A 70640-nucleotide genomic window follows, 5' to 3' on the forward strand; every position below is an offset into this window, starting at 1 on the left:
TTTTGAACTATCATGAATATTTTTAAATTTCATGGACACTCGATCTCGACCCCCTCCATCTCGATCGCTATCCCACCTCGCCAGATCCGGTCCCCCTCGCCGCCGAGCACCCCCCGGTCCACCGGCCCCCCGCACCCCGCGCACCCTCCCCCGCTCCACCGGCATTACTGTTTGATGATATTTTAAAAAAAATTATTACTGTCTTATAAAAAATATTACTGTTATGATTTAAACAAGTTTGAACATATTTAAACACAAATAAATGTCAAACAGCATTTTAAATGCATAAAAAAATTGTGGAGCTTGGGAATCGAACCCAGGACCTCCTGGTGTGAGAACTGGCTGCTGACCAGTCGAGCTAGTAGAGGGAACTTGGTGTGGATCAGGTCAGGTGGAAGATAACCTGTTGGCTCGAGCAGAAATCAAAAAAAATACTAATGGTGCACCAGGGTGAGGTGCGCCATTAGTATGGATGTACTTATGGCGCACCGAGGGGTGGTGCGCCATTAGTATTGTGCCCTCGCCCTCGATCCCCTTCCCCTCTCCTATCCCCGGCCCAAACCTATCCCCTCTCTCTCCCTCGCCCTCGCCCTCGATCCCCTTCCCCTCTCCTCTCCCGACGCCGCTGCCCCGCCGCCTCGACGCCGCCCCGTCGTCCTCGTCTCCGCCCCGACGCCCCGACGCCGCGACGCCGCCCTCTCCTCTCCCGACGCCGCCGCCCCGCCGCCCCGTCGTCCTCGTCTCCTCGACGCCGCTCTCCTCGTCTCCTCGGAGCACCACCACCACCCGGACCTCGTCGCCTCCCGGACCTCATCGCACCACCACCAACATCCACAGCGTCGACGTCTTCGTCCCCAACGACGCCCCCGTCTTCTACGCCCGCAGGTACCCCATCCAAATCACCCCCGCCTCCATTTCCCACCTCTCCCTCTCTGCTCCTCCCTCCTTGACCTCTCCCTCTCTAATTCCTCCTAGGGTTTACCTTGGGTTTATAAAGTTGGTAGTTCTGTCATAAGATTTCGTTGAGGATCGCCATGAGAAATAATTCAAACTGAATGTATTGACAGTGTGTTAACTGAATTTTCGCACTGCATTTTTGTAACTAGGGTTTATCTTGGGTAGGACCAGGAGATGTCTAGGGACAATATTTTGGCCATATGGTTAGCAATGTGAAGGGAATATGAGAGATTAATTCAAACTAAATGTATGTTTGTAACTGAATTTTTTTGACAGTGTGTTAACTGAATTTTCACACAACAGTGATCTGAATGTCACTGCATTTTCAACACATGGACTGTAGATAGTTCCGCTTAACAAAGATTGACAGAATAACCTATGGTAAGGCACAATCCGACCATGGACTTCTTTTCACATTTTTACACAATATTCTTGAAGTTTTGTGCCAGCTCAAATGAAAACTGTGAAACCTAGGTAAAATTGGGAACAGTAGTGCAACTTGGCATATCGTTGTCATCCTGTGTGATTCTGGTCAGTTTCACATGTTCCTTCACTCAATGGGTTTTGAAAGAATTGGCAATAACTGGCCACTTATCTTCATTTCAAAGCCCAAGTTGCAGCCCTTTAGATTGACAGCTGGACAGAAGGTATCTTCTAGTAACTTTAGAGTGGAAGGCAGCTTCACTCTGTAGCTATATAGACAACTTCAAATTGGATGGCATGGAATATATTGTTGGGGTTTTCACCTTTTCTACTTCGCTTGGTATTTTTTTTTAAATGTTAGACACAATAACATAGTTCATATGCGATATGTGAATTTTCCTTTTCTGCATGTCACATCAACCTGTATTGCTCTCACAGTCACATTGCGAGGCATTGTCTTGCTGCCTCATGAAATAAATAAGAAAGACCAACACAGGCTCATGCCCAGTGCAACCTAAAATTAGCACCTTCTGTTTAGATGTTTATATTTACAACTTCTTTTGTTAACATAGTAACAGCCAGACTTACCAATCCAGCTGATATATTGAATATGACTACGTGGACTTCACTTTGTCACTTGTCAGACTTCTGCATCCAATGAATTGGGGCTTTCTGATATTTTTTTATAAAATGGCATTCTTTTTAGAGTTTCAGCTTTTATGTACATACATTAAACTAAAAAGGTATCTCTACCACTACATGAAGTATAATCATGCATTCTAACAAAACTATGTCTCTACGTAAAAGCATTCATTCTAAAGAAGATACCTTTGGTAAAATGTGTTTAACTTGTAGCTTCTAGCTTAAGTGAGTAGCCAATACTGTAGTGAGTAGCTTAACTTGTTTAAGTACTGCCAGTCAGTAGTACTGCTAGTGAGTAGATGAACTCCATTTAACTAGCTTAATTGAGTTTCAGTTGTGTAGTGAAGTTCTTCTATTTTGTATGATGCGGTTCATGCTTAAACTATCCTGCTATGTAGTCTGTTGGATCATCTATGTACTATGTATGCTGTGGCATGTGGTGTGGTCGATGCTGAGATGTCAACTCTATGTACTATGTATGCTGTGGCATAGGTGAAGCCACTAATTACACTTCAGGTTCTACTCCTGCAACACTTCAGGAGTTTTACTTCATAACTGGAGTATTTTGATAATATTGGGGGGTTTTGTCTCCGACCATCGTGTCGTCATGATATTGTGGGGTGTTGTGGGGTTGCAGCTGGGCGGGGGTGGGGTAATGATTTTGCAGGTACCCCGAGAGACCCTTGAGTTTGCCGGAATGTCGATTAACTTCCGTTCCGGCAAATTCGGGTACTCCATATGTCCTATTTTCAGAAAAGGTCATGCTGAAATTTTCCGTGAATTTTAGCATGACTTTGCTAAAAATAGGACATATGGGGTACTTGTGACTAATGCATGGGCCGGGGTATCTTAGTAGTTAATTAAGTAGGATCAAGTGCCCCGGCGTACTTGTGACTAATGCATGGCTTTTAGGGTGCCTCGGTGTCGATAAAAACCGAAATGATGAAAGCTTAGGCTTTTAGGGTGCCTCGGCGTCGAAAAACCCTCAATGATAAAAGCTTAGCTTTTAGGATGCCTCGGTGTCGACAAACCCTAAATGATAAGACCATGATCTTGTTCCTTGACAATAACCAACTTTTTGACCAAACTTTGTTCCTATTTAGAGAGAAACATGGCCAACAACGATGAGGCCGGGGGTTCGGGCGTCAAGGCATTCTGGAAGCTGTCCCAGGAGATGGAGGAACAACCTCACTTGTATGAGGACGCCGCCTTCCCCACCGATCCTGAGACCACTGATGGTACCGCCGAGGATGACCCCACTGATGCCACCACTGATGGTGCCGCCGAGGATGCCACCACTGATGATGGCGGCGCACGCACAGATGGCAGCCAACCGAAGAGGCAACGGAAGGACCGGCGCCCGACCGTGCTCCGCACCCTCAAGGAGGAAGTTACTGAAGTGGACTCCGACGGGAATCCAACGGCGCCCGAACGAATAGTCAAGGGGTACTCGCTTCAGCTCGGGTGCATTCTCCGGAGCACCGTCTTGATCAACACCGAGAACCTGAGGCATCCTGACCGAGGGAATTTGCGCAACCTCCTCTTCACGAAGCTGCACGAACGATACAAGTTCCCCGCTGAATTTGAAAACACAAGCCTCAAAGGGAATAAAGTGAACAATGCTGCCCTCACGAAGATGAGCAAGGCCCTGTCTACTTGGAAAAGCAATGTGAAGAGAATGATCGAGAAAGGTGAGAGTTATGAGAAGATCAAGGAGAAAAATCCTTCGATCACCGAAGATGACTACAACGACTTCAAGATCAATTGCTCGAGCACCGCAAACTCCGAATCAAATAAGTGGGGGAAAGAAATGCGGGAGCTGAACTTAGGGGAACACACACTCGGTCCTGGCGGTTACAGAGTGGCGGAGCCTATATGGGACAAGGAGGAGGCGGACCGTGCCGAGCAAGGCCTACCGCCCCTCTTCGATAAATACGGTGACAAGCAGACCAGGAACTTTGTCAGGACCCGGTACAAGAAGGACCCGAAAACAAAGGAGCTTACCACGGATCCGAAGACCAGGGCGCTTGAGCTTGTTCTGGTAAGGAATACACCCCCGCGTAATTAGCTCCATATGGTTGCATTCTAATTAATGAAGCCAAATTCTAAATGGTTCACATTCCTTCCGCAGGCGACTGAAAGCAGTAGCGCGGGGTCGACTAAGAGCAACCCTTGGGACACCACTCTAAATAGGGCATTGAATGTAATGAAGAACAAGGATAAGCTTAGTAAGCCGACGTCAGCTGGTCGTGTGGCCGGCAAAGGCTTGTCGACAAAATGGTCGTCATACTATAACACTGGTGGGCGAAAGGAGAAAATGACCAGCTCGGAAAGACAGGCGCGCGAGGTTCAAGAACTCAGGGCACAGGTGGCGCGGATTCCGGAGATTGTCCAAGAGCAAGTGCAACAACAACTCGGAGCGACGATCACCGCCATTGTGCCTACCTTGATCCAGGGGATTAGTGCGTGGATTGCGGGCGGCCAACAGGGGCCGCCCCCGATTCCTAGCTTCACGGCCAGCAACTCGCAGAACGCGATGGCGGGGCCATTGGTGTCTCCGGCGGAGGCGGCATTGGTGTCTCCGACGCCGGCACGGGAGCTTAATGCACCCGGGTGTACGCTGGCCGGCACCTCTGCAGCAAGCGGCCCCTCCGTCAACTGCACGCCCGCCGTTGGCGGTGCCTCGACATTAGCCGAGCTCGACGCCATCATCACGGTAACTAATTAAGCCTCTCTCGGCCGAGGACTTCATCTCCTTGCCTTTGACTGGGCATCCCTAACGCCCTACATGTTTTCGCAGGGCGCCGCCGACGTTCCGTGCACTCTCCTGCACTTCGTGAACAACGAGTTGGTCGATGTCGCCAAGGGCAAAATCGTTCAACCGGGCAACCCCTTGTTCCACGGTACCCAGATGCCACCCAACTTGTTTAGGGTTCAACTGGTTCGGGTGCTGCCAGGCTGCGACGAGTTGTTACCTCCGATTCGACCCATCGGGGCCGACGATGATGACGTGATGACCCTCAGCGCCTGCCTGAGCTGGCCCCTGCTTTGGCCGAAGAGCCAGATTCGTTTGTGGGCGGGGCCGGCGCCAAGTCGGCCCCATGGCAAGACCGCCGCAACGGTGCCGGACATCCCTATGCCACTGGATCCAAACATGCATATGGCACAGGATCAGAACAACGACGACGACGATACATTTGCCAACGTCGATCAGTACTTTGCCGATCATGGGTACGGTGGCGACTTCATGGGGCCTCCTTCTCAAGAACCCAACCCAACAAAAGACGTGTGCGATCTAGCTGGTACCGCGGAGAAGCCAAGTTGCAACAGGCGTCGTCTGCAGTTCAGCTCTCAGGAGACGCCTCCAGCTGCCGACTTCACCGAGCCTCAGATAGGCGAGGTGCGAAATATGATCAGCCCCAACACACTCAAGAAGGCGGTCTGTGAGAAGAACTCGGTCCCATTACAGGAGAAGAAGAAGGCACGCAAAAGAAAGACTAACAAGGGTGCGGGCCAGCCGGCACCGAGTACGATCCGTGCTCAGGACGGGCCACCTTCAACTGAGGATATCTCGAGGAGGGTGCATGTGGCGGGTAGGCCGATGCCACCGAGAAATATGCTCGATGCTGCAACCGGTGCTATGCGGAGTCTGCATGACAGTGTTCTTTCTTTGGAGAAGCGGCGTCTCGGAGAGAAGGATGTGGCATACCCGGTTTTCGCGGCCAAGGTGCCAGAGGGCAAGGGCTTTGTGGATAACTCCATCGGGGGTACGATCGTCCTGCGGTTTGATGACATCCACGCTATGTTGAACCTTCATCCGCTGCACTACACCTTCGTTCGGCTATTTTCGCTGAGTATGGAGATGCGGATCATTCGCGACAAGACCCCGGACATTGTGATAGTCGACCCCTTCTACATGCGTGCCAAGATCTTGGGCAGCGCTGGGAACCGGCAAGTCGCGAGTTCTTACCTCGAAGGCGTCATTCTGGCAAACCATGATAAGGATAACTTCCTCGTGCCTTACTTTCCCGAGTAAGTCCTCCCCTCAACCGCCCCGTAACATATGAATTCTTAGATTTCGATCGTTTTTCTTTTAACATTCCGTGTTTTCTGCAGTGACACACATTGCACGCTCATCCTCCTAAGCCCCAAATATTCCATGGCCACGTATTTCGACCCGGACCGTCAGTCGAACGTAGACTACACAAATGTCAAGAAGGTTCTTGATGATGTTCTCCCCGGCTACGTCAAATCTGGAGGCACCTTCACCAGGCCTATTCGTAAGTATGGCAAGCACGTGTTCTCCCACAATACGACATTCTGCTGCGTCAAGCAGCCGCCTGGCGGTCAGAAGGGTGCCTACTACGCCATCCATCACATGCAGGCGATCGTACGGGACCATCATCAACTTCTGCTACCGAGTAGACTCAAAGATTGGGCCGCGAGCGTGTCGGCAATCCAGGACGCGGACATCAGACAAGAATTCTTTCGCATCCAGTCGGAGTTTGCGGAAATCATCCATCAAGATGTCCTTCGTACCTCGGGGCAGTTCTACCTCAGAAATCAACCGTCCAACAGTGACATCGACACAATCCTACAAATGCAGGCTGACAACGCCCGTTGTTTCATGACTCCCACGATAGACGGCGGCTTCATCCATGCTCCGGTCCCTTGAGTCGAGTCGAAAGCAGTGATGCTGTGTCTAGTTCTGAAACATCGATTGGCTCATGTTGTAATTAAACTTTAATGAACTTGTAGTATGTCTCTTTGGTTTCGAGAGTCGTTCAACTTAGATGTAATCGATGCTATTAATGTCTTGCTTTTCTCTTCCGATCGTTCTGTTGCATACTTATATATTGCTTATGTATTGTCTGTGAATTGGTACTAACGTTTCGTTTGGCTACTGCATAGCGATGCCGTGGTATGTCGTGTACAAGGGTAAGGTTCCCGGAGTCTACGACAACTGGGAGGAGTGTCGGAGACAGGTTCACCGATTCAGCGGTAACAGTTACAAAGGGTACGCCACTAGGGCCGAGGCCGAATCTAGATATGCCCGCTATCTAGCGGGAGAGGGGAGGGAGCGTTGGAGGAACCGGATGAAGACGAGTTTCATCGTGATGATGCTCATCGTGATGACCGCAGCTCTCTTCTATGTGATGGTAGTTTAGATGATCGATATCGACTTGTAATGTGAAGACAAACTCGCGGTCTCGAGACTTGTAATATAATGTTCTATCTTTGTTCGGTCTTTTCAATTCGGAGACTAATATGATGAATTGTATTCGGAGACTAAAATGATGAATTGTATTCAGAGACTAATCTTCTATTGCATTCGATGAATCTGTTGTTGATGTGTGCTGTCTATATTTTGTCCAATTATACATTTTGTAACCTGTGCAAAAAACAGAAAATAAAAAAATAAAAAAACCTAATATTCATACTAATGGCGCATCACATCATAGTGCGCCATTAGTATGCCAAAGGATACTAATGGCGCATCACTAAACAATGCGCCATTAGTATGCCGAAGTTACTAATGGTGCATCCTGTTGTTGTGCGCCATTAGTATGCCAAAGCACCTGGGTATAGATGGCCCCCTAGGAGGCATACTAATGGTGCACTGTTGTATATACTAATGGCGCATCTGGGGTGCGCCATTAGTATACCAGATACTAATGGCGCACCAGTGGTGCGCCATTAGTAAAATATACTAATGGCGTGGCACTAATGGCGCACCACTACTGCGCCATTAATGGCCAAATTAGGTGCGCCATTAGTAGGCCTTTTCCTAGTAGTGAGTGGGGCCTTTTCTAACTCATAGGTGACATAAAGGTTTGGCTGTACACTAAAGTAGGCTCTCCAAGAGTACCTGGAGATCCGGTTTGAAGGTATGACTAGTTTTTACATAGTGCACACATAGTAAATGCTCATTTCATTGTGTGCAAGTGCAAGATATGCGGCATGTTTCATTATGTGGTGTTGTTTTGTCATAATCTCATCCTTTTGTGTTCACACACTAGAAAGTATGCATATTTATCTTCCAAGGAGACGAGTAACTAGTTTGTGTCACCTTGCAGAGGGGGTGCAATGAAGATAAGATTGAGGATTTCCAAGTACAAGATGTTAGGAAGGAGCCTTGCAAGAGAAGTAGGAGCTGCGCTGAGCCTCTTGAACCTGTTAAGGTAAGTCACTGTATCCAACTCAACAGTTCAATTCCTTGTTTGTTTCAGGCATAGTTAATTTGCTCTTTTCAATTTCTTTATTTGTCCTCAGTTAATGATATGCCCAAAGAATGATGCCTGATGTTGGGTACTTGTATAACTATTAGTTGACATAATTAAAGGCCTTATCATTTAATTACTCTACCGAAGTGTGCCTGAAGCTTTGAAGTCTATTAACCAACTATTATTGAATGAGGCTCACAATCTAGTTTATACTAGGCTAATGATTGCATAGTTTTGCTTGATGTAGTATGTTTGTATGAAATCCTCTGCTGTTCATTATGCTCCCTAAGACTTTAATTGAGCTACAGAATGGCCAACTGCTTGCTTACTTCTACGCAACGTGCTGTCTAAATTTGTAACTTGTCTGTGTTTTGGATTGGGCCCCAACATCATGCTCCTCTGGTGAGCTAAGAGAGATTTCTGTATGCAGGCTGCACAGACTACCTTTTTTATAATTTTAAAATATCACTTGCTTATGCTTCATGACATGTAACATTATTGTTAGTCCTGTTTTGCCATGTACAAAATAGTCTGTCTTGCTCACTTCACTGTTGTAACTATATTTTTGCCCTAGTCATGTGTACTTAGAGAATTTCCAGTCGTTCCCCCCCCCCCAGGACGCATAAAAATCGCCCCCTGGGGGCGAGCCGGCGATACAATCGGCGCTGGGGGCGGTTTTGCGCCTAGTCGTCGCCCCCAGCTCGCCCCCAGGCGCCAAAATTGGCCCACTTTTCAGCCCCATTTCAGCGAATAAAGGGCCCATATGGGCGAGAATAGGCCCATATTCGACGTGGTTCGCCGTGTCTCGGCGTTCAATTATCAACACAATTTTTTCTTATCACATATTTCATCACAGAAAAAAATACTTCAACAAAATAGTACAACAACAAATAGTTCAATACAAATTATATAGTTCAACAAATAAAAACTCATATTTCATCACACGGCGTCCCCCTTGAGCCTCCATAGGTGCTCAATCAGATCTTTCTGCAGTTGATGATGCACCTGTGGGTCTCGGATCTCCTGACGCATACTGAGATAGGCAATCCAGGTTGCCGGCAGCTGGTGATCAACTTCGGCTAGAGGACCCTGCCTGTAGTATGGTTCAGTGTCAAACACTGGGTCTTCTTGCTCGCTCTTGATGATCATGTTGTGCAAGATGACACAGCAAGTCATAATCTCCCACATTTGATCTTTGGACCAGGTCTGAGTGGGGTACCGGACAACAGCAAATCGAGATTGGAGCACACCAAATGCCCGCTCGACATCCTTCCTGCAAGCCTCCTGAATCTTCGCAAACCAGGCGTTCTTGCCTCCTGCCACAGGGTTTGAGATCGTCTTCACAAATGTCGACCATCTCGGATAGATGCCATCCGCTAGATGGTACCCCTTGTTGTAGTGCCGCCCATTGATCTCGAAGTTCACCGGAGGAGAATGACCTTCAACAAGCTTGGCAAAGACAGGAGAGCACTGCAGCACGTTGATGTCATTGTGAGTTCCTGGCATACCAAAGAAGGAGTGCCAAATCCAGAGGTCCTGTGTGGCCACCGCCTCAAGTACCACACTGCAACCGCCTTTGGCGCCTTTGTACATCCCCTGCCAAGCAAATGGGCAATTCTTCCATTTCCAATGCATGCAGTCGATGCATCCAAGCATCCCAGGAAATCCTCTTGCTGTATTCTGTGCTAGGATCCGAGCAGTGTCTTCTGCATTGGGTGTTCTCAAGTATTGCGGTCCAAACACTGCCACCACTGCCCGACAGAACTTGTAGAAACACTATATGCTGGTGGACTCGGCCATGCGCCCATAGTCGTCGAGTGAATCACCGGGAGCTCCGTATGCAAGCATCCTCATCGCTGTCGTGCACTTCTGGATGGAGGTGAATCCAAGGGCGCCGGTGCAATCCATCTTGCACTTGAAGTAGTTGTCGAACTCCCAGATGGAATTCACAATCCTGAGGAAGAGCTTTCGGCTCATCCGATAACGGCGCCGAAATGTTTTCTCGCCGTGAAGTGGAGCATCGGCGAAGTAGTCGGAGTAGAGCATGCAGTAGCCTTCGAGAAGATGCCGGTTCTTTGCTTTCACCCGCCCCGGCGCCGACCCACCTCGCGCGCGGCTTTTCATTGCTCGCCAGCAGCTGGGCGAGGGCGGCGAGCACCATGAGATGCTCTTCTTCCTGGACATCGGCCTCGGCTTCCTCCTCCAGCAGCGCGGCAAGCGCTTCCTCGTCATCCGAGTCCATCGCCGAGGCAGGAAAATCGCCGAACACCTTGCGCCCGGTGGGCGTGTACCCGCCGCTAAACTGCCCCTCCGCGGCCGGAAACGGCGGCCGGAAACGCGCAGCTGCTGTTGGAGGGGCTGCCGCGGCGAAGCTCTGCTATTTTTCCGGCGGGGAATGGCTATCTAGCGGTGAAGGGCGGCGGGCGGCGCCGGGATATAGCTAGTGGCGGCCGAGGGCGCGGGGGGTGGGAGGCGAGTCGGGGAAGAAAACCTTGACTTTTCCCCTGACGGTGTGGGCCAGCCGCGCTTTTCCCTTGCGCCGGAGCCCCCAATTGCCCCCAGTGTGCCGGATTCGGCCTGTGACCGCCGGGCGGAAAAAAGGGCCGAACCGGCGATTTTCGGCGTCCTGGGGCCGCGACTGGGGCGTTTTTTTGGCGTCGGCGCCGAAAAAGTGGCCTCGGGGCCTGTTGGGGGCGCGGCTGGAGATGCTCTTACAGAAACATTTCAGGATGAAGTGACATCAACACAAAGATCTGCGAGCAGTGCGGCATGGCCGTTACCGAATGATTATGGATTGGAATTGGAATGTGCTGATGTTCTCGAGCATCAACTAGAGGTGGCAAGACAACGTGTACATGATTCTGAACGTACAATCAACAAGTTGAGGCTGGACATGCAGGTATTAGATGCAGGAGTCACAAAAATGAAACAAGACACTGAGGTAACAACGAAGGAATTGGAGATTTTGCAGACTGAAATTTCTGCTATCTAAATCCGGCCAATCCTATTTTCTGAAGAGATTATAGTTCAAATGGTAAGTTATGTTGATCCGCGTCCATGATGCATGAGTTGTATTTGCCCAGTGTATGTAATTTGTTGTTTGTGTATGCTTTATTATCACTGGTGCCGAACCATAATGCCCAGTGGGTATAATCGGCTATAATTTCTTTATTGTATAGTGTAGGATTATTATACGTTTATATGCCTTAGTCTCTTTATATTGTATAGTGTATGTTTTTAGAGGTGATAGTATAGAGTAGGATAATGCTTTGAATATGTTATATCGTTCAAACGGGGGCCAACTCGCCCAAACGTTGTAGTGACTGATACGTCTCCAACGTATCTATAATTTTTGATTGTTCCATGCTATATTATATTCTGTTTTGGACATTAATGGGATTTATTATACACTTTTATATTATTTTTGGGACTAACCTATTAACCGGAGGCCCAGCCCAGAATTGCTATTTTTTGCCTATTTTAGAGTTTCGCAGAAAAAGAATATCAAACGGAATCCAAACGGAATGAAACCTTCGGGAACGTGATTTTCGGAACGAACGTGATCCAGAGGACTTGGACCCTACGTCAAGACATCAACCAGGAAGGCACAAGGTAGGGGGCGCGCCTACCCCCCAGGGCGCGCCCTCCACCCTCGTGGGCCCCACGTTGCTCCACCGACGTACTTCTTCCTCAAATATATACCTACGTACCCCCAAACTACCAGATACGGAGCCAAAAACCTAATTCCACCGCCGCAACCTTCTGTACCCGTGAGATCCCATCTTGGGGCCTTTTCCGGAGCTCCGCCGGAGGGGGCATCGATCACGGAGGGCTTCTACATCAACACCATAGCCTTTCCGATGATGTGTGAGTAGTTTACCTCAGACCTTCGGGTCCATAGTTATTAGCTAGATGGCTTCTTCTCTCTTTTTGGATCTCAATACAATGTTCTCCCCCTCTCTTATGGAGATCTATTCGATGTAATCTTCTTTTGCGGTGTGTTTGTTGAGACCGATGAATTGTGGGTTTATGATCAAGTTTATCTATGAACAATATTTGAATCTTCGCTGAATTCTTTTATGTATGATTGGTTATCTTTGCAAGTCTCTTCGAATTATCAGTTTGGTTTGGCCTACTAGATTGATCTTTCTTGCAATGGGAGAAGTGCTTAGCTTTGGGTTCAATCTTGCGGTGTCCTTTCCCAGTGACAGTAGGGGCAGCAAGGCACGTATTGTATTGTTGCCATCGAGGATAACAAGATGGGGTTTATATCATATTGCATGAGTTTATCCCTCTACATCATGTCATCTTACTTAAGGCGTTACTCTGTTCTTATGAACTTAATACTCTAGATGCATGCTGGATAGCGGTCGATGTGTGGAGTAATAGTAGTAGATGCAGGCAGGAGTCGGTCTACTTGTCTCGGACGTGATGCCTATATACATGATCATACCTAGATATTCTCATAACTATGCTCAATTCTGTCAATTTCTCAACAGTAATTTGTTCATCCACCGTAATACTTATGCTCTCGAGAGAAGCCACTAGTGAAACCTATGGCCCCGGGTCTATTTTCCATCATATTAATCTCCCGTCAACAAGTTATTTCTGTCGCCCCCTTTATTTTGCTTTCTTTACTTTGCATGTTTATCATAAAAATACCAAAAATATTATCTTATCATATCTATCAGATCTCACTCTCGTAAGTGACCGTGAAGGGATTGACAACCCCTTTATTGCGTTGGTTGCGAGGATTTATTTGTTTGTGTAGGTGCGAGGGACTCGTGCGTGGCCTCCTACTGGATTGATACCTTGGTTCTCAAAAACTGAGGGAAATACTTACGCTACTTTGCTGCATCACCCTTTCCTCTTCAAGGGAAAACCAACGCAGTGCTCAAGAGGTAACAGTGACCATGGCCCTGCACAGGCCGTACGTTCCATGGGCCATCTACGGGATGGACGATCCCTGGCCTTCTATGGTCGTCGGATTCATGGGCCTTCTATGGGCTGTCGGATCCGTGGGCCTTCTATGGGTTGTCGGATCCGTGGGCCTTCCATGGGCCAGCGGATCCATGGGCCTTCTATGGGCCGTCGGGTCAATGGGCCTTCTACGGGCCGTCTCATCTATGGGCCTTGTACGGGCCGTATAAGGGGCCGTAAACGGGTGGAAATCGTACGTTTTATGGGCTGACCATAACGGGCCGTTAAACGGCCGTATTTGATGATGCTATGTAAATGGCCCAACAGATTAACGGGCCACAAACGGGCCGACTGTATCCACGGGCTGAATTTGGCCCACAAGCAGAAAAGGCCTGTAACGGGCGTAAGTAAATGAATGCTGGAAATGAGCCCAAGAATAAATGGGCCCTGAGAAGGCCGAAAGATAACATGGGCTGGAAACGGCCCAACGGTATAATGGGCCGTTAATGGGTATAAAGTGATACACTGTTCATCACGGGCCGGTTTTACCACGGGCCGTTAATGGGCCAAGGGTTACTAAGGGCCTCAGATGGGCTAAAAGACGTCATGGGCCATACAAGGGCCGGAAGTTAAAACGGGCCGGAATTATATTGGACGGCCCAGATGACGCTACTGGGCCTAATTCAGATAGGCCGTAAACGGGCCCTGGGTTAGCGGGCTGTAAATGGGCTATATGCGAACAGGCCGTTAACAGGCTTGCCGTGGGCCGGCCCGCCACCTTTTGACCAAGTCAAACGGGCCGGCCTTTTCACAGGATTGGGCCTCTGTTGGGCCATGCCACGTGTCGACGTATCATAGGCGCTTTGGGTCCAATGAGTGGATGACATCTGTCCCAACGGTGAGCCGACACGTGTTTCCTCCAGCCAATGATGATTTTACACGTGGAAAATCCCCATTGGTCGGGGCTGTTAACGTGTTATCGGATCCAAAACCAGACCCGATAGCTTAACGGCGTTCCGTTACGGTGGATGCCACGTGTCGGTCACCCTTGAGGAAAGCACTTCTGTGACGCGCGATTTATCGTCATGGAAGTGGACACTTCCGTGATGATAATTTTGGTAATGTCATGGAACACTTCTACGACAGCACAGGTATGACTATCTTGATTCTGTCATAAATTTGTCATGGATGTACATGCATGACAAAAAACGCGACCTACTGTGACAAACACGTATCATCACGGAAGTGTATTTTTTTGTAGTGGTTGGGCTTGAAAAAGCCTGATGTTCAACAAGCATGTCTGAGTCCAGCCTGACAGCATGGCACATTTTTGCATTACACAAGCCCGAGCCCGGCCAGACGCAAAAGCCCTAAGGCCAAGCCCGGCCTGACCATGAGGCAGAAATCACATATTTGACCTGAGGGCGAAATCAAATAACAAACTGACCTGCTTCCGGAAAAATTTCACTCTGCTGACCCTTTCGAGTGGCGCTCGACGTCTAGGCGCCGCACCCTACTGTGCAGCGCCTCTGTCTTAGGCGTCGCACCTCCTACCAGCATGGCAGCCTGAGGCCAGGCGCGGCCCCACACACAGTTGTGCAGCGCCTAAGGGCTAGGCGCCACACTTGTAATGTGCAGCACCTAGACCTTAGGCGTCACATTGTTAATGTGCAACGCTCGTTTCTTAGGCGCTGCACAGTCTGTGTGTCACTTAGGCTGGCCCCACCCTCTCTCCCCTCCCACCCCCACCCCACCCAAACCCTTAGCCTTGCGCCCCTCCTCTCTTCCCCTCTCCCCCCTCTCAAATCCTTCTCAAATCTTGCAAATCTGGAGTATTTGACCATGGATTTCGAAGCCAAGCCCTCCCTTAAGGTAATCTCCTCCGATCCCCTCGTTTTCATCCATAGGAATTGTCACATTTGCTCAAATCTAGCTAGTTTGGGGAAACCCTAGTTTTGGCTTGGATTTGGAAATTTGTGTTGAATCATGTTATGTTTCTTTGCTAATTTGGTATGGTTAGGCTTCAGAGTATGCTAGGGTTAGGGTTATGTGTGTTTGATGTTTGTGTTAGGGTTATGCTATGGTTAGGGTTGTGGTTATTGTTAAGTGGGGGTTAGGGTTATTATTTCATATATATGTTAGGGCATATGTATTTTGTGCAAATATTTTTGTTAAGTACTTACTTGATATATGTGTGTTTTTGATTATTGTAGGGATGGGGAGAACATGTGTTTATGTTCATCATGTGGATAAAGAGGCCTTTTTGAAAGGCAATGTTGAGCCGGACCCGGATGAGCTTGACATGGTGTTTGAGAGTAGTCCTAGCTATGCGGAGCTCTTGGAACAAGTGAGGAAGGATTTGAATTGGATGGACCCAAGTGACGTTGTTGAGTTCGAGGGAAGGCATAATGTTGGTTTTGGAATGCACATCCTTTGGAAGACAATGCGTGTGAACTCCGAGCAACGTTGGGTTGCATACAAGGAGACGGTTGCCGAATCTCTAGACAAGGCTCTTGAGTTATTTGCCTCCAAGAAGGTTGAGTCTACTTTGAATTTGGACTTGAACCAGAACCCCTCCCCGTTGGTTGCTAGCACTCCCCACCCATGAACCAAGATCAAATGAGTGAACCTCATTTCACGCAACAAGATTGGCCAACATTGAGCCCGACTCCAAACAACCAAAATGAAGCTTTTGAAGAGGAGAATGATGAGTACGAGCAGGATGACAACGAAGTTGATCCCCATGACAACAATGTGGGTGATCTCGACCAATATCATGTGCATGAGACAATGGACCAATCCATCCCTTTTTCCCGTGCATATGCATCGGACTCGGATGACGATGGTCTCGATGAAGAAGTTGATGAGGAGGGGTTCACGCCGAAGGAGGCCCAAGCATTCAAGAAGGTATTCGGGCGGGATCACAAGACACCATTGTTCAAGGATGTTAGTCTCACGGATGAAGCCGTTGTGGATGGTGGCAAATGCATATCTCTTGGAGATAGGCCAAGTTCTCACCGTGCTTTGCAAGACGGCAAGAACGGGATATATCCCGGTTGTGAGTTTCAATCCTTCTTGGAATTGAAGATGTGGCTCGACAACTACTCGATTACGCATTATCGTCCACATAAAGAGGCCAACTCGGACGTCAATGTGCGTTACATGGTCAAATGTGAAGTGCCAAGATGTCCATGGATTGTGCGTGCAAGGCCATGGAAAGGAGGTCCCACTTGGCGCATAGTGAGTTGTCTACCAACTCACATGTGCCGGCACAAGAATGCGGATGGCGAGCTTGTGTACCAACAACACAGACAACTCACGTCCGAGTTCATTGCTTATAGGTTATCCAACCAAATATCCACACTTCCAATAATGAGCATCAAGAGTGTCATTGACCTTGTGAAAGCCATCTTTCATTACAAGGTGAAGTACGGCAAGGCATGGAAGGCGAAGCAAGCCGCATTCAAGATGTTGTATGGCAATTGGGAGGAAGCATACAACCGACTCCCTAGGTTGTTGTTAGCTATGGCCGCCACAAACCGAGGCATGGTTCACGTGGTTGAGCCTCATGCGCACCAAACATTGATTCACAACGGGAGGACCGTCCGAGTATTTGGCCGTGCATTTTGGGCCTTTGAGAAATGCGTGATTGCTTTTGAGCATTGTCGGCCCGTCATCGCCATTGATGGCACGTTCTTGACCGGACAATACAAGGGCACTTTATTGGTTGCAATAGCAAGTGATGCCAATAACCGGGTTTTGTCATTGGCTTTCGCTTTGGTTGAGGTGGAGAGCAATGATAACTGGGAGTGGTTCTTGCGTCAATTGAGAACAAGGGTATTACCGGCTGAAAGGGAAATTTGTGTCATATCGGATCGCCATCCAGGAATTCTAAATGCGGTGGTGGTTGACATTCCCGGACATACAAAGTTGCACCATCGATGGTGCATGAGGCACTTTTGTGCAAACTTCTATAGGGCATGTGGTATAAAGGAGTTGGCCGATGATCTTCAAGATTGTTGTCTTGCTTTCTCTGACAAGTGGTTTGCCACATTGTTCAATGCATTGCTCAGACACAAGAAACTTGACCCCGGTGGTCATGAATTTCTCAATAAGCACATGTCAAAAGGAATATGTGGGCACGTGCTTTCGATGAAGATGGCCGGAGGTATGGTCAAATGACAAGCAACATGGCAGAATGCTTCAATAAGGTGCTCAAGGGTGTACGTGCATTACCCGTGACGACAATAGTTCAATACACATTTGACAAGATGAATGCGTACTTTTTAAAGTACTCAATGGAGACTGATAAGCAGATTGCTGGTGAGAACAAGGATAAGCACAAGTACAATTTCCCACCAAAGGTTGAAGAGTGGTTGGAATTTCAATCACGAAAGGTAGACTCCCAAGAAGCTGTTCTATATGACGACAACGAGTGGAAGTATGAAGTGAAAGAGACTGGAGGAACCACAAACGATGGCCACCAACACGGAGGTCACGCTTTCAAGGTCTCCCTAACACGGTGTGATTGCAGCGGCATGAGGCCATCGTTGCTTCATCTGCCATGCTCGCACTTGTTAAACGCATCCCGTGTTAGGAATGTGGACGTCAATCACCCTCTTACCATGAGGGAGTCCGAGTTCTCAATCATGACGGTAAAGAATACATGGGCTCCCCGGTTTCAGCCATACTTGGACCAATCACAATGGCCGGAGTATCATGGAGTTCAACTATGGCCGGACCCGGAATTGAAGGTCGTTAGACGGGGAAGACGTAAGACAAAGCGTCTTAGAGGTGACATGGACGGATGGGGCCGTGGTGACGGTGGAGAATACGGCACCGGCCACCTCGTGAGCAATCCCGTTGTGGGGACTGCAGTCATGGGGGACACAACACAAGAACTTGTCCCAAACCAAGAAAGAGATCAAAGAAAAATGATGCAAGCAGAAGCCAAGCAAATGATAGCCAACCAAGTGAACCAAGGAGTAGCCAACCGAGTCAAACAAGTGCCCAAGTGCCAAACCAATCAAATCAAACAAGCCAACGAGGAACTAGGCAACAAAGAGGGAGTCAACTAGGTCTTAGAAGAGGCCGTGGTGATGGTCTTGGTCGCGGTGGTGGTAGAGGCCGTGGTGATGGTCTTGGTCGTGGTGGTGGTAGAGGCCGTGGTGATGGTCTTGGCCGTGGTGAAGGCCTAGCACTACTAGGAAAAGGCTAATTAGTGGCGCACCTGTTTTTGCCATTAATGGCGCACTACCGGTGCACCACTATTATCACGCCATTAGTAACAAAATAGTAATGGCGCACCTATAGTGTGCCATTACTATGCCTATCTGCTGCGCCATTACTATCTGACTTAGTAATGGCGCACCACATTGAAGTGCGCCATTACTAACCATTTTTTTCAAAAAAAATTCAGAATTTTTTTAAAAAAAAAATAATTTTTTTTCGTTTTTTTTTCTTAATCTCGGGTCACTATGGCTTAATCTCAGGTCAATATGCTTAATCTCAAGTCAAATTGCACTCCGTGGTCAAACTTCCCAGAAGGTCACACATCCTCACACTACTCCAGCCCGAGCACGCTTAACTTCGCAGTTCTATCCAACCCCAGCACCAGCTCACTTCACAGGCACTTGTTGATATATCTATCATATCAATCCTATTAAACCTTGTTGATGTCTAGGACTTTGTTCATGTTCATGAGTGTGATGAAATTTTGAAAAAATATTTCAAACTTCCCGGTCATATTACGTATCATATTTTCAAAAAAAAATTCCAAATTTCTTTTAAACCAAATATTTTTTTCTGTTACTAGTGGCGCACCTAGCAAATGGTGCGCCACTACTAAGTTTGATTTTTTTTTACATTTTTCCCCGTCTAGATCTTAAAAGCCCCGTATCTTTCATTCTGTTAGGTTTTTGGGGATTTTGAAGATGTTGAACCGGGTTTCCCCCGTTCAATTCGTATGTAACTTTTCGAGTAGATGATTTTTCATATACAAAACTTTTTAATCCGAGTTCGTATGCAAAAGTTATGCCCATTTTACTAAATTCCAGAGAGATTTTGCAAATAAAGTCGAAATTCATATTTGTAAATTTTCCCAACAACTAGACCACATATCACATGGGAAACTTATTTTATTTTATTTTTTTGACATTTCCATCATTTTCTTTTATTTTTTTTAAAACTGAAAAGGCGGTCCACCGGGGGGGTGCATTTAGCACCAGGGTTACTAATGGCGCACCTGGTGTGTGGTGCGCCATTAGTAGTTTTGAAAAAAAATATAAAAAAATTTGTTAGTAGTGGCGCACCATGGGACAGTGCGCCATTACGCGCACGGTGGGTGTGGTGCGCCATTACTATGTCAACTAGTAATGGCGCACTATCCCCTGGTGTGCCACTGCTAACAATTTTTTTTTCAAAACTACTAATGGCGCACCACACACCAGGTGCGCCATTAGTAATATGTCAATAATGGCGCACCTGTATCTGGTGCGCCACTGCTATATAGCAGGGGCGCACCACATACATGGTGTGCCATTAATGTCCATATCAGCTATGGCCCTTTTCCTAGTAGTGTAGGCCGTGGTGATGGTCTTGGCCGTGGTGGTGGTAGAGGCCGTGGTGATGGTCTTGGCCGTGGTGATGGTCTTGGCCATGGTGGTGGTAGAGGCCGTGGTGACGGTCTAGGCCGTGGTGGTGGTCTAGGCCGTGGTGGTGGTAGAGGCCGTGGTGGTGGCTATGGCCGTGGTGGTGATCTTGGCCTTGGCGGCGGCCGTAGTGGAGGAATGTTCTCTTGGCTCAATGGACCATTGCCGTATGTGACTTACTATGATCTTGTTCTTCTGGCTCAATGCTTGTGTTGTCATTTTGCATTGTGTGACTAACTATTATATTGCCATTTTCATAGGTATGGAAACAATGAAGGGGGTGGAGGACACGGAGGGGGAAGGTGAGATCCCTTGGTGGTGGGAGGAGGAGGAGGAGGAGGAAGAAGAAGAAGAAGAAGAAGAAGAAGAGATGAAGAAGAAGAAGGGACAAGGACCGTGACCTTCTTATGAACCAAAATGTGTGCTACTATGTGCTATGAGACCTAAATGACTATGTGTTTTGGCTCAATGTTTGTGTATGACTATGTGATTGGACTACTCTATTGCTATGTGTGTATGACTATGTGATTTGGACTACTCTGTGTGCTATGTCTTCTTTCTGTGTTTTGGACTACTACATGTGATTTGGATATGATTATGTGCCATCTATGTGAATCACAAAACATAAACAGCACTTGGTATTTGAAAACAGCAGATAGTGCAGCACCCAGCTGTTAGGCACTGCACAGTACAGTGCAGCGCCTCTCCGTTAGGCGCTACACCATGACTTAGCAATTTTTTGGGTGGCAAACCTACTGGAAGTGTTCTGTTGCTCTCTGGACTGGCATGTCCAGATGTGCAGCGCCTAAAGGCTAGGCGTCACACTACACAGTGCAGCGCCTACCCCTTGGGGCGATGCACATCTGGACATGCCAGTCCAGAGAGAAACAGAATGCTTCCAGTAGGTTTGCCCCCCAAAAAATGGCTAAGTCATGGTGCAGCGCCCGACGTCTAGGCGCTGCACCCTACTGTGCAGCACCTAAGAGCTGGGCGCTGCATAGTACAGTGCAGCGCCTCTCCCTTAGGCGCTGCACCATGACTTAGCCATTTTTTGGGGGGCAAACCTACTGGAAGCGTTCTGTTGCTCTCTAGACTGGCATGTTCAGTAGCATTTCCAGTGTGCAGCGCCCATGGGAGAGGCGCCACACCTTTAATGTGCAACGCCTAGGCCTTAGGCGCTGCACATGTGGACATTTCTGGTGGGGTACCCACCCCCTCCCACCCATCCCCACCCCATACACCCCCACCCCCACACAAACCCGAAGCTTAGTGCCTCCCCTCTGCCCTCCTCTCTCCCCCTCTCAAATCCTTCTCAGATCCGGAGAGACTGTCCTTGGATATCAAAGCCAACCCCTCCCTTAAGGTAATGTCCTCTGATCCCCTCGTTTTCATCCACACGAATTGTCACATTTGCTCAAATCTTGCTAGTTTGGGGAAACCCTAGTTTTGGCTTGGATTTGGAAATTTGTGTTCAATCATGTTATGTTTCTTTGCTATTTGGGCATGGTTAGGCCTCATACTATGCTAGGGTTAGGGTTATGTGTGTTTGATGTCGGTGTTAGGGTTATGCTATGGTTAGGGTTATGGTTATTGTTAAGTGAGGGTTAGGGTTTTGTAGGCATGGCTTCATCCGGTTCCATGACGAGGCCACCGTGTGCTAACCAAGAAGACATGCCGAACAAGTGGGAGGACGCGTCTTTGGACAAGGTGAAGGAGAAAGATGTCAACATCCCGCCTTGTTGGTGTGGAGATGTTTGCAAGGTGAAGGTGTCCACCGACCGAAAGAAACCATGGACGGAAGGGCGGAGATATTTTGTATGCCCGAACTATGCTTATGATCGTGCACTTCCAACTAACGCCCATGACCAACCACCGGTAAGCTCAAGAAGTAAAATGTTACTCTTAAATGTGTGTCAACACTAACTCCTATTTTGTATGCAGTCACCGCCTCCTCTGTGCAAGTACTTCACGTGGATAGATCATGAAGTGCCAGAAGAATGTCCAAAAGGACCAATACCAAGATTGTCTTCGGCGGCAGCGGCGGTTCGAAGAATCATTTCGAAGAGGCTTGGAGGAAGAGCGTGGTCAGAAGGAGAGGATGGAGCGGAAGAAACAAGGGGAGGAGAGGGCACGCCAAGAAAAACTTGCTCGTGAGGAGGAGAGGGCAAGAAAGCTTGCAAAGGCTCGCGAGGCGCAAGAGGAGGACTCGGCACGTGACAAGAAAGGGAAATGGCCTCGCTCTACTCAGTAGGGACTTCGCTTCGGTGCACTCGTCGTCAACTATCTTCTAATGAATGTGTCGTGAACTTGTGAGGTTATGTGAGATGTTGGTGAACTATCTTCTAGGGCAAGCTGCCATTTGTCATTTGTAATGAATGTATCGTGAACCATGTCGTAGTAATGTTTGAATTGTCTTAAATTATGAACTCATTGGCATAAAATTTGTGTTTGTTCAAATTGCTGTGATGCTGCAGTTATTAAGTATTATGATGTTCCAGTGAATTGAACTTGTTGTAAACTCTGTTTTTCCAGTAAATAGTAGTGCAGCGCCCAGGACATAGGCGCTGCACCCTACTGTGCAGCGCCCAAGGGATAGGCGTCACACAGTACAGTGCAGCGCCTGTGCCTTGGGCGCTGCACTGTGACTTAGCAATTTTCGTGTATGGTCAGTGCTGCCACTCTTCTGTGGCTCTCTGGATAGCCATGGCCAGTTGAGCAGCGCCTAGGGGACGGGCGCTGCACTATAGAGTGCATCGCCTCAGCGTTGGGCGCTGCACTGTACAGTGCAGCGCCTAACTGTTGGGCACTGCAGTGCTGTTTACTGCTAAACTGCAGAAACAAATGCCATTTTGGCTGACCTCACATAACTTGAACATCACTAAAAGTACTGTAAACTGCAGATACTGAACAAAGAGAACTAATAACTTGAACATCACATCATTTAGGACAATTCAACATTACTACAAGTTCGCAAACACAAATACCACACTAGTAAGAATTCACCAAAATATAACATAACCTCACAAGTTCATCAATGTAAGTGCATCTAGTGCCCCTTAGTGATTTTGGTGTATAGAAGACTTATAGGTTAAGGGACTAATGCATTTGTGAGTGTACACAGATCTATAAGTCTATGAGGAGTTTGATAATTATAGAGAAAGTCGACCCCTAAAAATGAAGTTCTTTGACTGAAGACTTTGGATTTCTGAAGACTTTGGAAGTGAAGAAATTGGTGTGACCTTGAAGACTTGGTATTCTTTTGAGGAACATGAAGCGTGAAGACTTTCGTTTTCGTAGTCTCATTTTCTCTTTCTTGAGTCATAGGAAACACCGTACTGATAAAGGGGGTCGAGGAAATACTAAGGAAAAAAATTCCATGTGACGCTCAACTCAAATCCTACACCTACCAATCCCTTCGAGTGAAGCCATTGGAAATCTCATACAGTTCAGTCATATTCTTCAGTGACAGAGAAGAAGTTCTTCTGGTCTCTGAGGAATTTGTTCTGACTGAGGAGTTAGGAATTCGCCAGTGCGGATTGCCTACATAGTGAGGAACATGATAGCCCTGAGGAATTTGATACTCAAATTTCCGACCGTTGCTGTGCTATGCGCCAGCTGTCCCAAAATATCTACCCACCTAACGGTCATATCATTGAAGGGCATTTATGTCTTATCATGCGGGCTGCTCCCTAGGCTATAAATAGTCGCCCCCTACAACCACTAGCTGGTTGGCTGCTCCGAGAGAAACTGACACTTGTCATTTGAGAGCGTCCCATCCTCCGAGGACTTTGAGTGAAAATCATCAAGTGAGGAAAAACCCAAATCCAAACACCTACAAACCCAAAGTGATTGAGCATCACTGAAGAGATTGATCCTGCGTGGATCCGACGCTTGTTACCTTTGAAGACTGTGCTTCTTCCAGACGATTAGGCGTCATGGTCTAGAGCATCCAAGAGGAAATTGTGGATCGCCGAGTGACCGAGTTTGTGAAGGTTCGGAAGTCACCTGAAGACTTACCACGAGTGATTGGACGAGGTCTGTGTGACCTTAGTTCAAGGAGAATACGGTGAGGACTATGTGTCCGGGACTGGGTGTCCTCAGGTTTAAATACCTAGCCGCTCCAACCAGATGTACAACTGAGACAGCAGTTGGAACTGGTCTACCAAAGCATTGTCTTCACCAAGCCAATTGGTTCTATTTCCTCAACTCTTTCATTTCCTCATTTCTGTGTTGTGCAATTGTTCATATCTGTGTTTGAAGACTTTGACTGAAGACTTTCTCAATTTCCTCAGTTCAATTTCCTCAATCTGTTTGTCTTCATCCTGTGTTATCCTGTGTTTACGCTTTTTGTACTCTGTGCTTGTTTTCATTTCATCATGATGACTATGCTTGTGCTCTGCTATGCATACTTGTGAGTACTTATTCCGCTGCAAGTAGTTCTTCGCTAAGGAATTTCCTCACCCACAAATTCCTAAGTGAAGAATTTATAAAAATCGCCTATTCACCCCCCTCCAGTCGATATAACGCACTTTCAATTGGTATCAGAGCAAGGTACTCCCTTGTTCTGTGTGATTTTGGTTTAACCACCTGGAGTTTTAGTTATGTCGACCACAGGTATGAAGAAAGTGACATGTCCCATCTTTGACGGTCATGATTATCCCAAGTGGAAGGCCATGATGAAGAAGCGCCTCATGGCGGTGAACAGCATGCTGTGGACCGTCACTGAGATTGGTCTTACCGATCTGTGCAAGACGGCGGAAGCTGATGACATTCGCAAGTACACTCTTCTCAACCTCACGGCGAAGGGAGTCATCTGCTCCTGTCTGTCTCAAAATCAGTTCAGGAACGTTATGCATCTCGATCAGGCGAAGCTTATCTGGGACCGTCTCTCTGATGTCTATGAAGGTCATCGAACCCGTCATGATCCTTGGTTTGAGGACTTCAAGGAATCTCTCAAATCAATGACATTCGAACCAGAATCATCATCCTCCTCACCATGCCTTATGGCAGATGGTGAAAAGGTAACTGAATGCTATCTGTCTGAATCTAGTGATGATGAATCTGATGATGAATTAGGACCCAGTTATGTCAAGCTTGTTTCCCTTGCTGTTAAACAACAAAGAGCTTTGGAAAAGGTTCAAAACAGCTTAGTAAGAGCGATGATATGTTGGGTGAAGAAATGGATCAGTCAAAAGCTTTGGCTGAAAGTCTTCAGAGACTTCATACTAAGTATGACACCCTTCAAGATCAACATAACACTCTCTTATCTGATCATGAGAAGCTTTCTTATGAATTTCTTCAAAGAAAGCAAGATCTTGAGAAACTAAGAGTGAGCTATGAAGATCTTCAGAAGGAGCGCGATTCATTACTTGCTCAACAAATCAGCGCTGCTTAGGAAGAATTTGTTCCTCCATGTTTGAAATGCATTGAACGTGAATCTGCTAATTCTTCACCTGAATGTTCAAATGCTTATAATGCTACAAATTTCTTCAACTGTCTCTGCTATCACTAATTCCTCATCTGAGGACATTGCTAGTATCACTGACGATGCAGGGTTGAAGGAATTGTACATGACAGGCATGTACAAAAGCCTCAAAGGGCATCAGACTCTTTGTGATGTGCCTAAAAAGCAGATCCTCAACAGGAACCCTAGGAAAGAGGGTATTGCCTTTGAGAGGAAACTCAATGCTGATGGTACATATTGGAAGCCTGAGCAGTACCCCAAAACCTCATGGGTTGCTGCAAAGGGACCTCCAGTTGATCCATCTAATTTATCTGGCCTTACATGTGAATCTCCTCATTCTTCTGATGAGTCATTTGACTCCAACTATAAACTGTTCAAAAATCAGAATGGTGAAGCGTTTGCTAGATATGTTGGCACTAACTGTAGGAACGGTTCTCCTATGAAGAAAATCTGGGTTCCCAAAAGATGCCTTGAAAGTCTTCAGGTGAATGTCCTCATGACACCACCTGTGAGGAATAGGAACCCCAGATCAAATTCCTCATACGGACCAAATTCCTCACATGGATCAAATTCCTCAGGAGGATCAAAGTCCTCATATGAACATCATCGTGCTAACAACTCTGTTTCGCAGGGAAGAGCCAAGGGCTATGAATATGAGCATTATTCTTCTAATCATTATGTTCATAAGTCCTCGAAGAATTTCTCTGCTTATTCATATGCTTACCCTAACTCCTCTTATGTGAAACGAAGTGGATTGGCTTCTATGCCACCTTTCTCATATGGAGCTCGCAGAGTGATGAACTCTTTGCCACCCCTTCAGATGTGGGTGGTGAAGAAAAAGAACTAATCTCTTCTGCAGGGTCAGGTCTCCAGACGTACTTGAACGTCTGAAGAATTTGCTGGAGACCTGAAGTGTGCCTGAAAGGACGTAGGCTAATCATGAAGAAATGAACTTTCATTTCTCACGTCCTCATACTGCTTTATCTGTTCTATTGCTTGATGAAATTGATCTGATGAATTGATGTCATATTCTTCACTCATGAAGTATATGAAGTTCGTAAGCTGCACTAATTCATCTGCAGGATGATCAACCCAAAGCCACTGAGTGGGTCCTCGATAGTGGATGTACAAATCACATGACTGGTGACAAGAATCTATTGATTGATGCTCCCTTATCACCATCGCATCTGAAGCATATCATCTTCGCTGACAAAGGCAAAAGTCAGGTATTGGGTCTAGGTAAGGTTGCGATCACAAAGGATCGACATATGGACAAAGTCATGCTTGTCGAGTCCTTAGGATACAACCTCATGTCTGTCTCAATGCTTTGTGATCTTGATATGGTAGTTGTCTTTGGAAAGTATCGTTGTGTTCTGGTTATGGAAGCTGACAATTCCAAAGTCTTCGAAGGCTTTAGGAGAGGAGACTTGTATATTGTTGATTTCTCTACAGGACCGCAACCAGCCGTGTGCCTACTTGCAAAAGCTTCAGAAGGATAGCTATGGCATCAACGACTTGGTCATGCAGGCATGAGGAATTTGCACACGCTTGCGAAGAAGAAGCATGTCATTGGCATTGAGAATGTCAAATTCCTCAAGGATCACCTATGTGGAGCTTGTGAAGCTGGAAATATGACCAAGGCTAAGCATCCAGCGAAGACTATCATGACCACTACTCGACCATTCGAATTGCTTCACATGGACCTCTTTGGTCCAAACCATTACTCAGCTGTCACAAATGACGCATCTCTCTATGGGCTTGTTATTGTTGATGATTACTCTCGTTACACATGGGTACACATTGTTACTTACAAACATGAAGTGCAGGAAGTCTTCAAACGATTTTCCTCGAGGGCTTCAACCAACTTTGGTGTGAAGATCAAGCACATCAGAAGTGACAATGGAACTGAGTTCAAGAATTCTGGTCTTGATGACTATCTTGATGAACTTGGTATTACTCTATCTGCTCCTTACACTCCTCAGCAAAATGGCGTCATGGAGCGCAAGAACGGTACTCTTGTTGAGATGGCTTGCACTATGCTTGATGAGTACAAGACGCCTCGTCACTTCTGGATTGAGGCAATTTATACTGCGTGCCACATCATCAACAGGGTATATCTTCACAAATTCTTCAAGAAGACTGCCTATGACCTCCTCACTGACAAGAAACCCAATGTGAGTTATTTCAAAGTCTTAGGTGCTAAATGTTGGATTAGAGATCCTCATCACAATGCTAAATTTGCACCGAAAGCACATGAAGGTTTTATGCTTGGTTACGGAAAGGACTCACACACCTACAGAGTCTTCAACACCGTTCTTCACAAGGTTGTTGAAACTGTAGATGTGCGATTCGATGAAACTAATGGCTCGCAAAGAGAGCACCTACCCTCTGTGATAGATGAACCAGCACCTGAGGAAACTATCAAGTTCAAGGCTACTGAGGATGTCATTCCTACCGAAGAATCTGCTGAAGAATTCATTCCAGAACGTGAAGAACATCGAGCTAATGCACCTGAAGAAATTGCTGAAGAAAATGGTGCTGAAGAAAATGCTGATCAAATTCCTCGATGACAACCTACTCATCCTCGCGTTGCAAAAGAAGTGCAAGATGAGAAGATCATCAATGACATTGAAGCACCAGGTCCTCTCACATGCTCAAAAGCTTCACATTTATCTAACTTTTGTGGGCACTATGCTTTTGTCTCTATCTCAGAGCCCACTAAGGTAGATGAAGCATTTCTGGAGCCTGAGTGGATTCAGGCCATGCAAGAAGAATTACATCAGTTCAAGCTCAACAACGTTTGGGAACTGGTCAATCGTCCAGATCCTCGCAAACACAATATCATTGGCACAAAGTGGATCTACCGCAACAAGCAAGATGAAAATGGCCTTGTGGTGAGGAATAAGGCAAGGCTAGTAGCTCAAGGCTACACACAGGTTGAAGGAATTGATTTCGATGAAACTTTTGCACCTGTTGCTAGACTTGAAGCTATTCGCATATTACTTGCTTATGCTAACCGTCATGATATCACCTTATATCAAATGGATGTGAAAAGTGCATTCCTCAATGGTAAGCTTGAGGAAGAAGTATATGTTGCTCAACCCCCAGGTTTTGAAGATCCTAAGCATCCTGACAAAGTCTTCAGACTAAATAAGGCCCTCTATGGCCTCAAACAGGCCCCTCGGGCGTGGTATGATACTTTGAAGGAATTCCTCATGAAGAAAGGCTTCAAACCCAGTTCACTCGACCCTACTCTTTTCACTAAATCATATGATGATGAATTGTTTGTATGCCAAATATATGTTGATGACATCATCTTTGGCTGTACTGACCAACGTTATAGTGATGAATTTGCCTATATGATGAGTGAAGAATATCAAATGTCTATGATGGGGGAGTTGAAATTCTTCTTAGGTCTTCAAATTCGTCAACAGCGCAATGGCATATTCATATCTCAGGAGAAATACCTCAAGGATGTACTGAGGAAATTCGGCATGCAAGATTGCAAAGGCGTCAAAATTCCTATGCCCACTAATGGCCATCTGTGCACTCATGAAAATGGTATTGACTTCGATCAAAAGGTATACCGCTCCATGATTGGTTCTTTATTGTACTTATGTGCATCTAGCCCAGATATTATGCTTAGTGTTTGCATGTGTGCCCGATTTCAAGCTACACCGAAGGAATCACACCATAAGGCTGTGAAGCATATTCTTCAATATCTAGCTCACACACCAACACTAGGATTATGGTACCCCAAGGGCTCGGCTTTTGATCTCGTTGGATATTCTGACTCTGACTATGCTGGTGATCGTGTGGATCGCAAGTCAACATCTGGTACATGTCATTTCCTCGGACGATCTTTGGTCTGTTGGTCCTCGAAGAAACAGAACTGCGTATCACTGTCTATTGCTGAAGCTGAGTACATTGCTGCTGGTTCTTGCTATGCTCAATTGCTGTGGATGAAGCAAACCCTCAAGGACTACGGTGTCAACGTGAAGAATGTGCCTCTCTTCTGTGACAATGAGAGTGCCATCAAGATTGCTCACAACCCAGTTCAGCACTCGAAAACAAAGCACATTCAGATTCGTCATCATTTTCTTCGCGATCATGTGTTGAAGGGCGACATTTCTATTGAGCTTGTGAAGACTGAAGAACAGCTAGCCGATATCTTCACAAAGCCCTTGGATGAGAAGAGATTTAGCAAGTTGCGGTGTGAGATAAATACCTTAGAATCTTCGAATGTTCTTTGAAAAGGACACTCATCCTAACACTTATGCAAAATTGATGACTTAGATGTGCAACACATGAAGAAACGTCTTTCTTCAATCAATGAAGAATAACACTCTAAGTGTGAAGAAATTAATGAAGAATTTGATTCTCAGAACCCTACGACAATTGTACGCGGTGTCTGAAATCATCATTCTTATACGGTGGGTCACGCCACCACAAAAGTTGAAAATCTTCAATTTGAGTTTTTCCTCAGTTTTGAAATTCCTCAGTTGTTCATATTCTTCAACTTTGCAAAATCTTCACTGTTTCCGTCGTTTCTCTTCATTGGCTATATATATATATATATATATATATATATATATATATATATATATATATATATATATATATATATATATATATATATATGAGTTTATGTCCTCTACAGCATTCACTTATTGCTATTTCTTCAAGTTGCTATTTCTGCTAAGTGAATGTGAGCAGACCCTTCCCCCTCTATGCTATACTCAACCCAATCTATTCACAAATTCTTCATGTGCGTTCTATTTGAAACTCGTTCAAAATCTTCACTATGTCCTTGTCAGCTGAAGAATTTGCGAACGGAACTTTTAACTTATCTTATCCAAATTTTCGGCTTTGCCACTCAAACCGTTCCGCTTCCCACGATATACTTATCTATTCACCCACGATCTAACACGATCTCCACCTCTCAGTACGTGGGTGACACATGTCATGCGAATGAGAAGGGTCAGGGGCACGTTCGTCCAATTTCTTCGGGCGAACCATTTTTCACCGTGGCTATAAATACCCCCTCTCCCCTTCCTCACTTCTTTTACTCCGCTCGACCTCTCTCCAGCTCGAGCTTCTCAAACCCTAGTGCTGCCGCTACATCATCGTCGCCGGTGAGGAAGAGCTTCACTGCCTCGACCTCGTCGCCGCCGTACTCATGCTGGCCGCGGAAATCTTCACTCCGCCGCCGCCGTAGCCGTCTTCCTCCGCCAAGTTAGGGCGTGGAAGATCTGCACAGACGAGCTTCACTTCTCCACATCCCAGTTCCTCGTGTTCTTCGTTCAGGGTAATTAAAAGTTACTTTTACTGCCCACTTTGATTCAAATGTTTACTACAAAATCTTCAAAGGTGTTTTTCTTCAAATTCTCACACACTAAACACCTCACATGTCATCTGCTCTTGATTCATTTCTCTAAGCATCACTTTTCTTCAAGATTCTTCAATTGTGTGGATCTTCGATCTATACAACTCTGGAACCTAAGACAAAGAACGCTTAGTGAAATTCTTCAAGACTCATCTGGTCAAATTCCTCAAACTTGTTCTTATTGAAAAACCTTCTGAGAATGCATATGACCTCTCCAAATTTCTCGCAACTATACTCTGTTCACAGGTACTCATGTCCGCTGCTGAATCACTAGGTTCTCATCAACTTAACTCATTTGCAGCGTTCCTTGAAGAAAAGTTGCATACTTCTTCAGAGAGTTCAATTGTTCAAATTCCTCAACTAAAGAAAATGGCTAATGAAAAGAGGCCACAGAAAGGAGGAAAGAAGCCTGAGGTCAATACCGCCTTTGAAATCCCTGAGGACATTTATGCTGGATACTGCACACCCCCTGAGGAAGATAAAAATCAGCGCAAGGTGCGCATTCAGAGGATAGAAAGGAGATGGGCAAAAGAGTGGAGGGAGTACAGGTATGTGACTCCAAAATACATGAAGAAATTCGTTGTTACTCCTCCATGCTCAAGACCTCCATTGGCACCTGGCCAAGAGGCAGATCCCACTAGCATCAAGCGCGGTGAGGATTTTCCTGAAGAATGGGCCAAGCGCCAAGCCAAGTTGGCCAAGCAGGCAAAAGATGCAGTGAGGAAATTCAACAAAGATTCCACTGTTGCAGCTGCTGAGGCCTCTGTACGGCCGAAGAAATCCATGGCAAAGAAGCCTGCGCACAAGCCAAGTGCTTCTTCGTCAATGCCCTCACGGCCAATTTCCTCAGCTCAGCCCTCACGGCCAATTCCTCAAGCCGCTCCTGCTCCTCCAAAGTCCTCAGCTGCTCCGACAAAATCCTCAGCACCTGTGCATCTTGCCACGTGCCAAAGGACTACAGGCATCTCTATTGCCTCAGGAGCTTCAGCTAGTTCCTCAGCTACACCAAAGTCTTCAACAGGACCCTCTCTGCTGAAGACAAAGACAACTGCTGGACGAGGCTCTCGCCCAAGTCCTCAGAAGAAGCAGGTCGCCTTCCAAGTACCGTCTGATGAAGACGAAGCTGATGATGAAGAACTTGCTGAAATCATCAGAGACAGGCAAGTCAGGGCCGCTAGAGCCAAGGGCACAGAAGTGTCACTGCTTTTGGATCCAAAGCTGATCCTCGACTATATTGATCTCTGGCATAAGGACCCAAACACTCCTATGCCTGATTTCAAGTTGACACCTGGCCAAAGTCACATGCTGACCCATTTCATCAGTGAAGAAAAATGGAAATATGAGAAGGCCATGCAACTCAAGAAAGCATAGTACAAGAAGGAGAAGTTCCTGAAGAACAACGTTGTCTCTATGACAACTGATGAACTTGTAAAGCTCCAGTCCGAAATCAAAGTCCTCAGCGATGATTTCAACGCTTACTATGCTGATTGGAAAGGAGCCAAGCTCAGGTTCGTCAATGTGACGAAGACACTCACTTCAAGTGTCGCTGCCCTTGTGCATATTGAAGTCACTCCGGCTGAAGCATCTGCTCAGCAAACTGAAGAACATGCCAGCACCACTGATGACAATCAGGCTGCTGAAGATAATGTGAGTTCCAGGGCACCCACTAGCGGTGCGCCTGAAGAAAATGAAGAGGTCAGGGCAACTGCATCAGTTGTGCCTGAAGAAACTGCACCAAATTCCTCTGCTCCACCTGCGTCTACTCCAACTCCAATCCTTCCATCTACATCAGATGTGAAGAAGACCAAGGCTGCAGAGCGTGCAGCAGTGAAGAAAAGGAAAGCATCAGCTTCTTCAGATTCTTCTGCTCCGAAGAAAATGAAGCCTATGACCAGCTCTTTTGCAAACCCGATTGATGCTGTTCCAATCTTCATCATGCCATCAAAGGACCTTGTTCCTTTTGGTGAAGAATATGTGATCCCTAGTGGATCTGATGAAGAAACTCCTTCTGCTGCTACGTCAGAGCAGATGGATGAAGAAATTGAAGTGGATGAAATCCCTTCAACCCCAGTTGTTTCCTCGCCTGTGCCTCAGTTTACTGCTGAAGAGGCCGGCGTTGAAGAAATTGAAGATGAAGATGTGGACATTGGCTGTACCACACCTGTGATGAATGATGACTTTTGGGAAAGTCAGCACCCCAATTCTCCACTCTTCACTCCACTGCAGCAAATTCCTCAGTCCCCAGTCACTAAGTTCAAATGGGATCTGATGAAGCTCATGAAGACATTCCAGCTGCTAGTGCTGAAGAAACTGAAAATGAAGAATTCAAGAACCAGGCTGCCACTGAAGAGGAACCAGAAATTCCTCAGCCTGAAGAACCTGAGATTGTGATTCCTGAGGTTGTGATACAACTCACTGACACTCCTCTGCCCAAACCAAAGGATCCTTTCTCCAGGAAGCAAAAATTCAAGACTGATGCCTTCTTTGGCGAGCATGTATTCTTCACTGATTACAACCCTTATGACTCTGCTCGCATAAGGAAGAGGTGTTTCTGGACTGCCCGCCAGGCAAATTTCTATTCCTCAGTGCTGTTCGACAAAGACAAAGTCTTCGATCATGAGCACATTCCTCACGTGGACATGGAATCCCTGCCGTGCTTCGTGCTAGTCCTCAGTGTTCTTCACAACACTGGACTGTTAAATTTCTGCACTGACATCTGTGATTGGAATGAAGAACTTATTCTTCAATTCTATGCAACGCTGCACATCACCGGAAATTCTGAAGATGTGAATTCATGGGTGCTGGACTGGATGTCTGAAAACACTCACTACAAGGCACCAGCTACTGAATTGCTTCGTGCCTTACCTCTCAGTCCGCCCCTTGAAGGTGCTTGTTGCGTCTACAATGAACCTGAGCTAACCGATCACTACATGCAAGTGCTGATGAAGCCTTTGAAGCCAGGTCAGACCTCAAGAACAAAATTCCTTGTGAAGGAATTGCTGTATGTGCCTCGGACTGTCTATCGCATTCTGACGAAGACATTGAGTCCAATCAAGGGCCACGGCTCAAATGAAGAAGAAGTCGTTAGCATCATGAAGAATCTGCTTTTCAATATCATTCATGGCATTCCCATCAACTTCCATGATTTCTTCATGAGGACTCCGGCTAATGTCGCCATGTCACCATTTGAGTTGAAGCCTTATGCACCTTGGATTATGAGATTCATCAGGACAAAGTCTTCACTCAACTATAAAGCTGATACACTGAACCATTGCAGCTACTTGCCCCCAATTGAAGTCCTCAAACGGACATTTTCCTCAGCTGATGAAAAGGGCAAGGCTACTGCTGTAATTGATGAAGGCACTCATCCATTGGATGGACAATTTTGCAAGGTTGCATCCTACTCCACCAATGATGACTCTGCCACCCATGACTCTGCCGCCAACGCACCCAAGCAAAATCCTCAAGGCACAACACCCAGGGTGATGACTGACCGTGAGCTTCTCCTCAGTCTTCACCAGTAGGTTGATCGCAATCATAAATGGGTTAAGCGTCAGTTTGGTTCAATTCTTCACAACATGACTGCTACCCACAATGCAGTAAAGAAAAACCACTACTACCTTCATGAAATCCTCAACCGCACCTGGGCTGTTCTGTCTCAAGTCTATAGTGAAGAAGATCTGAAGACAATGGGTCTCAAGGACGATCTTGACTGGGCTGCACCTCCTCCGAAGAAGTACAAGAAGGTCAAGGTTCCTTCCTTGGTGGCCAGCTCCTATTCTTCATCATGTGACACTAATGAAAATGAAGATTTGGACGACACTGCGGCAGGCCCTACTCCAACAACCGACCCCAACAACGCTGACGCTCCTTCATCACCTTGATATTCTTCAGGGGCGTTAGTCCTCATTTTCGACCCTTTTGGTCATTTGATGACAAAGGGGGAGAAATTTGAGTTAGTCTTCAAGCGGGTCTATTATATGGGCGTTTTTTTTCCTAAGTTACAACTCTCGTTCTTCTGATGACTTTGTTGGATCGAGTTGTAAACTTAAACTTTATGGTGACCTGATACTTTTGCTGTTTCTTCTGCATGCCTATTCCTCATTAATGTTATAGCACGCATGCTGAATTACATCAGTCACCATATTTCATCATGCATTTCAAATTCTTCATATATTATGTCAAATGCGTGTATGAATTACAAGATATAGGGGGGGATCTCCATGATTCAACTCTTCAAGTGTGCATTGCTTCAAAAGCAAATTCCTCACTATGCACATCTTCAGGGGGAGTTCTTCTATATCTTGCAATCAAATTCCTCAATATCAGTATTTACACTTCATATGTTTATCCTCGTTGAAAACTTAACCTATATTGTCATCAATCACCAAAAAGGGGGAGATTGTAAGTGCATCTAGTGCCCCTTAGTGATTTTGATGTATTGAAGACTTAAAGGTTAAGGGACTAATGCGTTTGTGAGTGTACACAAATCTATAAGTCTATGAGGAGCTTGATAATTACAGAGAAAGTCGACCCCTAAAAATGAAGTTCTCCGACTGAAGATTTTGGATTTCTGAAGACTTTGAAAGTAAAGAAATTGGTGTGACCTTGAAGACTTGGTATTCTTTTGAGGAACATGAAGCGTGAAGACTTTTGTTTTCGTAGTCTCATTTTCTCTTTCTTGAGTCATAGGAAACACCGTACTGATAAAGGGGTCGAGGAAATACTAAGGAAAAATTTCCATGTGATGCTCAACTCAAATCCTACACCTACCAATCCCTTCGAGTGAAGCCATTGGAAATCTCATACAGTTCAGTCATATTTTTCAGTGACAGAGACGAAGTTCTTCTGGTCTCTGAGGAATTTGTTCTGACTGAGGAGTTAGGAATTCGCCAGTGCGGATTGCCTACACAGTGAGGAACATGATAGCCCTGAGGAATTTGATACTCAAATTTCCGACCGTTGCTGTGCTATGCGCCAGCTGTCCCAAAATATCTACCCACCTAACGGTCATATCATTGAAGGGCATTTATGTCTTATCATGCGGGCTGTTCCCTAGGCTATAAATAGCCTCCCCCTACAACCACTAGCTGGTTGGCTGCTCCGAGAGAAACTGACACTTGTCATTTGAGAGCGTCCCATCCTTCGAGGACTTTGAGCGAAAATCATCCAGTGAGGAAAAAACCAAACCCAAACACCTACAAACCCAAAGTGATTGAGCATCACTGAAGAGATTGATCCTGCGTGGATCCGACACTTGTTACCTTTGAAGACTGTGCTTCTTCCAGACGGTTAGGCGTCATGGTCTAGAGCATCCAAGAGGAAATTGTGGATCGCCGAGTGACCGAGTTTGTGAAGGTTCGGAAGTCACCTGAAGACTTACCACGAGTGATTGGACGAGGTCTATGTGACCTTAGTTCAAGGAGAATACGGTGAGGACTGTGTGTCCTCAGGTTTAAATACCTAGCCGCTCCAACCGGATGTACAACTGAGACAACAGTTGGAACTGGTCTACCAAATCATTGTCTTCACCAAGCCAACTGGTTCTATTTCCTCAACTCTTTCATTTCCTCATTGTTGTGTTGTGCAATTGTTCATATCTGTGTTTGAAGACTTTGACTGAAGACTTTCTCAATTTCCTCAGTGTGTTTGTCTTCATCCTGTGTTATCCTGTGTTTATGCTTTCTGTACTCTGTGCTTGTTTTCATTTCATCATGATGACTATGCTTGTGCTCTGCTATGCATACTTGTGAGTACTTATTCCGCTGCAAGTAGTTCTTCGCTAAGGAATTTCCTCACCCGCAAATTCCTCAGTGAAGAATTTATAAAAATCGCCTATTCACCCCCCTCTAGTCGATATAATGCACTTTCAATCAACCTAATGAAACGGCTACAAGAGCACTTTCATAGTAAAAAACACAAGTACTAATGCTTTCCGCGCATGTTCCTGGTGCCACGCCTACAGGCAATCTTCTTCTTCCTGGGCGGACGAGCCTCCTCTTCCTCCACTTCCTCCTCCGCCGCATCATCCAAGCTAGCCATCCGCGAGGTCCCTACGACCACCTTTGGGTTGCCTCTGTTGTCAAAGTCTGTGGGCGTGTACCGGCGTATGGGCTGCCTAGGCTTCAACATATATGCGGACCGAACTTGAGCGTCCGCCAAAGTCATGTCATCATCAAGCTCATCGCCCTATCACACAATCAAACAATATGGTGAAGACCGGCGTCGTAATCAAGTGAGAATCACATCTAAAGGATTAGGCATACCTCTTGGGTGACCGCACCCTCATCATCCACATAAGCATATGAGGAATTCACATCGGCCCCCTGATGGTCAGATAAGGGGTCTGATGGTGTACCAGACCTAGAGGCAGATGGTTCATCAAATTCAGGATCACGGCAACCGAGAAGATTCGATAACCGCCTTAACTTCTTGGCCCGACGCTGTAACATGAACTAAAAGCAAATTTTCAAAATATTTAGATTACGCATTATTACCATCCCCTTCTCGCGCATCATGAAGGCCCGGTGTTGTGTGTCGTAGACATCGTCGAGAAGCCAAACCATCCTTACAAAGTTCAAACAATAAACATATATGAGTTCATCTTCATCTCAAATATCGGTATACACTAAACATCTAATATGTGTTCAACTACAAGAATGAATATGTCACAATGAATATGTCATATGTGTTCAAATAAAGTCAACATCTAATATTTCAAATAAACTCAACATCTAATATATATCTAAACAAACATCTCATATATGTCTACAAAACTCAACATCTCATAGTTATCTATAAACAATCTAGGGTTTCACTAACAAGAAACATATATTGTAGGATGGATCTCTAAATCAAACAAATCCTAAATTGTAGGATGGATCACTAACTATCTAAGGTTTCATTAACTATATAGGGTATATATCTAAAAAAACTAAACAATCTAGGGTTTCACTAACTATATTGTAGGATGGATCACTAACAACAACACTACGGTACTACCACTATGACTACACATCCTAAATCAAACAAATCAAGCAAATCAAGGGTTCCATCATATCTTGGACAAATCTCTAAAATGGCAATAGTTTTACGGAGGAAAAGAAAGGGAACGGAGGAGTTTACCTAGTAGGATGGATTGAAGATCGAATCCACGGATCAAATCTTCAGATCTGAGAGGGATGTGGGGGGGGGGGATTCGATGGGGGCGCCGCCGCTGCTCTCTGTCCAGAGAGCGGAGAGGGGGAAGAACTGCCTGGTCGGGCTGGGCCGATGCACTTTAAGTCAGTGTGCAGCGCCTAAGCGCTAGGCGCTGCACGTTACAAGTGTGGCGCCCAGCGCTTAGGCGCTGCACAGCTGTGTGTGGGGCCGCGCCTAGCCTCGGGCTGCCACGCTGGCAGGAGGTGCGACGCCTAAGACAAAGGCGCTGCACAGTACGGTGCGGCGCCTAGCTATCGGGCGCCACCCGAAAGGGTATTCCGGAAGCAGGTCAAATCGTGATTTGATTTTGCCCTGAGGTTAAATATGTGATTTCTGCGTGACCATGACACATTTTTGCGTTACAAAAGCCCCAGCCCGGCATGATCCGTACTGTATCCGCTGCTGCAACCCGTCGAGGAGCGGAGCGCTCCACCGTCCAGACCCCACCTCCCCTGCCCGTCCGGCCGCGGCGCCGCATTTCTCCCCGTCGGACAGCAGCCACACCCCCTTCTTCTCCCTGACCCCGATCCAGCAGCACCCACCCACATTCCCCATCTTCTCCCCTGTCCAGCAGCCACCGAGCCGCTCGTCGCCGTCCGGCAGGCCGCCGCGTCGGCCCACCTCGTCCACATCTGCCGCTGCGAGACTACCCCCCTCGAGGGGTAGGCCAGCATTCCCCCGTCCGGCCGCCGCGTCGCAGCTTCTTCCCCCATCCGGCAGGTGCGGCGCCGCATCTGCTCCGTACAAGTCCGGCGGCCGCGCCCCTGTCCCCGCGCGCATTGTCTCCTAGGCATGGCGAGCGGGCGGCGGCCGTAGGGATTCCGGGATTTCTCCGTTCGCGTGCAGCGGTGCTGGGGGCGGATGTTGGGGGCGGATGTGGGGATTTGGGATTTCTCTACTCGCGAGCAGTTGTGCGCCAACTGCTCATCTCTGATGGCTGAGGAGAAGGAGGGCCCTGCAGATGCAGCCGTCGTCGCCAACCCCCTCCACGACGACGACATCCTCAGGGAGATCCTGCTCCGCCTCCCGTCGGCGGCATCCCTTGCCCAAGCCGCGCTCGTCTCCGGCCGCTGGCGCCGCATCGCCTCCGACTCCAAGTTCCTCTGCCGCTTCCGCGAGCGCCATCCGTCGTCGCCCCTCGTCGGCCTCTTCGCCTCCGATGACGGCCGCGGCTGCGCGCCGTGGCCCCATTTCTACCCAGCCCTCTCCGGCCGGGGTTCCGACCCGGACATCACTGCCGTCACGCGCAAAGGCGACTTCTTCCTCACCCGCTTCGACGGCGAGCCGAGCCTGCGCCTCCGGGACTGCCGCAATGGCCTCCTCCTCCTCTCCCTGGAGGACAGTTCCCTCTGCATCTACGACCCTGTCTCCAAGCGGCGAGTGGGTATTCCCCGCCGCCCACATGATGGCACGGCGGGCAGCCAATGCTTGGCGGATTGCTTGCTCGACGCCGGCCGTGGCACTGGCACGTCCTCCACCGTGCGGCAATGTGGCCAAAGGATGATGCCACAAGCCATGGAGTCCTTCCGTGTGGTGTCCCTGCAGCAGCAAAGCCAGGAGATACGAGCCCTTGTGTACGACTCCAACACTCTCGAGTGGCACCACCACCCGTGGGTGAGTCCGCCGACGGACGGCATAAAAAGGCTGCCGAAATGGGGCACGACGGCGATGTACGCAGCCGGCAACGTCTTCTGGAGGTGCGCCCAACAATCTTTGGTGCTCGTGCTTGAGACGAGCACCATGGAGTTCTCGTTGCGCCCTCTCCCGCCGGACTTGAGCTTTCATGTGCCTTCAAGGTACGCCATCGGAGAGATCGAGGACGGCAAGGGCTGCCTCGTGTGCCTTACAGGCCTGACTGGCGAGGAAACCCCCACCTTGGAAGTTTGGGTACTCGATACCAACATGTGGAAGCTCCACTCATCATTGAACAACAAATTGTGGAAGCTTGACTCATCGGAAAAATGGTGGAGGCTCGAGAAGAAAATCCCTGTGAGCCAACTGCTTGGCGAATCTGCTCGGGTGCGTCAAGTTCGCATGGTGATCAATGGACTAGCGCTACTTTGCAAGGACGACCATGACCCTCAGTTTGTGGTCGATTTGCAGAGCATGGCTCTGCTGGCCAAGTTTCAGTTTCGGGGATACCCGTACCAGATGTCATGGCCGCCTGCTGGGTTGGCCACAACTAATTCCAGATCCACGTCTTCTCTGGAAGATACCAACATAGGTATGGATGTTATGCTGCAAAATGGAATCACATGGAATCTTACACTTCACTGTTTTGAAAGGCTAACAGAATAGAGCTTGATTACATTGATTGCTTATTCCATAGCGCCGGTAGGTTTTTTAAATCTGCCATCATTTGGCCTTTTTGTTTGTGAAGTGACTCACATGTCATACTATTTTTAAATGACTCACAGTTCTTACATTCGCATATCTGCTAGGATGAGTTACGTGAGATGCTTGAATGTTGTGCAACATGTAAATGCACCTCCTGATCTAACTCCTGTTTCTTCTTTTTTGCTATTGTGATCCTAGACATTGCACCAGTTTTACCTGAAGGGGAACTGAGCGAGAGCGGAAGCAGAAAGAAGAGGTATGGTTGTCTAGTAGGGCCGTGCAATAAGTTCAAACCATTCGATGCCCTTAGAAATGCTTTCCTCAATTAATATATTTACTTAAAAAAATAACAAAAAGAAGAGTTGCTTATCTTAACTCTGTGTTATACGGCAATAGTAATATAAATATTCTTGCGCAGTGATGAATCGGGTATGCATCTAGAAGAAAGCTGCAACCGTGGTACGCTACTATGATCCTTGATTCTCTACTGGTGTGGAGAACTATAGATCTTCTCTTAAAAAACTCCACCTTGCCCCTAATTCGAACCCTTAAAGGAATGCACAATTGCACACTAGTGAGTGCGCTACAAATATTGTTAATGAGAGTATAATATCTGAGTTCCCATGAATCATGCTAGCAGGATTCAAGCTTAATGGTGATGGTGATCACGAAGTTGGTAATCTTCGCAAATACCATGTAAAGCTCAATCCCTCTGTTTCTCTTGTTTATTCTGTTTTTGGTTATTTGACTTTGAGGAGGGAGAGATGTGGATAGTTAAATGTGCTAGAATAGGCTTTCATAATTATTGCAAATGTTCTTTGCATGTTCCATAAAAAACTAAAAAAATCACTTCCGTAACTAATGACTAGAATATGAGAGCTACTTTTTGTGTGTGTGTGTTTTTAGAGAATTCTCAATGAAGTTTGCTTATTTTACTATGGTCTAACGTGTCATGTTAGCTAGTTCTATCTAAAAAGAGGCTTTCATAATTAATTCTATTATTTTGAGGACTTTTTTTGTGAGAATTCTCAATGAAGTTTGTTTGTTTACTTTGTTCTGACCTGGCATGTTGGCTTGTTCGTTAACTTCTGCTTTGGGTGCCAGAAGCTTCCAGGGAATGATAAAAGGCCAGTAAAAGTATTTCAATATGCATTCCAGGAAGGCACTCTTCTGCAGTCTGAAAATGCACGACTTCCAGAGATGGAAATGACGGGGTCTACATCGAGTGATGAAACGCTGCTGGACAGTATGCTTAACTTTAAAGATAAAGATGGATCACATCTCATCAACGGCATACAAGCCCCACTCGTATCAACAGGTACTGTGTTTTCTCCTTCGAATTAAGGTGTTCCTGCCCCCAATTTCATTTTCATGTAATTAGCAGAACATCATCCACATAGTCTTTGTAGTTCCAGAAGCAAAAAAAGAGGGAAAAGAAGACAGCAAGCACCCCACACAGCACTGCAAAGTGCAAACCATAACCACTACCATCATCCTTCTACCAAACAAACGTAACCTTTTTGCCAAGCAACATGCCTGGAACACAGCCACAGCTTCTCCGACGGCAGCTGGTGAGAATAGAGCTTGACATGTACTGTAGATCTCTAACCATTTGTCAGTCTCATCACCATCGGGGCCCAACCTTGTCTCCTATATAGGCTAGAGAATAAAAGGATAGGATGGAAGGGGAGAAATGGGGTGGATGTTCCTTATTTTATTTTATTTTGCGAGGGAAAGAGAACATATATTAGATGTTCCTTATATTTGTGCCGTGCCTGAAATAGATTCAGGTATATAACATCGTTTCGTACTGCAGAAGTACACAGCAGCCAGACTCCTCTGAGTTCAGAGCAACATGGCATTGGTGAGAAATCAAGTCAAGATCTGCATGGTTGTAATACTAGGATTCAGCCAATGGAAAAGGATCCGTGTCATGATGAACTGACTCTGCAAACGGCTGGTGTTTTCCCTTCTGAAAGCTGTGACGGGGATATTCTAGGAGATAAATCTGAAACCGACTACCTGCCAAAGAATACTAGAGAAGATACTGAAATGTTGGAGCAACAGAATAGTGATAAGGCTAACATAGAAGTCAGTTGCGTCGACAAAATGAGTGAAGTGCTCTATGATGATAACAACACCTTGGAGAAGAATACAATCTGTGGTGGGATAGAGTGCCACTTGGCCTTATTAGACAATAAAAATTCAGAAGCTAGGAGTAACGCCATTTCATCTCCGATGCAGAAGGTATTACCGTATTACTAGCACATTGGCACACACAGCTGCACGTGCAACATCATTATTCTCTTAGATATAAATTTTTATATATGTATTTCTATTGTTTACCAAAAAGTAATTATAAGTGAGCCAAAAACATATAAATCCTCACTGGTTACATTTCGAATATTTTTTGGTTGCTTTGATTATAGCCAGTGGAGAACCTACAAAATTCTAATAGTTTTTTGGGAAATTATATGACAAGCGTAATATTTAACATATATTTTCATAACAACTGGTATTCTGTTAATCAATACAATTGAACATATATAGCCACTGATATATGTGGCCAATGAAACACTAGCATTTTTGTTCTTCTATAAATTTCACATAATATTCATCTGATTTTTATGGGATCAATCAAACAGCATTCTTTTTACTCGTCTTGGTATTTCGTATTTACTTTATTTGTTCTCATTTGTACTTTTGTATTATGCTCTGTCCTCTCCCTGCTTCCTTCAATCCCGAGGTCACATGCCGATTTCTAGATGCTACAGCCTCCACATTGGTGTCATAACAAAAAGTACACTTGTTAAAGAAGAGCTTGGTCAGCTTTAAAGTCTACAATCTTATGTACATCTAGTATTTAAAGTTTGTCAAGAATAATAATCTTATGTAAATGTAAGTGTGTAACTTCACTTGTATTATTAGAAAGTGAACTTTACTTTGGATATGGGATTACGATTCCTCACATATATGTATATCCTTTTAAAATGTTGCAGAGGCCCTTTGCGTGCCAGTGCCATGTAGATGGTTGCACCATGAGCTATGACAGTAAGAACAATTTGGCCAAGCCTTTTAGGGAAGTCCATAAGCAGAAGAAACGTTTCGCGCGGAGATTCAGTGGGTGCAGCGAGGAGTTTTCTTCAAAGAATAAAAGGAAGATTCATGAGGGGTCTAGTGCTCACGTTGAGGTAAACACAAAGCAACCATCCCATACCACATAGTAGTTCACCTCCTGTGCCCATGCCTCTCTCTTTCAGAAGTTTATCAGACACACACCAACAGCTTGCCATTTTGTAGCTTTCCACCAATATGATTAATTGTGTCAGCACCTCTCCTGCCGGTGGACCAGAAGCCCATGAAGATCCCAGGCCCGCACAAGTGGTGGGCCGTCGCACAAGCAACCGACCACGTAAACCGAACAAGCTAGTAAGTGGAGACGACTGGGTCGTTTGAGAAGGACAGTATAAGAAGCTCACATTGCCAGGAGGGAAGTCATCGAAGATCAATCATGGATCATAGTTTATCTAGGCTCTCAACCCTAATTAACCCCCCAATTCTTGATTCTTCTATTCCACACAATTGTGCTTGTATCAAGCTTGTAACCTGAATCCAGCATATTTCCTGAACCCTGTCTAGTGAATTCAGTGAGTGAACTAGAGCCCAGTTAATAAAATGCCACTTCAAGGACTGCAGCACGACATTTACAACAGTGGTATTTGCATTCTTACATGTTTTTTTTTTGCTTTCATGGATTTGTTTCTCTGCAATTTACCGCAAAATAGTTATTTTTTTTCATTCTCGGCAACTCTGAATTTCAGAGACATAAATGTACCAAGCATTACAAGGAACAACATGAGCAGGGGAGAAGAAAGGACATATGTACAGAGAGCCTTACACATATGCGCTGGAGACACAGCATTGCGGTCTGCACAAGTCCAAATCTTTTGTGCTTGTGCAGTATTTTATCCACATGTTCTCTGGATACAGTTGCAGCAGTGTTAAGGGTGAGTTTTTTTTTTTGTGTGTGTGTGACCTGGCATAAATTATGAGGTGTCGTGGTTATGTTTACAGCATGGCTCCAATTCTTCTTCTAGATGCAGTTTCTGTTCGCTGCGCTGTGTTTTTGCACAACCACAAACTGAATCAGATCAATATTCAGAGTTGATATGGCCCCTTTCCTGAAGAAAATTAGCTGTTGCAAAGTTTCTTGTGTGCGGCCCCAGTTTTTTTTTTCAGTTTCCCATGTCCTGAAACTTCCGGAACCGCCCAGCATTTTGCATCTCTCAAACAAGTTTGCAGGTTTTAACTGAGAGAGGAACTTGATGAGAGTTGGATTATGTTCGCAAGCTGGATTAGTTTAATTTTGTACCTTTCGTCCTCTCCCACTAATCTGATAATTTGCTCAACCATTTCTTGTACTAGGCTCTGAATTCTCTCACTTTTTCACTGCTGATGTTTCAGATGCAACATGAACTGATTTCTTTTGGATCCTGTAGATTATGCAGGCATTTCAATATCTTAAGACAGGTTAGCATCACAAGTTGTTGCCTGTACTGTAGTGAAACAACATTTAATGATCTAGGCACTGCATAATTGTTATACATTCATATTGCAAGCTCCCATATCTTAGAACAGCTGCAGGATGTCAAGGACAAGGATGGGGATCTGCCACTGAAGAAGCCGAGCAGCAACCGGAGCTTGACTGGTTCGAGAAATTTGGCGCCAATCCACGTTGGGTTGGCTACATCATAACACAGCACTGCAAAGATGTTCAGTTGACTGTTGCAGGAGTAATATGTCAGGTTCTTGGTAAGGGTGACCTGTGAAGAGTAAGTATGCATAATCTTTGTTTACGTTCGCAGCTATTAGCCTCTGGGCCATGTACAGGTTGTATCGGTCCAGTTACAGCAATGTATGCGGTGATCATTTTGTATATGCTGGAATTATATGAAGCAGTATGTTGAGTTTAAGACTGTAACTTTGCTTAATTGCATCAAGTTGGTGTTATCATCGTGGATTGTAGCATCGATCAATGTTCAGAATTAATTTGGTTCTGCTAGTAATTTTCATTGACTGTCAGCACATTGCTTTTCTGAAACATAAGTGGACGAACTGTTACAAAGTTTCTTGTGCATCTGTAAACCCATTCAGTTATCCATGTTTTGTAAAAATCCGACTACGGTATTTTATACCTTGTTGAGAATCCTTGGTTGGTCTGAATCTCTAATTTGCTACATGTTTGCAGGTTTTGTTACAATTTAGCAAAGCAATTAATGAAAATTGGATTATGGTTGCAGGTATGATCTCTATTTTCATGGCAAATCCTGGACCTCTTCAAGTCATATATGTTTGCACCAAGTTCCTTTATCTGTGTCCAAGGTATTTTCGTAATTTTATCTTATTCGTCAGGTGATGTTTACACAAACTGTTATCTTTATTCTCCTGAAAATATTCATTTTTTTGGGTTACTGATCTTGCTATTGTTCAGGCCCTTAATTTTTTTACTTGTCTAAGCAGATCCTTGTAGTTGCACCACTGTGATATATTGAACATTTGCTTTGATTCAACAATTATGTAAATATAAGATCTCATCAATGTATTTGTGTAAACCTGGTTACTCTTGTGTTTGTTAGAAGGAAACAATATGAGATTTAGAAATCCCGTGACACAGTTTTTTCTTACTGATTACAAATGACGCGAGGTCAGTATGGTCATTTTCCTTGCTGATTAGTTGGGCATTAAGCCAAATACCATTAAAATATGTGGATGTGGCATTTTAGTGCTATAGGCATTTTATCAAGTGGCAACCTCCAGATAGCTTCACCTTATTAAATTCCCCAAAGCAGGTAGGAGATCGGCACCACCACGCACCAGCGCTCCAAATCTTATCTCTTTACTACTTTTCTTCTTCTTGTGGAATCTCTGTACTGCTTTTGATAAAGCATGGGATGCTCTCACTGTTAATCATTTCTGCAAGGAGTGTCGGCCTCTTATTCCCCCCTTATACATGCAGAGGCTGGTCCATTTCTCTTATTAGCACCAACACCTCCATCACAGAAAGAAACACACCCTTGACGACCCATTGACCCTCCTCAACGAAGCTATGGAGATAGCCGCGGGAGTGATGACCCCCTTGCTCCGCAAGCTCGGCGGCCTGCTCCTGGATGAGTACAACCTGGAGAAGCGCGTGAAGAAAGGTGTAACATCTCTGCTCACAGAGCTGGAGATGATGCACGCCGCTCTGCGCAAGGTGGGCAAGAAGCCACCGGAGGAGCTCGACGAGCAGGTCCGTATCTGGGCGGACAAGGTGAGAGAGCTCTGCTACAACATGGAAGATGCAGTGGACGCCTTTATGGTCCTTGTGGAGGGCAACAGGTACCATGAGCGTGTTCCCAACAACATGAAGAACAGAGTCAAGAAGTTCCTGAAGAAGACCACCAAGCTGTTCAGCAGAGGCAAGGCTCTCCATGAGATTGGTGACGCCATGGACGAAGCAAAAGAGCTTGCCAAGGAGTTGGGTGACCTGCGTCAAAGGTACATGCTTGAAGGGCATGCCGGCGAGACCAGAGATACCATTGATCCCCGCCTGGAAGTTATGTACAAAGATGTCTCAGAGCTAGTTGGAATCGAACATAAAAGGGACAAACTGATCAAGATGTTGAGAGAGGGCGATGAAAATGGCATGCAGCAACCCAAGGCCATCTCTATTGTTGGATCTGGCGGACTGGGAAAGACAACCCTTGCCAAAGCAGTCTATGACAAGCTCATAGGGCAGTATGCTTGTGGAGCTTTTGTTTCGGTGTCTCGGAATCCCGACATAAAAAAGATTTTCAAGAAAATGTTACATCAACTTGACAGAAAAAGGTATGCATCTATCAATGAAGCTGTTAGAGATGAAGAACAACTCATCGATGAATTGAATATGTTTCTTCACTGTAAGAGGTATGTAATCAACTATTTTTATAATTGAAAGCCTATTGATGAGTTTCTAAACCTTAAGCCTAAATATTCAATTATAAACATATTAGTGAAATAAATATGTTTCTTCACCGTAATCCAATTTACAGAATGCTGATCATTATTGTTTCAAGAGGGCGTATAATGCTAGTGAATAGTATATTCAAAGTGTGTTTATTTGCTGTTCTGCTGCCATTGCTTTGTATTTGTGTCCGTTATGCATCTTCCAATTAAGCACTGTATATGTAACCAGCTGTAGATTTGCATCGTTTACATAACTTCGTCGAGTTAGAATAACCTTCCTTTCACAAAATACATCTTAAACAATTTAGTGATGAGAGTATGCTAGCAACTTGGATATGTCTTGATTGATTTTTAAACTAACCCTCTTAAAAAATTATAGGTACCTAATCTTAATCGATGACATATGGGATGAAGAAGATTGGCGAATTATCAAGTGTGCTTTCTCCAAGAGTGTCGGTAGTGCAGTAATAATGACAACCCGCAAAATCAGTGTCTCAAAAGCATGCCACTTATCTGGTGATGACATGGTTTATGAGATGAAACCTCTTACTGAAGGTGACTCCCAAAGGCTCTTCTATAAAAGAATCTTTCCTCAAGGGAGTGATTGTCCTAGTCAATTGGAGCAAGTATCTAGAAATATCTTGAGGAAATGTGGCGGAGTACCGCTAGCCATCATTACTATAGCTAGTCTTTTAGCTAGTAATGAACAACAAATAAAGCCAAAGTATCAATGGGACAACATACTCAATTCTATGGGCCGTGGACTTGCAGAAGGTGGTAGTGTGAAGGACATGCGGAGAATACTATCCTTTAGTTATTACGATCTACCTTCTCATTTGAAGACTTGTTTCTTGTATCTAAGTATTTTTCCAGAGGATTTTGAGATTAGGAGAGACCGGTTGATATGGAGGTGGATAGCCGAAGGCCTTGTCCAAGGTGGAAAACAAGAAAGTAGACCATTTGAGCTCGGTGAGAGTTACTTTAACGAGCTTGCAAATCGAAACTTGATTCAGCCAGTAGATATTGATGTGGAAGGCAGGGCAAGTGCTTGTCGCGTGCATGACATGGTGCTTGATCTCATATGTTCCTTGTCCAGTGAAGAAAACTTTGTCACTGTACTGGATGGTACTGTGCAAAGCAAACCTAGCTCACACATCAAGGTTCGCTTGTTATCCTTTCAAAACAGCATGTCAGAGCTCACCACCCATTGGGTTGATGCCACAAGTATGCCACAACTGAGGTCAGTCACTCTCTTTAGAACTGATGTTGATCTGATCCAGGCTCTTCCAAGCTTTCAAATTTTACGCGTTTTGGATTTAGAAGGTTGCAATCTTGGGGAAAGTAGCCACAAGGTTGATCTTAGTTGTGTTGAGAATTTATTACACCTGAGGTACCTAGGGCTAAGAGATACACGAGTTGGCATTCTCCCTATGGAAATAGGAAAGCTACGGTTTTTGGAAACACTGGACTTAAGAGTTGGTGGATCTGCAGAGGTGCCATCAAGTGTTGTTCGGTTAGGACATCTGATGTGCCTATATGTTGATCCGGATGTGAGATTGTCAGTTGGGATGGGGAACCTGGTGTCCTTAGAAGAGCTGACTACTGTGAAGGTGGGTGGTACTGTTGCGATCGAGAAAGAGCTAGGGCAACTGATTGAGCTGAGGGTGCTTCAGCTTGAGTGGACTGGAGACGATGATAGTGTGTGTAGTTCCTTGGTGGTGTCCCTTGGCAATCTGCGGAAATTGCAAAGTCTAATAATTTTCCGTCAAGGCGGCTTAAGGTTTGATGTCATCTGGGACAGTTGGGTGCCCCCTCCACATCTCCGTACGTTTGAGTTTGTTGGATGTACCTTGACAATGCCAAAGTGGATTAATTCATCAGTGCTTCCGCTCCTCTCCATCCTGAGAATAGAAGTGAAGAGAGTGCAGCCGGAGGTGGATATTCAGATCCTTGGGAAGCTGCCCGCTCTTCGTTTTCTCTATCTGGAGACCACCAAAGTTCAGTACACCCGCGCCGAAAGTTTCATTGTTGGCGCCGATGCATTCCCGTGTTTGAGGGAGTGCTATTTGTACTATTTTCAGACGGGGCCATCTATTTTTCCAAGAGGAGCTATGCCAAGGCTTGAAGTCCTCTATTTCTTTGCCCGAGCGCTGCACATCGCGGGCGGTGAACTGGATGTGGGCATGGACCACCTCCCTTCCCTCCGGCGGGTCATGGTTTCCCTTTGTCCTGAGAAAGATGACATTATAGATAAGATTGACGAAGCAGCTGCTATGGTGAGGCTTTCGGCGGCCGTCCATCCTAACCGTCCTACTATTGTTGTCTTTGATTTTTGTGAGTCCTTTCTCTGAGGCTTAATTCTCTCTCAATCACTGAACAATGCAAATTAGTGCTCATTCATTTCTGTTCGTTTCGCAGATTTACCCACAGAATGGGAACAAGAGGAAGAAGAACGACGGTGACCGACTGAGAAGGTGGGATAGTTGTGCTCTAGAATCAATCCTATCCATTCTAATCTGCAGGCAATTTGTAAGCAGCAGCTAGCAGCCCATCCCCATTTACAGACACAGTACGTGTGCACTTTTTAGAATTAATTACTCATATTTTGTTTTATGAAACACGCACCAATGCTTGGCAGTTTGTAGCGTGCTCCGAGAAAGCTAAAAGTAAATAAAAGCTACTTCAAGGACAGCAGCAAGACAAGATGATTTTCAGAGGTGGGATTTGCAATCTTGCATGTTTTTTGCTTTGATGGATTTGTTTCTCTGCAATTAACTGCACAGCTGGTTTGTTTTTCATCCTTGGCAACTTTGAATTTCATAAACACAATCTATTGCAACATGAGCAGGGGAGAAAATATCCCATGAGGATTAGGGTGCGGCGAGAAGTTCTATTACAAGCATGCGAAGGATGACCATCTCCAACCGCGGCCCCTCCCTCAAAACAGAGTGCTATATACAAAACGGATCCGTCCATGTCCATCGGCTCCCACATACCCAATCTGTGCTATCCTTATTCCATTCATCTTTTCTATTTTTGCACCCGAGGAGCTGCTTATACTCTAGCCTTGATGTGAGGTGTAGAGATTATGTTTACAGCATGGCTCCACTTCTTCTTTTAGATGCCCCGTGCTCTGTGCTGGTGCACAAACCACAAACTGAAGCAGATCCATGTACAGAGTTCATATGGCTCTTTTCCTGAAAAAATTATGTGGATAAACTCTTGCAAAGTTTCTTGTGTTCTGAAAGTTCCAAACCACCCAGCATTTTACGCCTCTTGGAGAATCCCTGGTTGGTCCGAACCCGTGATCGCCCTCCAACAAGTTTACAAGTTATTATTGCAGCCGAGAGGGGCACACTCAATGAGAGTTCGTAGGATTATGGTCGCAAGCCTGATCGATCAGTCTATCATGATGATCAGCTCATATGTTTGCACCAATTGCCACATCATGTACCTCTTCTTGAATTTTTCAAATTTTGTTCTGGCATCTTTCTTGGTCCATAACCATAATACATATCTTGAACTTTTTTTTTTTGAAAAAAGAGGATGTATCCCTGGCCTCTGCATCCAGCGATGCACACCGGTTGGTTAAGCTTATGACCAGTGAACTCTTTCAACTTTTATTTCTTATTTTTGAAGCTTCAGTTCTCCGGGTAATCGGGATAATTTGCTCAACTGTTTCATGAAGGAGTGCCATACTAGGTTTCGAATGGTATACCTGTTTTTCACTGCAAGTGTGAGACGAAAGAACACTGAACTGATGCGGTTGCTCACACAGATGGACTCTCTGTCAGTAGTTGATTGCTTCTTCTGTAGCTGCAACAGATCCAAACATGCATTGTCCAACATGTACTACGTTCTTTTTATCCCTTTATTTATTACTCCACTGACAGCAGGCGACAAAAAAGTGTGGTGCCAACCGACTCTGCTACAAGTAGCTCTTGTTGGACCCACTTGTCACTCTCAGCTGCTGAGCTCCTCGTGGCAGCCATGGCTGTCAGTGATGTCCGGTTTGGGCGGGTAAACATTTTATTTTTACGAACTAAAGTCCTGCTTCCCTTAGCAACAGGTGGGCTGAAAAGGTTCCATAAAGATTACTCCTATTACTTGTCGCTCAAACGGATGTATCTAGACATATTTCAGTCCTAGAGAATTCGTTTGAACAACAAGTAAAATGGATTGAAGGGAGTACATCCCAAGCTTTACAAAAGGTAAAATAAAAAAGGCACCCTTTAGTGTGAGAGTTGGTCTTGACAAATGTTCTAACCCAGATGCTTGGTCTTAACAAATGTTCTCTCTCCTTTTATGTCAGGGCGCTAATTTCGAAAAATATCAACGACACAATAAATGCACACAACCACCAATAAACGGAGGGTCCAAATTGCAAGTGCAATAAGCAAAAGTGTTTGACAGAACTCAAACATGTTTCTAGCCTACGGTCTCTCATTATTCATCTGCCAGTACTATATTGTTTTGGCCATCACAGCTTGGATAATCTGCCGGAGGCGGGGGAAGAGTCGTCTCGGATGTCGGTCCATTCTCCACCACGAGTGCTAAAGCCATTCTCGACGATATGTGCTTTTCCATATGGCAGTGCACGAACCACACCCCTGTTAAAACTCACAGCTTTTAATGTGTTGAAAGCTAGATAAATACTAAGCAATGCATAAATATATACATATGTGTATGGGTACATGCATACGTACCAGGATTACTTGCGATGAATCGGATGGCAGTCCACCCCAGGGGCGGCGCTAGGGGTATTCTTGGTTCTTCATGTGAATACCCATGATTTTTACAAAACAGTGACAATTTTTGAAAAACAGCAATGATTTTACAAAATGAATACACATGAATACCCGGTTGCAAATTCCTGGAGCTGCCACTGGTCCACCCGTAAATCGGGGCAAGGGCGGTGTTCTTCATGGGTGGATCCACCAAGTCGTATGCCTGCACATCCTTCACTGTGTCGTACCTCCCTAGCCCCTGCCCGAGAATGAAGAAGTCGTGGCCGTGAAGGTGCATTGGGTTGCTGATACTGAAGAGACCCGACGAGTACGGGTTCTGGAACACGATTTCCACCGCGGTGTTTTACCGCACTGTCCTCACCGCCGTCCCCACCGACGTCAGGCTGTAACCAAACTCTGAGCTCGGTGGCCATCTTGGGAACTCTTTTAGCATGCTGATTACGGTTGTGCTCATGCTGTTGTAGTAGTGTGCTTGGAGCAACGACGTCGTCATGGGGAGCTGGAATGAGATGTTCAACCTGGTCACCATGTAGTTGTCATGTGATCCATCATGTGAGCAGATATTACCCACGTCAACGCCGACGAACAGTTGCTCATCGACATTGGCTGGCACTTCCTGAGGTAGTAGACTGGTCAAGTTGCCACGGAAGTAGAAAGATGTGGTTGCATTGTGTTGATCGGGCATTTCAGGAGCCATTATCGGAGTATCATCAGTGGATCTGTTGCTTTGATAGTAGGATACAATCCCTCTTGACATTAACACCGGGATCTGGATGAAAGGCTTTGGTGATTGCATAGCTTGGGTGACCATGTAGTACCGACCAGGAGGTGCGTTGGCAACGAGCAAAGAGTCGACCGTCTCGCCTGACGCGATCACAATTGTATCAGTCATGTATGGCTTCACATAGTTGGCATCAATTGCGACCACCGTGAACTCATGCCCAGCGATCTTGAAGTTGTATTGTTCATGGAGTGCCGCATTTACTATGCGTAAGAGATATGTCTCTGCATGCTCAACATTAAGAACATAGTTGTCTTCAATGAACCCTGCATGCACACGAAATCAAAATTCAACAATAATAATGTCTTCACGATATTCTACTTACAGAAATGTTATCCTAGACTAAAATGTGGGTGCTACTTTTTTATAGTACTGAGAAATCACTGCTTTTTACTACATTTGTTCATTAATACATGGCATCGTAGAAAGGCTACTTTCAAAAATATACTCCCTATGTTGCATAATGTAGTTCATATAGATTTTGTAGAAAGTCAAACTTTACAAGCTTTGGCCAATTTTATGGAGAAGATTAGTTATATCTACAAGACCAAATATACTCAATATGAAAGTATGTCTTGTGATATATCTAATGGTATGTGTATTCTAGATGTATATGTTTTTCTATACAAACTTGATCAAAGTTTATAAAGGTTATAACTTTTTAAAAAATCTAAACGCACTACATTGTGGAATAGAGGGAGTAGAACTTTCACTAAAGATGTTTCTGGCAAATTTAGACTGGAAAAGTTGTGTTAGTGTCATTAAATTTGCATACAAATATTCTTCATAATATCAAATTGCAACTCTTTTACAGATTTATGTGAATCTTTTCGAACCATGCAGCTGATTATGAAGACATCCTTACAACGCCAAATATGGACAACCCAGACGACACCACGACCCTTATATCAGCAAAGATGGCACAATCCAAACCATACCACCTAGAGCTCAAACATAGAATACACGCATATGTTTACTAATAACTATCGTTAAGATTATAATGATACTTGTAATTACCAGAACAGTTACTAAGGTCTCCAAGCTTTCCATTGATCATAGTTGAACGAGGCCAATCGTCGTAGATTCTAGACTGGATTTTGGAATGCGTGTTTGCTTAAAATTGAATTACACTGGTAGGAGCTAGGACCCTACCGGGTCTAGGGCATAGGTTGTAGGGGAAGGAGGGGGCTGGGCGTGGTGTTGCTCGCGGTCGCCGGCGGCAGGGCGCCGTCGTGCGCGAGAGAGGAGGCGGCGGCGCAAGGAGCTGGAGGCGGCTAGGGTTAGGGTCCGGCTCCTCTGGGAGCCGGGCAATAGATTTATTCTTATTGCTTAATTGTCATAGAGTCTTACAACTAGTATATATAACCACGATGGAAAATAAAATAGATAACTTGCGGGCTAAGCCCCCTAACTAAACCTGCCCAGTGGGCCTCCTACGGGCATAAGTCTGCCCGGTCATAACATCTCTCCCCGCCTGCACAAACAGCTCGTCCTCGAGCTGGAAGTCTGGGTAGTGCTGGCGGAACTCGTCGCGCTGCTCCCAAGTAGCGTCCTCCTCTGGAAGTCCAGCCCACTGAATCAACACATGCCACACCCCGCGACGTAGCTGGGCCTTCAGGACCTTCTCCGGTGCCGGGAGGAGACGCCCGTCGAAGGTCGGGGGAAGCGTTGGAGGAGCTGCAGGTGGCGCCCCACGGAAGGGCTTCAGCAGCCCCACATGGAAGACGTCGTGGATGCGGGCACCAGCCGGAAGCTGAAGACGGTATGCCACCTTCCCGATGCACTCCAAGACAGCAAAGGGCCCGGCGTAGCGAGGACCCAGCTTGCGCTTCGCGCGTGGGTCCATTACCTGCGTAGAGCGATGAAGGAGACGCAACCAAACCCAGTCACCCACCGCGAACTCCGCCTCGCGATGGTGGTCGTCGTAGTAGTGCTTGGCCAGCTGCTGGGCCTGAAGGAGACGTTGCCGGACCTCGGCCAGCATCTCGTCATGGCGCCGCATAAGATCACCGGCCACCTCCGTCCGAGCCGTCGCCGGATCAACCGGCAGTATGGGCGGGGGCGGCCGGCCATGGACCACCTCAAATGGAGTGGCGCGCAGGGCGGAGTGATAGGAGGTGTTGTAGCAGCACTCCGCCCACGAGAGCCAATCCACCCAAGCGCGAGGACGATCACCTGTGACACAACGCAAATACATGGCAATCACCTTGTTGACAACCTCGGATTGGCTGTCCGTCTGAGGATGGAAGGTTGTGCTCAGGCGGAGCTTCACGCCCGCCAACCGAAAGAGATCGCCAGACATGGCCCGTGAACACCAGGTCCCGATCGCTGACGATCGAAGAGGGAAACCCGTGGAGGCGGACGATACCGTCGAAGAAGGCACGGGCCACAGATGCAGCAGTGTAAGGATGACCGAGCGCGATGAAGTGAGCATACTTGGAGAAGCGGTCGACCACCGTGAGAATGACCGATTTGCCGCCCACCTTGGGTAGGCCCTCAATGAAGTCCATGGAGATATCCGCCCAGAGCTGAGACGACACCTCCAAGGGCTGGAGCAGACCAGCCGGCCGGAGCGTCTCCGTCTTATTGCGCTGGCACGTCACACAAGACCGGACCTCGTCGCGGACCAGGGCCCGATCACCTGGGATGTAGAAGTCGGCACGGAGATGATGGAGGGTTTTCTGCACACCCTCATGGTCTGCCGAGTGGGCCAGCAGCAGCACCTGGTGACGGAGATCGTCGTGCGCCGGCACGAAGACCCGGCGCCCATGAAGGAGCAACCCATCGGCAAGGCGCCATGGCTCCTCCAGCTCACCCGCAGCCAGCTGCTGCTGAAGGAGGAGTGCGTCTGGCGCGGCCACCATCGCCCCGCGGATGTCGTCGAAGAGGGCGAAGGTAGGCCCCGAGCGAATGCAGAGTGCCACCCCCTCGGCCCAGACTCCGGAATTGGCTAAATGCCAATACAACCCGAGTTAGTTTCCATATAAGTGATTCAAGATTAAAACCTTGATACACCTTTCGGAAGACTTAGAGTCTAACGAATATTTATAGAACTTAAAACTGATACGGATAAAATGTTTTATCCATAAAGCTCGACTTGTTGAAATAACAAGTTCAAGAGTTGACTACGATGAGGTTGTTTTCATCGTAGCGATGCTTAAAGTCGGTTCGGGTTGAACTAGCAATTAATACATATTTCAATCATGAGATATGAAACATGGATGATAAAAGGATTTTCATCTGATGGAAATGAAAGCTAGGACTTGTATATGATACAGTCCAAAGTAATTTGTCGATCCAGAGGATGCTAGTAGGTATGCAAACTTCAGAGTTCCAGCAATGGACAGAAGAGAGCAAAATGGAGTTGGAATCTTCGTGTTTTGATGAAATGGTCAAAGGGGTTTTGACTTCATCAATGGGTAACGAAGATGCTTGTAATTCAAGAAAGTAAGTGGGAGCGTAATAATATTTCTAAAAACCTGATGTGCTTGGCACATTGGTAATTGGAAATAAATTTCTTGACACAAATTAGGACTTCATTTGAAAATAGTTTTTCGATGAAGTGCTTAGCCTAATAGCCTCAATATTAGGCATGATGATCTATGGAGACAGATTTACCTAATGGGGCTAAGCAATGAATACATATTGACAAGATGCTAAAACCTTTTAGCATTTAAAACGCCAAGGAGTGATTCTTGCCAAAGTCACATGGAAAGAGTTTTTGCAAGACTCGGTGTCCCAAAACACTGATGAGTAAAATACATGATGCAGATTCCACACACTTTTGTGTTTGGATTAATCATGTATTCCATGGTATCTAAAACAAACAGATATGTCCGATACTCCCAAGGTGTTGCGAGTATGGATACCAAAGTGATCAAATTACGGATCATGGGACAACAGTGAAAGATGTCACAGAGTACTAGAGTAAGTACTGATGGCATGGTTTTCTCGCAAGCAGAGATGATGAAGAGTTCGTTGTAAAATGTTACATCGATACAGTCTTCATCTTTTCTCCATGCGATTTTCGATTTAAATTAAGGGTTTTGTGTAACACACAATGTGGTGGCACAGTTAGTTGGAATTTGTTCAAACTAGTTACTGTGGCGAATTCTATAACAAGGGCTAAGTATGTTGACGCTTTAGAAGCGACAAAGAAGATGTTGAATCATATAGTTCATTCATGAACTTAGTATAGTTCCAAGATGGCTTTTGACAATGGGACACTACTGCAGGTAGTTGCTCCATAACTCAGTCTGAGGAATCCAGGTTCGACCTGTGATTCACATACATACAAAGGCAAGTCCACACAAAATATGAATTTTGTGGAAACGTGAAAACGCGAGGACATGCAAAGATACACACGGAACTGAAGTCGTCAGATCCGTTGGACATCAGGCTATACCACAAGCGAAGCATATTTACACCGGTGTGCCACAGGTGTGAAGTGCATTAGCATAAGCTAGATTATTGTCTCTAGTGCAAGTGGGAGTCTGTAGGAGATATGCCCTAGAGGCAATAATAAATGTTATTGATTATCTCCCTGTTCATAATTATGTTTATGTTCCATGCTATAACTGCTGTGGTTCCCGAGCCCGTATATCCATAAAGGCTCTGGGGAGAACCCATATGCACGTGTGGAATAATAAACGGTAAAATGTATTCCTAGTCGTGCCTCTAAGACTAGCTCAAGTGTTGCATGATGATTATGTTTTCCCAATCATGGGCATGTCTATGCCAAGAAACTTTGAGGGCACAATGTCAGGAAGGACATTTGTGTTGAATCGACCCGAATTGATGTTATGCTATGAGATACATTCGTCACAAGTTAATGGTTTATAACACAGAGATAGTTAATGTTTGCATAATTCCTTAGACCATGAGAGTATCGAGTTTCTTCATGCTTGCTTCATGAACTTTGGGGTTTGTTAAACGTCATCCGTAACTGGATGGCTATTACGGCGGCTTACGGGTTCATGGGAAAGTATGTTAAGTGACTTGATAGCTCGAGATTGGGATTTGCTCCTCCGACGATGGAGAGATATACTCGGGCCCACTCGGTGTTACGGTGTCCATCATCGTCTGGCCAGACACTTTGTGATTTGATCACGGGGATGCCGGAACACGAAACGAGAAAAGAGAACAAAACCGGTAACGACGTAACTTGCATAGTGGAGAAAGTGTTGGCCCACGGGGATGCAATAAATCTCACCTCAGGTGTTTGTGATATATCGTGAAGCAACAGGAATAGCTCACCTCAACTGGAGGTTCACTCGAATATTCATTCGTGTGGGTATAGGGATCAATATGGGTGTCCACGGCTCCGATGTTGATCATTGATCGGAAGGGGTTCCAGGTCATGTCTATACTTCACCGAACCTATAGGGTCACACGCTTAAGGGTCATCTATCTGCTGAATACTAGACAGGGAGTCTGAGAGAAAATCACCGAAAAAGTTTCGGACACCGAAAAGTTTCGGACAGCGGAATCGTACCGCAGAGAGAGGTCACCGGATGAGTTTCGGTGAAACCAAAAAAGTTGTTTCTGGGTATGCCATTAAGTCAAAATGGTTTCGGCACATGCCTGATAATTCTTGGAGGGTGCCAGAATCATTCTGGAAACTTTTTGGAATTTTCAGAAATAAAAACCGAAAATGTTTCGGAGCTGCCGGTACCGCTTTGGCTGTTTTTCGCAGATGAAATTCACTAATCTGAAATTGTTTCAGAACGAATCCAAAATCGTTTTAGTGGGTACTGGAATTATTCTAAGACCCACAGAATTATTTTCGGATTTAGTGGACGCGAAAAATTGTCTTCATGAATATTGAAAACGCATTCTTGTTTGCTTTTCGCAGATGAAAATCACTGAACTGAAATTGTTTCGGAACGCATTGAAAATTATTTTAGTGGCTACTGGAAATGTTCTGAGCCCACATAAATATTTTCAGTTTGAACGGACGCTGAAAAATGTCGTCATGAATAGTGAAAGTGCTTTTTGCTTTTCTTCTTGGAGAAGCCACCTTGAGGGCCTTTTCGGTATTTCCCCCCTTGGCTTCTTGGAGAAGCCACCCTTGGGCTTGGCCTATAAATAGGGGTGGAGGGGGCTGCCTAAAGGATCATCCCTTCTCACATACAAGTGCCATGCATGATCTGGCTTCTCTCTCCCTCCCAGCGAAATAGTTTCATAGAGCCGAAAGGCTGTCTGGGTTCCGGTGGGAACTAGTTCTGGACGGCGAAGCCCTGCCGGATAGATGACACAGTATGTGTGCAACTCTGTAGAGAGATCGTAGTTTCGGTCTTATTTCGTGAGTGCCTCCCGAAGGGCTGTCCGTGTGACCGTCCGAGTTTCGAAGGTCCTCCCGAAGGGCTGTCCGAGTGACCGTTCGAGTTTCGAAGGTCCTCCCGAAGGGCTGTCCGCGACACCGTCCGGGGGGCTGTTCGACCGCCTCCCGGAGGGCTGTCTGAGAAGCAGATGAGGGTATACATCCTCGCGGTTGGGAGGTTGTAAATCCTAGCTGCGGGGATCTGCACCGCCGATCGTCATCGACTCTACTTCCTGCTGCACTACGAGTCGGTAACGAAAAAGATCAAACCTTGTATGCAGTCTCCATAGTGGTCCTGGGCTGGTGCGTAGGTCGGAAATTTTTTGTTTTCTGCTGCGTTCCCCTACATGGCCAAGGTAGGCGATGGAAGGCGTCCCGAACGAGCACTTCGAGCGCTTAATAAGATGAAGATGAAGCACTCGAAGCTCATTGAAGACGGTGGCGACGTGTTGAAGATGCTCCGCCCATGAGGCGCTGTAGATAAGAATATCATCAAAGAAAATGAGCACAAACCGGCGCAAGTAGGGGTAGAGGACGTCGTTCATCAGACCCTGAAAAGTCGCTGGTGCATTGGAGAGACCAAACGGCATGACCAAGAACTCGAAGTGGCCATGATGAGTCCGAAACGCCGTCTTGGAGATATCATCCAGGTGCATGCGCACCTGGTGGTAACCCGACCGGAGATCGAGTTTGGTGAAGAAGCGCGCCCCATGTAGCTCATCCAGGAGCTCATCAACCACCGGGATAGGAAACTTGTCCTTAAGTGTGAGGGCATTAAGGGCGCGGTAGTCGATGCAGAAGCGCCACGTGCCATCCGACTTGCGAACGAGGAGGACTGGCGCGGAGAACGGCGATGTGCAGATCCGGATGATGCCCGCGGCGAGCATGAGTGCACATTGGCGCTCCAGCTCGTCCTTCTGCAGCTGCGGATAGCGGTATGGCCGGACCGCCACCGGCGCCGAGCCTGGCAGGAGATGAATACAATGATCGTACACCGAGGCTGGCGGAAGACCCCGCGACTCATCGAAGAGGTTGTCGTGCTACTGCAGGAGGTGCTCCAATAGAGGGTGCTCGGCCTCGGTCGCGGCCCTCGCCAGCTGGAGCCGGGGCGTCAACGGTGAGGCGTCCCCAACGCCCTTCCACTGGACGTGGCGGTCGAGACGCCAGAAAGCCATGGTCAGGGCGTCGAAGTCCCAGAGGATGGGACGGAGGGTCCGCAGGAAGTCGACCCCAAGTATGAAGTCGAAGCAGTCCAAGTCGATCCCCGCGCATGTGATGGTGAAGTGCTCGTCGCCGATGGAGATGGGCACGTTCCGCGCGAGCCCATGACACCGAAGACGATCGCCATTGGACACCGTGACCCGAAGTTGCTCCCCGCCCGTCGGCTGCAGCGCTAAGCGGCGCATGGTAGCCTCGGGCTGGAAGTTATGTGTGGAGCCCGTATCCAAAAGGGCCACCAGGCGCTCACTGTGTATCATTACGGGCAAGATCATGGTCCGCTCATCGCGGATGCCGGCAAGCGCATGGAGCGAGACCACAAGGGCCATCATCGGGGCGGCCGCGGATGCGGCATCGGCAGCCGCTGGGGGCGGCAGCGCGTCAAACCCGTCGGCCGGGGCGTCCTCCTCGGTGTAGTCGACCGTCTCCAGGTAGAAGAGGCGCGGGCAGACATGGCCCGACGCGTAGGGCTCATCGCAGTTAAAGCAAAGCCCCAGGCGCCGACGCTCCAGCTGCTCCGCCTGAGAGAGACGACGGAAGGGCCACGTCGCGGCCGGGGTGGTGGTCACTGGAGCGGCTGGGGGTGGCCGACCCGTCGCGGGGGACTGCCTGGCGGCCTCCTCGAGCTGGGCCCGCCAGCTGCATGGCCTAGGCGCGGCAGTCGAAGGCGCGGGCGTAATACATGGCCGTCTGGAGATCCTGGGGTCCTCGAAGCTCCACGTCCACGCGGATGTGATTCGGAAGCCCACCGACGAAGAGGTCGGCCCGCTACTGCGCCGTCACGCCCGACGTGTGGCAAGCCAGGGCTTGGAAACGGTCGGCGAAGTCCTGAACCGTGGAGGTGAAGGGAAGGCGACCGAGCTCTGCCAGGTGGCTCCCGCGGATCGGTGGCCCAAAACGAAGGAGGCAGAGCTCGCGGAAGCGCTCCCAAGGGGCATGCTGCCCTCGTCCTGCTCGAGGGCGTAGTACCAGGTCTGTGTCGCGCCACAGAGATGGTAGGAGGCGAGCCAGGTACGCTCCGAGGCGAGGGTGCGCTGCCCGCGAAAGAACTGCTCGCACTGGTTGAGCCAGTTGAGGGGGTCCTCCGTGCCATCATAGGTGGCGAAGTCCAGCTTGGCAAACCGCGGCGGTGTCTGAGTCGGAGCGCTGTGGCCGACTGGCTCGGAGGTGCGAAGCAGCGAGGATTGGGGCGCCCGGTCAGCATGGCCGTGGCCCGTGGAGTGCCCCGCCGAGCCGGAGGGATCGCCGAACAGCAGAGTGGGCGCCGGCAGGTCTCCCGCCGACGTGTAGACGGGTGGCGACGATGATCCGATCAGCCAGGCCGGTATTGGGGACGGCGACGGCGGGAAGCGCATTTGCTGGATTGGTACGCCTCCCTGCGTGGGTGACCCAGGCCCCGTGCTGGGCGGTGACGGGGCCGGCAGCTGCGGCTGCGGCGGCACAGACCCGGGTGGCGTGGGGGGCGCAGCGAGGGCCGGGGCCGGCCACTGGGGCCATTGAGGGAGGGCAGCGGGCGGCGGTGGGGCCGGCAGCTGGGGCGGCGGCTACCCGGACCCGGGAGGCGTCGGAGGCGCGGTGATCGCCGGGGCCGGCCACTGCGGCTAGTAGGGGGCGGCTGACCGGGCCAGTGATGGTGTAGAGGCCCGATCGGTGCCGTGGTGGCCGCGTACTAGGGCAGGGCGGCTGGCCCGGTCGCGGCGGCCGGCGGCTGCCCGTAAGGCTCGGCCAGGTAGAGGCGGATGCCCTGGACGGCGGTGAGGAGGTCATTAAGGACCCCGGTGATCTCCGCCGGGGAGTAGACGGCGGCAGGTGGCGTGGTGACGGGTAGCGACTGGCTGGTGGAGGCCCCCACGGAGGAGCCGAGCGGCGCCGGTGGAGTTGTCAACCTCGGCGGCGGGAAGCGCCAGCGGCGCAGTGGAGAGGGCGGCGGTGGTGGACAACGGCGAGGTGGGCAGTGGCGGGGTGGGTGGTGGAGCAGACATGATCGGACCCAAGCTATCTGATACCAAATTAGTAGGAGCTAGGACCCTACCGGTCTAGGGCGTAGGTTGTAGGGGAAGGAGGGGGATGGGCGTGGTGTTGTTCGCTGTCGCCGGCGGCAGGGCGCCGTCGTGCGCGAGGGAGGAGGCGGCAGCGCAAGGAGCTGGAGGCGGCTAGGGTTAGGGTCTGGCTCCTCTAGGAGCCGGGCAATAGATTTATTCTTATTGCTTAATTGTCATAGAGTCTTACAACTAGTATATATAACCGAGATCGAAAATAAAATAGATAACTTGTGGGCTAAGCCCCTAACTAAACCTGCCCAGTGGGCCTCCTACAGGCATAAGTCTGCCCGGTCATAACATACACCTTAAAATTCTGTCCCGTTGCAACACACGGGTATTTGGGCTAGTGCAAATATAAAATATGAAAATACTTTTCATGATGGATCTAATGATACAAATTCGCTACTGTAGATATTGATTTTTTTTTTTTTCTAAAAACTTGGTCAAATTTGCACTTTTTTTTGGAAAAAACAAATACACCTTATATTTTGGAACAGAGGAAGTATATGTTCATAGCTGTGCGGTAAAGATCCAACAGGTCACACAAGAGTAAGTTTGCACTCACAAGTCGATTGACCCACATCACTTCTATAAAAATAGGACACATATCTCGTGCAGTTAGGACTGCTACTGCAACTTAAGCAGTCTGCATGTAGGCATCCAAAATAAAATCAAGGGCCATGACATCACACAGCTACTCTTCTACAGTACATGACAGAGTTAAGAAGGAACAGGTGAGTGTTCAGTTTAAGTTGCATCACAGAGAACTGTGGTATTTGACATCACTGCAATACAGTAAAGCATGCGCCAGTTTATCAATCGACGACTCCACCCTAATCAGTGATCAGCTGCCAACCATTAGGAGTGATGATCCTTTGATATATTACCTCCATTCCAAAATTCAAGACGTCTTGGTAGGCTACTTATATTTTGGAATGGAGGTAGGAGTATTATTTTAACTGGTTTCGTCTGTCGACCTTTGAGCGTGCAAATAATGCTAGTACCAAGTCTTTCTCCACTAGAATGAATTGGTAGTACACCTGCCCTTTACATAAAAGAAAGCTCCTGAATATCCATCAGTCATATCAATTACGAGTACTATATCTTCTGGAGACCTTGTCTTATTGCACTTCAGAACCCCTATGTCAAGGTCCACCATCTTTCTGACTGCATCGGTGCCAACGGCTCCAGAATAAGATTGTCCAAAGGTGTGAGCTGAAACTCAAAAACAGAGATATGAGAATACTTACCATGTTTACTTGAATTAGTCAGGCCAGTATTATGATCTTTCTGGGGTAATTTGTTACTGAAGTTTAACGGGACGGACTGAGCATTGAGTGGTCGATGACCATACATGTTCAAATATGCGAGCAAAACTAATTCAATGACTGACTACTAATCCAGTGATCAACTACTCAGACACGTGCAATATCAGCTCACCAAAAGAAGCATCGATTTTAACAGCCAGTTCACTGGATGAGTGGTTTCTGAAAGGAAGACGAAACAATCGTCATACATTCAACTGTACACTTGTTTCTTTTCTATCTTCATTTTCTGGGGCAACTCTACAAGAATTTGACTGCAAATAAATGTAGGGGGGCTATTCATTAGAACTCACAAGGCCGTAATTGTTGGAGGAGTGGCCCGCGCAAAGCTACAGTTCAACAATCGCAGACATAAGAAGACATAGGGGCAAATGGACAGGCCACCTAATTTTTCTCCACAGAGAAGTTCATCTGAATGGTCATATGGCATTAGCTGAAGATACCAAATAAAAGTTGAGGAAATTGACAGGTTTAATTAACATGATAAAACACAGTCCATGCATTATGAAACTAAACTCAGCAGGGCATTAACCAGGTAATGTGGTAGACATGCCAAATTATTCACAAGGTACAGTTTTAAAAGATCAAGAACAATATGACCTCACATCAGTTAAGATTCAGCATCGCAAACAATTTGAGCTGGTGTGGTTTATTGTTAACATTTTTCATCGTACATAATTTATTATAAAACGCTACAGCTGATTCCAAAAAGAAAGTCATGGGTGAAATATAAGCTAGTCCTTTTCCTTTAATAGTACAACTAAAACAGGATATCTAGGGAGTCAGAAAATAAACTTCCACAAAATTAGATATCTGTAATTTGAATAATAACAGTGCATTAATACAAACCATATTCAAGGTCTAGACATGCCAAGGAAAAATTAGAGTACCTCAAACATGTAATGTGCCCCCAAAGCGACCAACTTACGAAGAACTTTTCTGTAGTACCAAAATGTTACAGTTCAGCATAATTCCACCAGGCCCTGCACCAAGGAACAGAAGAGAAAACCATGGAGAAGCTCTTCAAAATCCATCAGACTATGGCCCCTAAAAAAAGAGGCGAGATGAATGAACCGATCTATAATTTAGGGCACACTTTTTCTTGGAGAAAAGGGATAATGATTATGATGACGATAATAATAATGATAATAACAACAACAACTAGATTCCATAACAAAATATAGTACCACATATCAGTTCGTTCCTGCCTGCTTCCTGTTCATACTACTAGAGCCAAAAAGAACATAATATAAAGCATAACCCAGACTGCACACTTTGAACTATGGCAAAGAAGCTCAAATCCATCCGTCATATCCTTGTCAGTCTTACCATCATTATATACAGAGTACTGAACGACAATTGGCCAGCCTACTTTTCAAAAAAGGAACATGTTGACAGTCAATGAAAATTACCGACAAAGCCATATTAACTGTGAACACTGTTTGGAGTCAGTTTCTGCAACAACAGAGTATGTTTAATTCAATGTAAAAAAACGCTGAGGCCAGTGATAATACAATTTCCGGCGATAACACTAGCACGAGGTGAGCCAAGTTACAGGGTTAAACTCAACGTGGTGCTGCCTCGATCAAAAAAAAATAAAATTGCAGACCGGTCCTTAAGTAAACCTCTACACCTCATATTTAATGCCAGAATGTACATACTACTTAAAATGGATCCATAAAATCTGTACATGGAAAAAAGACTAAAAAGTTGCCAAAATAACTAACAAGCACATATGATTCAGACTTTTGCATGCTTCACAGGTCACCCTAATCATCAAGAGCTTGGCATATAACATATTACACCTCAACAGTCAACAAAACACCTCTTTATTACCATGTTATAATTAACTAACCTTAAACTGGCTTTGATGAGAACAAACCGGTCAAGCTCCTGTTGCTGTTAGCTTCTTCAAATTCTTCTCGAACCAGACAAAAGGGGCATGCTCGCTGATTACTCTGACACTTAGGCGTATTTGGCGGCTAGAAACGGTTGCATCTTCAATGGAGGCGCCCAAACTCGCTGGGAATTGGTTGACTCGATTCCGTGTGATGCTAAGCCATGGATGCTGGCAGCAGCGAAGGCGCATAGACGCCTGCCACTTCATGCCCGGCCGCCTGACAATCTCCCGTAGGAGTTTGGCTAGCAAACAGTACAGCTTCGGACTTTTGATGATGCATCTGTTTGAGTTTGGATTCAGTTTGGCGAGGTTTCTCTTTTGTTTTGGAGTGCGTTTGATTTGTTCTCTCTCTGCCATCCTGACAGCTTCTTATAAGCTGACTTTCTATTTACACATATGAAAGGCATTTGTTGCAAAAGCAGGAGAACCTATGGCAAGTAACAACTCAAGTTTAGCTTCTAGGAGTTACGTCCAGATATCATGTAGCAAACCATTCAACTGTGGCTGCTTCTTCGAGAAACTGATACTTTGTAGGTAGCAATCTTATGTGTTCTCTGTATTTCCCTTTCCCTGAAAAGAGAGAGATCAGGAACGAAACAGTTTTAGCTTCAAGTGAGTAGCTCTTCGCATCAACTTTAGACATATAACATCCAGCCTTGACTATCTCTCCTTTTTCCAGCAACCTTCTGATAATAAGATTTAACATCCACGAGTTCGAAGTACAGCCGCTCATCTCCATCGATAAAAAGAGTGTGTCAGCCTCTTCCACTGACCCTTCTTTTATAAGATTTGTCATCATTAGGCTGTAGGTAAAAACATTAGCAACCAACCCATTGGCTGTTATTGCAGCAAACAAATCCTTAGCTTCTTGCTTTCGCTGAACCCTGAAGAAGGCATCAATCATGATATTGACAATTCTAATATTGAATTTCACATCCATTGCGCTTAATTTCTGGAATAGCGTGATGGCTTCGCCGCTACAATTATTTCTACAAAGTCCACAAAGAACTATAGAGTAAGTACTGATGCACATACTTACTCCAGATTCAACCATCTCATTAAACTTTTCCTTTGCGGCAACAGTTCGTCCAGCCAGAAATAATCCATCCAAGATGACGTTATAATTAAAAGTTGTAGGTTTAAGTCCCTTGCGCAACATTTCTTTAAACAGAATCAGCCCGTCATCAATCCTTCTGTTTTTGCAATAGCCATTAATAAGAATACCATACGTAATATTAGAAGGTTCCAAACCATACGACACCATATCATCAAACATTTTTGTTGCATTCTTCATCTTGCAGACTAGGCAGTATCCACCTATCAGTAAATTAAAGATGGGAACATCCGGCCTCATACCTATGTGCACCATCAAGTCGAGGATATTCCGTGCTTCTATTACCCTTCCTTCCGTGCATAGGTTCTGCATTATTGAACTGAAGAACATAATATCAGGAGGAAGCATACCTTTCTTCATCATTTCAGTAACATATTCCTTTGCTTTCACCAAATCGCCATGTGTACAAAAACCCTGGATTAGAGGACGATAAACAGCCGTGTCCGGTCGTACTCCTGTATCAATCATCTGATTAAACTTTATCACAGCATCGTCCAACCGACCCTTTTTACAAAATGCATCTATTACGGTTGAATATGTGACTGCATTTGGACTCACTCCTTGTTTCTGCATTTTTTTGAAGATAAGCATAGCCTTATCAAGCTTCCCAGATTTAGCATATGCATTAATCAGTATATTGAAGATCTGACAGTCAGGTAGAATACAGTCTCTTTCCATTGAATTGAAGAGATTAATCATATCAACTAAGCATCCTTCGGTGGCATACCCATGAAGGCGAATAGCATATGAAACGGTGTTAGGTTTCAGGCCCTTCATGGACATTGAATCAAATATTTCTGCAGCTTCTTTGCTTCTTCCATTCTTGCAAAGGGAGGCCATGAGCGAGTTGCAAGTAAAAACATCTGGTATGATACCCTTACTTGTCATCTCTTTCAGCACCCTGACCGCCTCCTTTGAATGGCCTGAAGAGGAATATCCATGGATGAGGCTATTATATGTCACATTATTAGGTACGGCACCATTATCAACCATCTGACAAAGGAAATACTCTGCCTTGTCCATTGCTTTGGCCTTGCACAGCGCATCAATAACCGAGTTATATGTCACCACATTAGGCTTAACGCCCTGCTGCGCCATTTCATGGAACAGATTGCATGCCTTGCTTACTTGACCTTCCTTGAAGAAGCCATGGATTATGGTGTTATACGCCACCACGTTGGGGGTGCAGCCCAGCTCAGTCATCCTGTGAAGCAGCACGTCCAGAGCCTCATCCGCCCGCTTTGCGTGGCAAAGGCCCTTCAGGAGGGTGCTGAAGACGACTTGGTCTGCCTCCAGGCCCGTCTTGAGGAGACGGCCGAAGAAGGCGAGCGCCAGATCCAGGCGGTGTGCGCGGCAGCAGCAGTCCATGAGGACGCCATAGGTGAAGACATTTGGCTGCGCCACGTGTCGTCCGGCGCCTCGGGACAAACGACCGAAGAGGGCTACGGCCAGGGCGGGACCATCGCTGCAGGATGCGGACGCGGGCGCGCGGGCGAGGGCAGCCAGAAAGTTAGTCAAGGGACGCTCCTGGACAGGATTGCCCTGCCGCAGCAATTCGTCGAACAGGTGGTGTGCGTCCTCCGTGGTGAGCGTGCCAGAGCGCGCCCGCTGCGTCGCGGCGGCGAAGGCGGCGTGGGGATCCCAGATGCGTGAGGGATGAGAGGTGGAGGAGGAGTGGCGGGCGCGGAGTCGGAGGAGGAGGCGGGGTGGCGACATTGGCGTGGTGGAGGAGAAGCGGGGCATGGCCTTGGTGTGTAGGTCGTGAACTCAACTGGGAGCAGGACGACGGGGCTAGTGCTTTTCCAAGTTGTACCAAGAATGTGTGATAATATAATGTGTGAGAATATAATATAATGTACCAGCAATATGGATATATTCATGTCGCATAATGTGTGAGAATATAACTTTATTTAGACCAAGAATAGAGATTAAGTTGCAAGCCGTAGAAATGTACTAGGAAGCCATAAAAATATATATATTTAAGTATTCCCACAAAATAATAGATATTTTTAGGCATTTAGTTTTTTGATTATCTAAGTAGTGAATTTTGCACTTCCATGTTGTCGAAAACCTAAAGGTTGGAAGTCTACTACTAACGATGGCGGAGGTTCTCAACGCCTTTCCTTCTTCAAATGTGCCTAACATGGGTGACGGGCTCAAAATGATATTTTATCGTGTGAACCATGCCTTCTGATGTGGTTCCTTGTGCTTCGGGATAAGATGCATTTGGGTGATATCAACTCATGGGCGAAGGAAATGGCATGATATGCCACAAGGGATGCCTGGAAAATAAACTCGGCATGATGGCTTTCTCATAGTAGGCTGGTGTCACGTTGATTATTCTGGTCGCGTCGGAAGCCAAATAGTGCACATCTATGCTAAAGTAGGCCGATAGAAAGGGTGAATCGAGCCATTGGTGGTGTCAATCTTAATTGACTAATTGGATTCGACAACGATCTTTAGGACATTTTCTCCCTACAAAAATCCCATGATATATCCCTCATTAGCTAGATCAGACATCATCAACGCATCTCGGTAACCTCTTACTTAAGTTGGCTTGAAGCTCCATCTTGGGTTGGTGGCCCAAGTATGACATTTGTTGTTGGATAATGACACTATGGATCTACAAAAATTTCATAGAGAATGTTGGATTTCGGGTTCCGGCAAACCCTTAAGGTTCGAACTCTGGGGTGCGCACGAAGAACTCTCTCTCCCTGGTTCGCTCGCTCACGATCCACGGCCTAGCTCGATGAACTCAAAGAACAATGGACACGGGGGTTTATACTGGTTCGGGCCACCGTTGTGGTGTAATACCCTACTCTAGTGTGTGGTGGTGGATTGCCTCTTGAGGGCTGAGGATGAACTAGTACAGTGGACGAACAGCATCAGGAGGAGAGGTTTTCTTGGGATCGATGAGCTGGTGAAGGTTCGAACCCGTCTCCCCGTCTATAGTGGTGGCTAGTCCTATTTATAGAGGCCTTGGTCCTCTTCCCAAATGTTAGGCGGGGAGGGATCCCACAACGGCCAAGTTTGAAGGGAGACAACTAGTACAAGCTATCCTGACAAAAGTAGTCTTCGCCTGCCAAAGGCTCTGGTGGTGACGCTGCCCTGGGCTCCACGATGACCTCCGTCCTGCCGTCCGGCTGGTCTTGGTCTTGTTGCACCGATATGGAAACCTTTGCCTGATGCCTCGGGACTCTGCGCCTGCGCTTGCCCCCTTGGCACCAAAGGGGAAACTGGTACACTGCGCCCGCTGGCGCCCGCCTGGCCTTAGTCGTCATGGCTCACGTCACGCGAACCTCGCGAGGTGCCCCCTGCATAGATATCTCCGCTCCTCGGGAGCCATCCTAGCGAGGCCGCCCACAGGGAGGTCTTGGTGTCATCCGCCTCGCGAGGCTTGGCCCCTCGCGAGGGTCTTGAGTTGTTGTTGTCAATGTTGGGCCGTACCAGGCCGTTGGTGGAGCCACGTCATGGTCCGCAGGCAGGCAAGTCTGGGTACCCCCATTCCCAGGACACCGACAGTAGCCCCCGGGCCCAAGGCGCTCTCGAACTTGGCTTCGATGCGAAGCCAAAGGGCAAGTGCGGAGTGCCGCGGGCCCCAACCGCCTGTAGCCTTGGTAGACGAGTGGCGACTGATTGGACGTGGGCGCCTCCGCTTCCCCACGCAGCCTTGATATCTGCCAGGCTAGGCGGCCGCCGTTGTCAACACAGCTTTGCCTCCATTGCTGGCAGTGCGCTCCCACAGTTCTTCTACCCTCCGAAAAACAGCAGTTTCCTGCCCCGGCTCGTCCCGGCGCAAATCTTCCCCGCCGCCATGGCGCCGAGCCAGAAGAAGAAGGGAAAGAAGAAGTCCCGTACCTCAGCCCCAGCACCTCTGGTCTTCGAGCCCGCCGTCGAGCGGTCGGTGGTGCTCAACCAGGAGGGGATGGGCAAGGTTCGCCCAGCGCTCACCTCCGATTCCAATGAGTGGGGGGCGATGGTGGCTTGGCCCGCTTCCCGCGCC

At 46.8% G+C, this 70640-nt stretch overlaps 4 protein-coding genes across 26 annotated transcripts; 2 read left to right on the top strand and 2 right to left on the bottom strand.

Annotated features, from left to right (window-relative positions):
- The first annotated feature begins 38232 nt into the window (after window positions 1–38232).
- LOC109742463 (uncharacterized) lies at window positions 38233–43898 on the top strand. Of its 8 annotated transcripts, none has more exons than XM_040404499.3 (8): window positions 38250–40090; window positions 40402–40459; window positions 40622–40662; window positions 40841–40899; window positions 41308–41521; window positions 42020–42450; window positions 43203–43394; window positions 43504–43898. In XM_040404499.3, the coding sequence occupies exons 1-8, from the start codon at window positions 38728–38730 to the stop codon at window positions 43657–43659; spliced, it is 2514 nt and encodes an 837-aa protein (XP_040260433.1). In that variant the 5' UTR covers window positions 38250–38727; the 3' UTR covers window positions 43660–43898. The 8 variants fall into 8 exon arrangements, with proteins under 8 accessions (XP_040260554.1, XP_040260586.1, XP_040260433.1 ...); XM_040404545.3 differs by having other exon boundaries at window positions 41311–41521; XM_040404578.3 differs by having other exon boundaries at window positions 41362–41521.
- A 126-nt stretch (window positions 43899–44024) lies between these two features.
- LOC109742462 (disease resistance protein RGA5) lies at window positions 44025–50416 on the top strand. Of its 13 annotated transcripts, none has more exons than XM_045227337.1 (9): window positions 44026–44210; window positions 44668–44733; window positions 44842–45035; window positions 45504–45585; window positions 46220–47148; window positions 47567–49463; window positions 49606–49716; window positions 49826–49904; window positions 50036–50416. In XM_045227337.1, the coding sequence occupies exons 5-8, from the start codon at window positions 46310–46312 to the stop codon at window positions 49859–49861; spliced, it is 2883 nt and encodes a 960-aa protein (XP_045083272.1). In that variant the 5' UTR covers window positions 44026–44210; window positions 44668–44733; window positions 44842–45035; window positions 45504–45585; window positions 46220–46309; the 3' UTR covers window positions 49862–49904; window positions 50036–50416. The 13 variants fall into 13 exon arrangements, 8 of the variants coding, with proteins under 8 accessions (XP_045083278.1, XP_045083295.1, XP_045083250.1 ...); XM_045227353.1 differs by having other exon boundaries at window positions 44842–45015; XR_006662193.2 differs by having other exon boundaries at window positions 44842–45585; window positions 47567–49521; window positions 49606–49756.
- A 1251-nt stretch (window positions 50417–51667) lies between these two features.
- On the bottom strand, window positions 51668–53773 carry LOC141039724 (laccase-15-like). Its single transcript, XM_073506687.1, has 4 exons — window positions 53734–53773; window positions 52297–52982; window positions 51894–52251; window positions 51668–51831 (listed from the first exon to the last, which is right to left on the bottom strand). The coding sequence occupies exons 1-4, from the start codon at window positions 53771–53773 to the stop codon at window positions 51668–51670; spliced, it is 1248 nt and encodes a 415-aa protein (XP_073362788.1).
- Window positions 53774–62852: 9079 nt separating this feature from the next.
- On the bottom strand, window positions 62853–68455 carry LOC109742482 (uncharacterized). Of its 4 annotated transcripts, none has more exons than XM_040404703.1 (4): window positions 65479–68455; window positions 64514–64606; window positions 63917–64034; window positions 62853–63513 (listed from the first exon to the last, which is right to left on the bottom strand). In XM_040404703.1, the coding sequence occupies exon 1, from the start codon at window positions 68378–68380 to the stop codon at window positions 66002–66004; it is 2379 nt and encodes a 792-aa protein (XP_040260637.1). In that variant the 5' UTR covers window positions 68381–68455; the 3' UTR covers window positions 62853–63513; window positions 63917–64034; window positions 64514–64606; window positions 65479–66001. The 4 variants fall into 4 exon arrangements, with proteins under 4 accessions (XP_040260637.1, XP_020157157.1, XP_040260603.1 ...); XM_020301568.2 differs by having other exon boundaries at window positions 64514–64670; XM_040404669.1 differs by having other exon boundaries at window positions 64514–68455.
- Between the last annotated feature and the right edge of the window lie 2185 nt (window positions 68456–70640).

This window comes from Aegilops tauschii, chromosome 1, assembly GCF_002575655.3.
Source record: "Aegilops tauschii subsp. strangulata cultivar AL8/78 chromosome 1, Aet v6.0, whole genome shotgun sequence".
In the NCBI taxonomy this organism is placed as follows: Eukaryota; Viridiplantae; Streptophyta; class Magnoliopsida; order Poales; family Poaceae; genus Aegilops; species Aegilops tauschii.

Bases quoted from the DNA above. Each gene is read 5' to 3' on its own strand.
- LOC109742482 (XM_040404703.1), bottom strand. From the start codon at position 68,380: ATGCCCCGCTTCTCCTCCACCACGCCAATGTCGCCACCCCGCCTCCTC.
- LOC141039724 (XM_073506687.1), bottom strand. From the start codon at position 53,773: ATGATCAATGGAAAGCTTGGAGACCTTAGTAACTGTTCTG. The intron at 52,983-53,733 runs GTAATTACAAGT...GTGTGCATGCAG, and splicing joins AGACCTTAGTAACTGTTCTG to GGTTCATTGAAGACAACTAT. The intron at 52,252-52,296 runs GTGAGGACAGTG...ATCGTGTTCCAG, and splicing joins TGACGTCGGTGGGGACGGCG to AACCCGTACTCGTCGGGTCT.
- LOC109742462 (XM_045227315.1), top strand. From the start codon at position 46,310: ATGGAGATAGCCGCGGGAGTGATGACCCCCTTGCTCCGCAAGCTCGGC. The intron at 47,149-47,566 runs GTATGTAATCAA...AAAAAATTATAG, and splicing joins ATGTTTCTTCACTGTAAGAG to GTACCTAATCTTAATCGATG. The intron at 49,464-49,605 runs GTGAGGCTTTCG...TTCGTTTCGCAG, and splicing joins TTGACGAAGCAGCTGCTATG to ATTTACCCACAGAATGGGAA.
- LOC109742463 (XM_040404499.3), top strand. From the start codon at position 38,728: ATGTTGGGGGCGGATGTGGGGATTTGGGATTTCTCTACTCGCGAGCAG. The intron at 40,460-40,621 runs GTATGGTTGTCT...ATTCTTGCGCAG, and splicing joins AGCGGAAGCAGAAAGAAGAG to TGATGAATCGGGTATGCATC. The intron at 43,395-43,503 runs GTAAACACAAAG...GCCATTTTGTAG, and splicing joins GGTCTAGTGCTCACGTTGAG to CTTTCCACCAATATGATTAA.